At 36.1% G+C, this 52,311-nt stretch overlaps 4 protein-coding genes across 10 annotated transcripts; 2 read left to right on the top strand and 2 right to left on the bottom strand.

Annotated features, from left to right (window-relative positions):
- Window positions 1–13,321: 13,321 nt before the first annotated feature.
- LOC112722450 (uncharacterized) lies at window positions 13,322–15,071 on the bottom strand. Its single transcript, XM_025773467.2, has 5 exons — window positions 14,479–15,071; window positions 14,261–14,394; window positions 14,041–14,188; window positions 13,723–13,829; window positions 13,322–13,627 (listed from the first exon to the last, which is right to left on the bottom strand). The coding sequence occupies exons 1-5, from the start codon at window positions 14,717–14,719 to the stop codon at window positions 13,586–13,588; spliced, it is 672 nt and encodes a 223-aa protein (XP_025629252.1). The 5' UTR covers window positions 14,720–15,071; the 3' UTR covers window positions 13,322–13,585.
- Window positions 15,072–16,675: 1,604 nt separating this feature from the next.
- LOC112722449 (LRR receptor-like serine/threonine-protein kinase FEI 1) lies at window positions 16,676–20,984 on the bottom strand. 2 transcript variants are annotated; one of them, XM_025773466.3, is made up of 13 exons: window positions 20,616–20,984; window positions 20,357–20,495; window positions 20,168–20,239; window positions 20,020–20,091; window positions 19,809–19,880; window positions 19,653–19,724; window positions 19,497–19,568; window positions 19,255–19,361; window positions 18,468–18,641; window positions 18,057–18,389; window positions 17,733–17,981; window positions 17,248–17,381; window positions 16,676–17,152 (listed from the first exon to the last, which is right to left on the bottom strand). In XM_025773466.3, the coding sequence occupies exons 1-13, from the start codon at window positions 20,704–20,706 to the stop codon at window positions 16,931–16,933; spliced, it is 1,809 nt and encodes a 602-aa protein (XP_025629251.1). In that variant the 5' UTR covers window positions 20,707–20,984; the 3' UTR covers window positions 16,676–16,930. The 2 variants fall into 2 exon arrangements, with proteins under 2 accessions (XP_025629251.1, XP_072063265.1); XM_072207164.1 differs by having other exon boundaries at window positions 18,468–18,647; window positions 19,261–19,361.
- A 15,260-nt stretch (window positions 20,985–36,244) lies between these two features.
- Window positions 36,245–43,015, top strand: LOC112722447 (protein NRT1/ PTR FAMILY 2.8). 6 transcript variants are annotated; one of them, XM_025773462.2, is made up of 6 exons: window positions 36,245–36,931; window positions 37,690–37,736; window positions 40,033–40,265; window positions 40,420–40,691; window positions 40,791–41,008; window positions 41,380–43,015. In XM_025773462.2, the coding sequence occupies exons 4-6, from the start codon at window positions 40,577–40,579 to the stop codon at window positions 42,853–42,855; spliced, it is 1,809 nt and encodes a 602-aa protein (XP_025629247.1). In that variant the 5' UTR covers window positions 36,245–36,931; window positions 37,690–37,736; window positions 40,033–40,265; window positions 40,420–40,576; the 3' UTR covers window positions 42,856–43,015. The 6 variants fall into 6 exon arrangements, with proteins under 6 accessions (XP_025629247.1, XP_025629248.1, XP_029146081.1 ...); XM_025773463.3 differs by having other exon boundaries at window positions 36,300–36,931; window positions 40,030–40,265; XM_029290248.2 differs by having other exon boundaries at window positions 36,301–37,268.
- A 4,677-nt stretch (window positions 43,016–47,692) lies between these two features.
- On the top strand, window positions 47,693–48,817 carry LOC140176182 (protein ANTAGONIST OF LIKE HETEROCHROMATIN PROTEIN 1-like). Its single transcript, XM_072206074.1, has 4 exons — window positions 47,693–48,115; window positions 48,161–48,211; window positions 48,291–48,516; window positions 48,603–48,817. Exons 1-4 carry the CDS (start codon window positions 47,693–47,695, stop codon window positions 48,815–48,817), a joined length of 915 nt encoding a protein of 304 aa, XP_072062175.1.
- Window positions 48,818–52,311: the final 3,494 nt, after the last annotated feature.

Below are 52,311 nucleotides of genomic sequence, written 5' to 3'. Positions count from 1 at the left end.
AAAAACACGTTACAACCTGGCGTTCAACTCCAAAAGAAGCCTCTGCACATGTAAACTTCAAGCTCAGCCCAAGCACACACCAAGTGGGCCCCGGAAGTAGATTTATGCATCAATTACTTACTTCTGTAAACCCTAGTAACTAGTTTAGTATAAATAGGACTTTTTACTATTGTATTTAGATCTTCGGATCATTTTTAGTCTTGGTTACTCCGGTTCCCCTCTGAGGCCGAGACCAATGAACTCCATTATCACTTATGTATTTTCAACGGTGGAGTTTCTGCACTCTATAGATTAAGGTGTGGAGCTCTGCTGTTCCTCATGATTTAATGCAAAGTACTACTGTTTTCTATTCAGTTCAACTTATTCCGCTTCTAAGATATCCATTCGCACCCAAGAACATGATGAATGTGATGATTATGTGACGCTCATCATCATTCTCACTTATGAACGTGCGCCTGACAAACACTTCCGTTCTACATGCAAACAAGCTAGAATGAGTATCTCTTAGATATCTAATACAGAGGACCGAGTCCGAGATATTAGAATCTTCGTGGTATAAGTTAGAACCCATGGATGGCCATTCCTGAGATCCGGAAAGTCTAAACCTTGTCTGTGGTATTCCGAGTAGGATCTGGGAAAGGATGGTTGTGACGAACTTCAAACTCGCGAGTGCTGGGCGTAGTGACAGACGCAAAAGGAGGGTGAACCCTATTCCAGTATGATCGAGAACCTCCAGATGATTATTCGTGCCGTGACAGAGCATTTGGACCTTTTTCACAGAGAGGATGAGATGTAGCCATTGACAACGGTGATGCCCTATATAAAGCTTGCCATGGAAAGGAGTAGGAAGGATTGGATGAAGACAGCAGGAAAGCAGAGGTTCAGAGGAACGAAAGCATCTCTATACACTTATCTAAAATTCTCACCAATGAATTACATAAGTATTTCTATCTTTATTTTCTGTTTATTTATTATTATTATTCGAAAACTCCATAACCATTTGATATTTGCCTGACTGAGATTTACAAGGTGACCATAGCTTGCTTCAAGCCGACAATCTCCGTGGGATCGACCCTTACTCATGTAAGGTTTTATTACTTGGACGACCCAGTGCACTTACTGGTTAGTTGTATCGAAGTTGTGACAAATCATGAATTAAGATTAGAGCACCAAGTTTTTGGAGCCATTACCAGGGATCACAATTTCGTGCACCACCCCCCTAATTGACACTAACACTAACCTGACACTCACCCTCACTCCCTTTTCACATCAGCACCACCTCACCGCCACCCCAACCCCCTTTTCCTCACACTCTCACCAATAGTTCACACACTCAACACACACAAAGAAGAGAGGGAGAGGAACAGAGAAGGGAGAGCGCTGACAGGAGAGGAAGACCGCGTAGCTCGCCGCCGCTGCACTGCTCAGGGCCATCGCATCGCCGCCACTGGGATGAGGGGAGGCCATCACTGCTGTCCGCAAAGCCATCTCCGTCATAGATCATAATTGAGGCGAGAGAGAAGACTGCGATGGACAAAGGAATCGTGTCGCCGGCGTTGTTGCAAGGAGAGAGCATGCGTCGGAGAAGAGCCATCGTGTTTTGCCGCCGCGAGGAAGCCAGTCGCTGTCAATCCACCATTGAGGCGCCACTGGGAGACAGGCCTACAAAGAGAGAGCCAAACACAAAGAGAAAGAGAGAAGAGCGCATCACTGCCGCTACATGCATCGCTGCTATTCGCGTGCTCTGCCGCCACCGCCAAAGACGCGGTTGCCAAGCCTCTGGCTACCGGTAATGGTACTGTGGTCGCCGGAACATTTTCTTAAGCTGCTTTGGTTTGGTGTGGTCGTTCCTCCTTAATTACGATAAGCATTTTGTTCCGAAACCGTTGAAAATTAGTATTCTGTTATGTTTGGCTAGAGATTCTGAGGTTTTGGACAACGTAGGGTCGTGTTCCGGTTATTGCGAGTCGCGATTGAAGCTGCTACTGCGGCGGGACAGAAGGAAAAAGGGATTTTTGACGTGTTTCATAGCTTTCGGGTTTCGACAATCAAGGTAGGGGATTTGATTTTGAAATTAACTGTTTTAATTTATGAATGCCAGGGAAGTCTAGTGGGTATTTGTAAATAATTTATTATCGTTTGAAATGGATGGGTTTGAGTTGTATTTGTGACTGAATTTGATGAATATGTGTTTTATTTCTTGATTGTTTAGGAATGCTGAAAATTTTGATTATTAGCTGGTTATAATATTTTTTGAGTGGTGGTTGTGAATGGTGATAGATTTGATATTTCTTGTTGAATTGGAAATATGAACTGAGTTTGAATTGAGGCTGTGATTGATACTGGAAACTCTTGTTATGTCAATTTCTTCGTTGGATTGTTGATTTGAGAAATTATAAAAGTGAGGGAGCCCGTAAGGGTGGTGAAGATGAATTTTAAGAGGAGTTTTTGTCCGAGTTTTTATAAAAACATATGAAAAAGTGGTCTTGTTTTGAAAATCCGATTTATAAACTTATTTTGAGAAATAATTCTATGTTGGAAAAGACCTAGTTTGTACACTTACTCCTACTGAGAAAAGGATTTTGTATTCAAAATTTGAGTTATACATTTATATTACGGAGTGACTTGGATTTGAAACTGTTGAAAAGAGTTTAAGAAAATACTGGTTTGATTCATTAGTAATTACTGGTTTGATTCATGATGCGTGAGCATCTTTCCCATCTTTTTCTAGTAAATTTGCATTTAAATTGTTGAGTTTAATCAAGAATTAATTATCTTTTAGCCACTATGGATGCTACTTTGAGTCTTGTACAATTCTGTTTATTTTAGGTAGCATTCGGATGGATTTGATGGAGTTTCTGCAGAAAAAGAGAAGAAACCAAGGAGCTGACTAGCGAGGGGCAACGCGTGCGCGTGCCTGACGCGTATGCGTGATTTGGAGCTGTCCATGGCGACGCGTGCGCGTACCTGATGCGTACGCGTGAAAAGCGAAGTTGTACAGTGACGCGTGCGCGTACCTGACGCGTACGCGTGACATGCGCCACATGCAGAATTCGCAGAAAACGCTAAGAGTGATTTCAGGCCGAGTTTTGACTCAGTTTTCGGCCCAGAAAAATAGACTAGAGCCAGGGGATAGCAGAGACTCAAGGGGGATTCACACAAGAATGTTTATGCTTACTCCAAGTTAGGCGTGGACCCTACGAAGCAAGTGGTCCCCATCCATCAATTGAAGACATGCTGATTGCTTTAATTAATTCTGATTTAAAAATTTTATTTTTATTTTAAAATAGGAAAAGATATTATTTTAGTTTTAGAAAATAGATTTTAAATTAATTGGGATTAGATATAAAAGGGAAAAGAAACTTCCCTTCTGGGGATTCCATTCCACCTCAACCAAAATACATTTTATCAGAATCCTTATTTTTCTTTCTGAACTATGAGCAACTAAACCTCCACTGTTAAGGTTAGGAGCTCTGTCTATTGTATGGATTGATTTTTTTGTTTTTCTATTTTAATTCATGTACTGATTTATAATTTAAGAATTATTTTCATTATTTATCTTATGAATTTGGGTGGAACAGAAGTATGACCCTCTTTCTAATTGAGTTCTTGTATAACTTGGAAAAGCTCTTTACTTGAACAACAGCTTGAAAATAATTTCTCCTAAATTCTAATTATCTGGATTTAACGGGATACGTGACATATAATCCTCTTATATTTGGGTAATTAGGATTTCTGTGGCATATAAACTAGAATTGAATTTCACCCTCTAATTGGAATTAAGTGACAAGGAATTGGCGGTTGATGAATTTTAGAGGAGACTAGAAAGGTCTAAGGAATTAGGGTCTAGTCACATATAGTTTGTCATGAATTAAATATTGCATGATTAAAATAAATTAATAAGAGTCAATCCGGAAAATAGATAACTCTGAAACCTTAAATGTTTCTCCATACATACTTCACAACCTGTTTACTGCTTGCTTTGTTAAATTTCTGAATTATTGTTTAATGCTTTTGATTACCAAAACACTCTTTTCTGTTTGTCTAACTAAGTAGATTAATCAACCATTATTGCTTGGTCCATCAATCCTCGTGGGATCGACCCTCACTCACCTAAGGTATTACTTGGTACGACCCGGTGTACTTGCCGGTTAGTTTGTGGGTTATAGATTCCGCACCAATTCAAGAGCAAAAGATTTGAAAGGGAGCCAAATTTCATTGAAATAGAACGTGGCTTTATTCCAAAGAAAACGATTTGATTATTGAGAATTATTTGATATTTGAAAATAGTTTGATTATTGAAAAGGATTTGATATTTGAAATGGTTGAGAGATTGTTTGGTTGGGACTCTGGAAGGGTGGCATAGTCCGAATTTTAGAGGAAATGAAGTCAAAATTTTTATAAACTCCAAGACTTTGTTTAAGGCGTTGTTTAAAAGCAAATCTGATTTATGAATATTATTTGATTTCGATTTATTAAGAAAAGTATAATGTTTTAAATTTAATCTTTTGAGAAGAGATTTTATTTTAAGTTATGATATGAGTTTGTTTTGTTAAGAAAGAGAGAGAAAGAGAAAAGAGAACACGGCACGTGTGTTTATGAAATAATTAAGAGGTCACGAGAGGGTGATGGAAAGTAACTAGTTGTGGTGTCGATGTGAAAATGTTAAGCCGTGTTCTTTATATGTGAATGATTGTGCGGGGATGCCCGTGTATATGGAATGGCTTCCAGGAACATGGGTCACATGCTTCAGCTGGAGAATCAGTGCCTGCAAGTACTTGCAGAGGTCATGTTTAGCATACTTCAGCTGGAGAATCAGCGCCTGCAAGAAGTGGAAACATGCAGAGGTTATGCCGCTGGAATGCCTTTTTTGACTTGCGAATCGGATTGTGTCGGGTGCAGGTCAAAACCGAAAAATGAGCTCATTACCTACGTTAGTGATAGACATGCATCATGTTATTTGTACATTTGCATTTGGTTGTGTTTGCTTGTATTATTTCTCTATGATTGTGCTGTTTGACTTGTTTGTGTATTGGTTTTGATCTCTTACTTGTGCTATTAGTTCAAGGATGTATTGAGGTGAAATGTTGTGGTTGAGAAATGATATGTGGCTGAGAGATGGTTAATATGACTAATTTTGTAATTAAAATCTGTTTTGAGTATATAAATTTAAAAAAAAATAATTAATTATCTAAAAGTATTTTCAGGGATTTGATAAAAATAGTTTTATTGAGTAAAGTTAATTATTTGCATTTTATTTCATTACTTTTATGGCATTTCTCTTCTCTACTGAGAACGTGTGGTTTGTTCTCACCCCAAAATCTTCCATTCTTTCAGTGACACAGGTTTGAAGACTCAGTATGAAGCTGCGGACGAATAGTTAGAATTATTTATAAGTTAAGTTGTTTTCATAGAGTTCCCTCGCCTTTATTGATTACGATTTTATTTTATCTAGAGGGGTAGGTATTGTATTTGAGATTTATTTTGAATTTATTTGTATAGAATTTATTATTAGTAGTAATTATGTGATTACTATTACTTGGTGATCTTTGATATATAATTTTAATTAATATAAACAAAATTTTCAGGCATTTTCTTAAAAATTGAAACGCAACTTCAAACTAAAGGCTCAATATTAAATAGTTAATAAGGAAAACAAGTTAGTAATGCCTTAGTTTTGGTACGATCATGACGCAGTGGATGTTGGGTCGTTACAATATGTTATCAAAGCCGTTCGTTCCTGTTAGAGCCTTGGGAATGGACTGATTATGCTTCACTGCATACTCTGAGAGTCTGTCATGTTTTATGACTTGTTCTGATAACAAGAGTTTATGTTTTATATGCTTGAATATCTTATGATTAGCGTTGTTAGTCCACCATTGCATACCTCATGGTATTAGGTCTAGCCAACATAATACTAATGATTAATATATATGGGAACACTAATGGGTTATCATAGATGAAATAGAAGTAGTAGATAATGCGAATTACGGGGTTGGGAACAATAGAAGTTATGTTTTAGGGATTAGTTCATTTCGATGCAAAATCTATATTCATGCCAATGTGACTTGGTGTTATCTCTTCCTTGATTGCTTGCAGTAAAATTCTTTGTTTCGAACTTCTTGAAAAATGGTTCAAATATTTTTTTCTTTTTTCAACCATATCGTATCGTTCATATATATCTTTGCTTGATTATGTTCCTACTTGTTGCTTGAATCTTTTGGAACATTCAGCTTTGTCATTGTTCATAAATTCTGTGCTCCTTGACTTGACCTTGAATTTATTTTGGCACGACAAATGATCTCTGATTCCTTGAAAACATTGCCATTAGCTTTGGCTGTCTATATTTGTGAACCTTGTATTTCTTTAATTCAGCTTGAATTTACTTTGACTTAATATGCTACATTTTCTTTTATTGTTTCTATCAAAGTTCCTTGCCTCATATTTCTTTTGTAAGATACAGTTTAACTCTCCTTCCGATACACTTCACTATCTGTATATCATTGTTTGATTGCAATTCTATTCATCTTTCTGAATTCTTATGACCATTATCCGTGATGTTCAACCTTTTCTTTCTAAATTGTGGATTTTTTTTTTTTTGTTCAAACTTGAGCTTAATTGCTAAAATTTCAAGTCTTCGGATTTTAAGGTATAATTTGCATTAAACCTATCATACGACTTTTACACCACACTGTACTTTTTATTAATTTTCACACAAGGTAATTTTTCTTATGTTTAAAAACTAAACATGTAAAATCTTTCTATTTCTTTGATATGTTTAAGAGTGAAGTTGATATCAATCTTTTCTATTTTATATCAATTTTTGATGACAAAAATTTTTATAAGTGGGGTAGGATGTAAGACCCTAGATTTTAAAAATTAAATAATAAATTATTTATGATTTATTTTATTTATTTGAGAACATATTTTCAGATATTTTTATATTAATTGAGTACTTTCTTATTATTGATTTAAAACTTTAATGATTGGAAAAAAATGAATGAGAGTTTTATCTGCTTTAATTTGATTAAACAGATTTTGAATTTTATTTTATGATTTAAAGAAAATTAATTTAATTATCTCTAGTTATGGAATTAGAGTAATTATTTAAAAATAAATTTTGTAAATTAATAATTAAATAGTATTTTTATAGATATTATTATTGGATTAAAATTGGTTTTCAATTACTCTATTACCCTTAATTTTATTAAAAGGAAAAACTACTAAAAGTACCCATGAAGTTTACGAACGCTGACAAAAGTACACATAAACTAAGGAAATTAACGATGTACCCATGGAAGATGGGTTTCGTATGACAAAAGTATCCAAACTCTAATTTTTTGTTCATTTTTTAATAAAATTCTCAAACTACCCCCACTCAATCTCAACTCACTTTTCCAACCTTGCATAACCTAACCTGCACCTTTAAAACCTTTGTCATGGAGTCCAAAACTACTTCTATAATAGACCAGGCCGAAATCAATGGTGGTGGTGGTGGTAGAGGACTTCGACCGGTTCCTAGCAAATAAATTTAGTATGGTGAGTTCTTTCCCTTTTTTTTCACCACATGTCTTCACACAAAGAAAGTCCCCAGATTAAAAAAAAAGGAGAAAACAACTGAAACGATTAAAAATTATTCCTTTATGATTCTTTCTCTGATTCTTCATCAGTATTGATTGATTCTTTTGTTAATCTCGGCGTGCAATCCTCTGTTGCATTACTATCCAAAACTCACACCATAAAGGTTCATTTCGTCTGTTGTAGGAGTAGTTTTGGACTCCATGGCAAGGGTTTTAAAAGTGCATGTTGAGTTATGGAAGATTGAAAAAGTGAGTTGAGGTTGATGGTGGGGGTAGTTTAGAAATTTTATTAAAAAATTAACAAAAAATTAGGGTTTGGATACTTTTGTCATACAGAACCCATCTTTCATGGGTACATCATTAATTTTCTTAGTTTATGGGTACTTTTGTTAGCGTTCATAAACTTCATAGGTACTTTTAGTAGTTTTTCCTTATTAAAATTACTAAACTACCCAAAATTTCCAATTTCATACACAATCCTAATTCCCAAATCAAAACCCTAATTGACACTAACCCTAACCTAACACTCACCCTCACTCCCTTATGACATCAGCACCACCTCACCGCCATCCTGATGCACCACTATTTTATGATATATTTTGTACTGAATTGACTGGGTTTGTGTCAACTAATTTCACACTTATTCATGAAAATTGCATGTTTTTCATTTCTTTCCTAATTTTTATGATATCGTTGAAAACTTGCTCTTCCTGGACCTTTAAATTGTCAATTTTTAATTCTCCGTTATTACCATTCGATACCGTGATGTGTTTGCGAAGTGTTTTCAGGTTTACAGGGCATGAATGGCTTAAAGGATGAACAGGAGGCATGTCAAAGTGGAAGGAACATAAGAAACCAAGGAGCTGAGCAGCGAGGATCGACGCGCACGCATGGCTGATGTGTGCGCACGACTTGGAGCATTGTACAGCGACGCGTACGCGTGACTGATGCGTACGCGTGACCAGCAAAGTCGCACAGCGACGCGTATGCGTGGCCGACGCATACGCGTGACAGAGCGTCACGTGCTTCACTGATCAGAACTCGCAGGGGGCAATTTTGGGCTGTTTTGGACCCAGTTTTCAACCCAAAAAATACAGACTAGAGGCAGGGGGCAAGCTGAGACTCAAGGGACATTCACTTTCACTTAGTTTTAGTTTTTAGTTTTGAATTTTAGAGAGAAAACACTACTTCTCCTAGGGTTCTTAGATTTCATAGTTTTTGCTTGGAATTGGATATAGAGAGAGCTGCTACTACCTTCCATTGAAGTCAATTTCTTTCTAGTTTTCTTTTCTCATTCCCTCATTACTCTTATCTATTCGATTACTTTACTTCATGTTTGGATCTTGTCATTTTTTTTAATTCTATTAATGCAATGAATTATTTTGATATTTAATTCCATCACTTTCTTAGTTTCTTTTAATTAATTATCATTGCCAATTTTAATTTTACTAATTTATTTTAGGTACCATGTCTCCTATCTATTCTTATTCCATGTTGTTGAAAATGGCATTCATGTTATGATTTAAAGCTCTCAACTTGGCTTGGGAGTTTATTAATTGGACACCCTTGAGTTGGAACACTCAAGTATTAATTTGTAATTAGGGATTTCTGGCTGACTCAATCTTTACTAACTCTAATCCTTCCCTGGGAAGTGATTAGGACTTGTGAATCAGAGTTAGTGTTACCCACTTGACTTTCCTTTATTAGTTAGAGGGTAACTAAGTGGAAGCAACAACCTTTTACTATTATACCTGAGATAATCAATAAGGATAGAAACTCTAATCAATCTTCTCCTAGCCAAGACCTTTGATTTCAAATACATAACACCTCTTGTCATTATACATTGCTTTAATTTCTGCTTATTTAATTTTTCTGTTCTCAACCTTAAAAATACTCAGAAAACTCCTGATCAATAAATTACACTGCTGTGTCAACTCTTTGGGAAATTACCTGGGAATTCTACTCCCAGTTATTTAATCTTAATTGTGACACAAATTAAATTGGTAGTGGAAATTTTGTCGGTTAAGACTGTACTGACAACGCTGCTTTTATTAAAATTTCTTAAGCGGCATTTTTTCACCCATCACACCCGAACCTCCTTTTCCTTACACTCTCACCAATAGTTCACACACTCAACACAAAAGTAGAAGAGAGGAAGAGGAACGGAGAAGACAGAGCGCTGACGGGAGAGGGAGAGCGTGCAGCTCGCCGCCGCCGCTGCTGTCCGCAAAGCCGTCTCCATCACAGATCATAACTGAGGCTAGAGAGAGGACTGCGATGGAGGAAGGAATCATGTTGCAGGCGTTGTTGCAAGGAGAGAGCCTGCATCGGAGAAGAGCCGTCGTGTTCTGCCGCCGCGAGGAAGCCCGTCACCGTCAATCCACTATTGAGCCACCGCTGGGAGACAGACCTATAAAGAGAGAGCCGAACAAGAAGAGAAAGAGATAAGAGCTTGTTACTGCCGCTGCATGCGTCGCCGCTGTTTGCGTGTTCCGCCGCCGCCGCCGGGGACGCGGTCGCCAAGCCTCTGGCTACCAAGAACGTTACAGTGGTCACCATAACCTTTTCTTAAGCAGCTTTCGTTTGGTGTGGTCGTTCCTCCTTGATTACGGTAAGCATTTTGTTCTGAAACCATTGAAAATTAGTATTCTGTTATGTTTGGCTAGAGATTCTGAGGTTTTGGGCAACGTAGGGTCGTGTTTCGGTTATTGCGAGTCACGATTGAAGCTGCCACTGCGGCGGGCCAGAAGGAAAAAGGGATTTTTTATGCGTTTCATAGCTTTCGGGTTTCGACAATCGAGGTAGGAGATTTTATTTTGAAATTAACTGTTTTAATTTATGAATGTCAGGGAAGCCTAGTGGGTATTTATAAATAATTTATTATCGTTTCAAATGGCTGAGTTTGAGTTGTATTTGTGACTGAATTTGATGAATATGTGTTTTATTTCTTAATTGTTTAGGAATGCTAAAAATTCTGATTATTAGCTGGTTATAATGAATATTTGTTGAGTGGTAGTTGTGAATGGTGATAGATTTGGTATTGCTTGTTGAATTGGAAATATGAATTGAGTTTGAATTGAGGCTGTGATTGATGTTGGAAACTCTGGTTATGTCAATGTCTTGGTTGGGTTGTTGATTTGAGAAATTATAAAAGTGAAGGAGCCCATAAGGGTGGTGAAGACGAATTTTAAGAGGAGGTTCTGTCTGAGTTTTTATAAAAATATATGAAAAAGTGATCTTGTTTTGAAAATCCGATTTATAAACTTATTTTGAGAAATAATTCTATGTTGGAAAAGACCTAGTTTACACACTTACTCCTATTGAGAAAAAGATTTTGTATTCAAAATTTGAGTTATACATTTATATTTTGAAAAGTGTTTGAGAAAATATTGGTTTGATTCATTAGTAATTATTGGTTTGATTCAAGGGCAAAAGATTTGAAAGGGAGCCAAATTTCATTGAAATAGAACGTGGCTTTATTTCAAAGAAAACGATTTGATTATTCAGAATTCTTTGATATTTGAAAATAGTTTGATTATTGAAAAGGATTTGATATTTGAAATGGTTGAGAGATTGTTTAGTTGGGACCCTGGAAGGGTGGCATAGTCCGAATTTTAGAGGAAATGCTGTCGAAATTTTTATAAAACTCCAAGACTTTGTTTAAGGCGTTGTTTAAAAGCAAATCTGATTTATGAATATTATTTTATTTCGATTTATTAAGAAAAGTATAATTTTTTAAATTCAATCTTTTGAGAAGAGATTTTGTTTTAAGTTATGATATGAGTTCGATTTGTTAATTAAGAGAAAGAAAGAGAAAAGAGAACACGGCACGTGTGTTTATGAAATGATGAAGAGGTGACGGAAAGTAACTAGTTGTGGTTTCGATGTGAAAATGGTAAGCCGTGGACTTTATATGTGAATGATTGTGCAGGGATGCCCGTTTATATGGAATGGCTTCCAGGAACATGGGTCACATGCTTCAGCTGGAGAATCAGCGCCTGCAAGTACTTGCAGAGGTCATGTTCGGCATACTTTAGTTGGAGAATCAGCGCCTGCAAGAAGTGAAAACTTGCAAAGATTATGCCGCTAGAATGCCTTATCTGACTTGCGAGTCGGATTGCATCGGGTGCCGGTCGGAACCAACAAATGAACTCATTACCTGCGTTAGAGATAGACATGCATCATGTTGTTTGTACATTTGCATTTGGTTGTGTTTGCTTGTATTATTTCTTTGTGATTGTGCTGTTTGACTTGTTTGTATGTTGGTTTGGATATCTTACTTGTGCTATTAGTTCACGGATGTATTGAGGTGAAATATTGTGGTTGAGAAATGATGTGGTTGAGAGATGGTTAATATGACTAATTTTGTAATTAAAATCTGTTTTGAGTTTAGAAATTTAAAGAAAAGTAATTAATTATCTAAAAGTATTTTTAGGGATTTGATAAAAATAGTTTTATTAAGGTTAATTATTTGCATTTTATTTCATTACTTTTACGTCATTACTATTCCCTACTGAGAACTTGTGGTTTGTTCTCACCCCAAAATCTTCCACACTTTCATTGACACAGTTTTGAAGACTCAGTATGAAGCTACGGACGAATAGTTAGAATTGTTTATAAGTTAAGTTGTTTTCATAGAGTTCCATCGCCTTTATTGATTAGGATTTTATTTTATCTAGAGGGGTAGGTATTGTATTCGAGATTTATTTTGAATTTATTTGTATAGCATTTATTATTAGTAGTAATTATGTGATTACTATTACTTGGTGATCTCTGATATATTATTTTAATTAATAAAAATAAAATTTTCAGGCATTTTCTTAAAAATTCAAACGCAATATCGAACTAAAGACTCAATATTAAATAGTTAATAAAGAAAACGAGTTAGTAACGCCTTACTTTTGGAGTTTTGGTACGATCATGACGCACTGAAAGTTGGGTCGTTACACATGCCCTAGTAGGAATGAAAATAAAGAGCAGAGAGACAATTTTTCATTTTTCTATTTCACATTTTGAAACTTCTTTCCATCCTCATTTTCATTTCTCATGACAGAAAAGTTTTATATTTATCTTTGATTTTCGCAAAAAAACTGTTAAAAAGATTTAATTATTAAAAAAGATCGTTAATACTAAAATTATTAAGAAGGATTAATGTTTATAATATATGAGGACTAAACCTTTTTTTATAAAAGTATAAATATATTTTTAATTATTTTTTATTTATTTTTTATAATTTTTATAGCAATGATTTTTATTTTTCCTAAAATTTTGGTCATATTTGTAATTATTTATTTTTCTCATTTATTTTTTTATTTAGGCATTGAGATATACATATGGAAAAATATAGAAAAAGTGAAAATGTTAATCTTTTTGAACTTTTCTATTGCTTTGTTTTAAGAATGAAAAATGGAAAATGTATTATTATACATCTTTCTTCAAATTCCAAAATCACATCATAAATTATTTCATAAGTGTGTTTTTCATACGATGCCTGTTCTCAAACATATTGCTGATATAGTAGTAACAAGATTGGGTTTTTTTAATTACTTTTATTTTTTATATTAAAAGTGATTCCTAAGAAGTGGAAGAAAAATAATACAAATATCAATTTCTCATTTTAACATGCGGCTTATGGTTTTTTATATAACTGGCTACTTTTCTGCCAAGACTTGGGATCTCTAATCCCTCGTTTATAATATGGTTTCAACCTGTGTCAACCAAAGGATGAAATGCAACAAATGTTGATATAAAATGTTTTGAAATAATTTTTGGATTCAATATTATGATCACAGAAACCCCAATGGCAATACATTGTTGCAAGTTTGCAACTAGGAGCCCTGTTTGGTGAAGGAAAATGTACAATCGTAATTTTTTGTGGACATACTTTCACATTTCACAAATTCTGATCAATGAATAATGTTCTTCCTCCAGGTCCTTCAGTAAGAAAGTAAATTACTATATTGGAAGAAGGATTACTCTGGCCTTCAGAGATCAATGAATGGATCTCAGAATTTGACATTTTGCTTCAAGTATACAACTACCTCTTGCTGAAGAAAACAAAACAAAAGGAACAATTCAGGTCTTCCAATTAGTCAATGAATCACAATCAAAGAGTCTGAGAGTATAATAATAGATTACTTACAATCAAACTTAGAAGAATGCATCCAGCAGCACCAGGAAACAAAGCATACCAGAAATTCAAGTGATGCAATTTAACGGCGTCGATGAAAAGCAATGGCAAGCTTGCGGCTGCATATGTTAATTAGTCGAATAAATAGCATAACTGTTTCAGCTTATCAAAGATGTAACTAATTCATGACAAATAATGCTTACTATAAGTGTCGGAGATATAACTATTCACAAACCTTCTACTCATATCAGCTTAAACTTTTAGAATAAATGATTTTACGATGCAGCTTAACAACGGATATTAATAGAATTGTATTTGTAGTGAAAATACCTGGTGGGTGAACGGTGCCGGTGAAGATCATGTAGGCAATGCAGGAAGAGAGAGCAGCACTCCTAGCGAGCCATCCGGGTCCGAATATGGTGAATGCGAGAACACCAATGGTTGCACAACCTATTTGAGCCATGAACATGTTGTACTTCTGCATAACGAACCACATTAGTCTTATCAACGCGGTAAAGAAGAGAATATGGAGAATGGAATGGAATAATACCCTGGCAGCAGGTGCAGAGGGTGTGGTGAAGAGGACAGCAGAAACTGCACCTAAAGGCGCAATAGTCATTGAGAGGCCCTTTGGTGCCAATAGCTGGTCCATCTTTCCCAGCAGTGCCATTGCCGCAAATGCCCCTGTTCATTTGAGTGATCCAAACAAGTGAATACAAACAGAGAAAGAGAAAGAGAAAGAGAAAGAGAGAGATTGATTGTGTTGACCTGCAGAAGGCCAGAGAATGTCGCTGAGGGAAGGAGTTGAGGCAGATTTGAGGGGTTTCCAGTCATCCCATAGGGAGGGGGAAGGCGAAGCCACGTCGCTTGATGCCACAATCCCATGCGGTTGCCTCCTCCTTCTTGCCAAATAATTCAGACTCAATCCCTTTCGGTTAATCAATGACAATGAACCATGATTTGAGAGTGAAGACCTGAGTCCAATTCCAATTCCAATTGCAGAGGACATTTCTCAACTCTCTCTCAAAACAGTGGAATAGTTGAAACAATAGAAACCACCGTTGAGCCGTTGTAACACAACACATTAGCCTTTCAACACCGCCAAAGGTCAGAAACGGAGAGACAGAAAAACAAAAATAGAAAATATAAGAGTAGAGGTGGGGGCATTGTCGACATTTTGAAAAGAGTTGTTGATTGTTTGATTTTTTTTTTTTAATCAAATTTTTTTTACCAAAAATATAAGATTCGAATCCGCAACCTTTTAATTGAATATGGAGAGACTATGTTATTTGAGCTATTACTCATTGGCTTAAGCCGCGACCTCTTACGTAAGTATAAAAAGATTATGTTATTTGAATTATAACTTATTGGTATAAATTCTAGCTAGTTATAGGAATTGTTTAGTAGTTCATTTATAAAAATATTATAATTATAATAAAAATTAATCACTATATACTATATATAGACGGAGCTTAGTTGAGACAACGGGGCCATGGCCTTCCAAATTTTTTATAAAAAAAATTAGCAGTACATAAAAAATAATTTAATTTATTTAAATACTTTATTATGACTTAAAGCACCCAAATTTACTGATATTAACTTTTCTGGTTTTTACAGCTACTACTCAAGAGTGATTATTTTCAGCAGTAAAAATAATAAAAAAAAATTATTAAAAAATTTAATTTTGATTCAATTATTAAAAATTTTAAGTCACTAAAAATTTAAAGAGTACTATTATAAACTATTTTATATTTTTATTTGTAAAATTATTTATTTATTATAAAAATAATTATATTTATAATTTTATTTTAATATAAATATTATTATTAAATTTTAATATTAAATTTTTTATCCCTTCAAAATTTTATTTCAAGCTCCACTGGCTGCATATATTTATATTCTAAAATATATTTCATATGAAGGACTGAATTTAAAAAATATATTTAACATGATTACTCGTTTATAATTATATTCTAAAAATCTATCGTCACCGCCCCGTCAACAGAGAACAAAAACTTATCCATCGAGGATTGTCCACCACCAGTAGCAGTGGGAAGTAGTGCTTGACTGCTTTCCCTTCTCTTTCACTTTGTGGACGGGACTGGACTACTCTACTACTTGGGCCTTTTGCACACCATCATTTCTTCACATACAAAACACTAAATAAACTCTATCAAGTCTAGCTAAATTCTGGACTCAACACACAACCAATCAAACCTAATTGTAAAACATAAGGTTAGCCCAAAAAAATTTTACCAGGTAGCTAAGCCTGAAATTTATGAATCTGTTTTACCCCAAAAAAAAATTATGAATCTGTTTAAATAACAGGAACATAATTAGTCATCACTATAAATATTCTGTCATCATATACATATCTCAAAAGAATAACATATACATGGTATAAGTTCAAGAGGTATAAAATAAGTGATATATCACGAGTTAATCAATTGGATTGGGCCAAAAATAATTTGAATGAACTGTATTCGGTGTTTTTTTGGACTTGATTCGGTGTTTATATTTTTTTATAAGATAATTCGAAAATAAAAAAGATATCATGTCTCAAAAATTTTGGCCCAAAAAATATACTAATTATAGAGAGATTGGAGACACAACAAAACTTTTATCCTATTAGACAGAATTATTTATATAAATCAAATAATTGTCAATATATCATATCATACACATAAATCTCTTTTGAGTACCACGTGGTAAAGAGACGGGAGACGTACCATTGGACTATATAATTGGTTTTTATACAAGACTAGGCAATATGTAAATATATTACACTAATTAAAATAAATAAAAAGTGTATTACGCGTTTAAGTGAAATTTTTATTGCTCGTTGCATGCCAACAGACTCACATAGTTGCACTGTTGCATGAACCAAACCAAAGAGTGGTGCATGTTTCTGTATATCAGGGATGAATGAAATTTCAATACTTAAAAATAATAGCAAGAACGGAGCTAATTCCAAACACCAAACCCACTGCAATGTCCAAATTGTCTCTCTTCAATGCTACAAGAAGAGAACGAGGCAAATGTATTCACAAAGCCACTTAGTTGCACCAATTCTCATTTGTCACTGCAACATACAACAAAATCTACAAAAAGCCACAAAGAGTGGCATGAAGCACTGACAAAACTAGAATACTTATGCAGTAGCAGTAGCACTAGCACTACCAACAATTAAGGACTACTTCGATTTTTGTTTGTCAGCGTCTCAGCGATCTGACTGAGACTCGTAGAATTCGCTAGGACAAGGAGACATAACTTCTTGCTCAAGCAACTGTAACACCTCATTCATCGATGGACGTTCTTCCGCATTTCCATCCGTGCATCTTGCTGCTATATCAAGAATCCCCTCAAGAGTCCCTGCATCCACATTGGTGCATCTTTTGTCTACCACATCATCCAATCTGTTTTCTCTCAGCAATGTGTTCATCTGCGCCGAACAATTACCAAAACATAAAACATCATCGTGGCTGAAAATTTTGCAGACCTTAAAGTGATCAACATTGAATGAGTTATAGAGCTTACCCAACCAACAACATTTAAACCTCGCTTTGCGAAGGAAGGATCAGTAGGCCTCTTTCCAGTTATAAGTTCTAGCAATAGAACTCCAAAGCTATACACATCTGACTTTTCAGTGGCTCTACCACTTTGTAGGTACTCTGGTTCGCATATAAATACAAAACCATCAATCAATTAATGGAGTTTCATTAGCTTTGGCGCCATAAAATTAAGTTTAGATATGATGCAAACAGGAAAGAGCCTCAATAATTGATGCATTGATGAGAAAATTGAAATTTCAAGAGCTAAAAGTTAGTAATTTAATTTTGTTAATGTTAACATTATCAAATGAATAACACTTGTATTCTGTCCTGACATTCTTATTTATCTCCACATTAATATCTAAGGAATTTTACTTTGCAAGGACAACATTAAATTGTAAAATCTGATTTTCTAGTGTTGAAATCTGAAATATTTTACTACTTGAGACTATATAATAGACGTACACATACCTGGTGCCAAATAGCCAAATGTGCCAGCAACCACTGTGGTGACATGAGCCTCCTCATCGACCAAAAGCCTTGCGAGACCAAAATCAGAAATACGAGGCTCCAAATTTTCATCAAGGAGAATGTTGCTAGATTTGATGTCGCGGTGTACAACTTTGGGACAGCACTCATGGTGCAAGTACGCCAAACCCCGGGCAGAACCAAGGGCTATATTTAAGCGATCGTTCCAATTCAGTGGTTGTTGAGTATTTTCTAATAAAAAATAAGTTATTCATTACAAGTCATGTTATAGAGAAGAATAAAGATTTCAAAGGAAATGAAGCATACCATGCAAGAGATCATCTAAGCTTCCCATGGCCAAATAATCGTATATAAGGAGCCTTGAAGAAGGGAGCCTGCAGTAACCGCGTAGGTTTACCAGATTTATATGCTTGATGCTCCCCAAGATCTCAAGTTCCCTCTCAAACACTTGATCACACCCTTCACGAGTTCTGTCAATCCGCTTGACAGCAAATGTGCCACAATCATTCATCACCATCCGGTAAACAGTCCCGAATCCTCCTGATCCTACTACATCCTCTGCATCAAGAGACTCGAGCTTCTCTATGATCTCGGATGATGCGTATGGAAGATCACCATGGAATGTAATAAGTTTTGCTCCTGTTACAAGATCAGGTCATCGTTTGCAAAACAAGAAAAAGTCGATATTGTCAAAAGTGTAAATATCATTCTTCCTACTTGATTCTGAATCAACTTGTTTCTTCATTTCTGTGTATCTCCTAGCAGCTCTTTCCTTCTTCGATAGCAACCGGACCCACAGTAATGATAGGATTATCACAAGTGCAATTCCCATTGTTGACATTGCCCCAATTACCAACCACTTAATGTAATGTGAAGATTTTTTGGGAGGGACTGCATGTAAATTTAAATATTTATTGTTATTAATTGTGATACAGAGTTTAGCCAAGATTTCTCGGATTTTTTTATAAATAAATAAATAAAATATTTTATTTACCAAACATACCTAATTTGGGAATTTTTTACATTCTTAAATCATATTTACCAATAATTATGAACGTATCTTATTTACACTGTAAACAAGAAAAGTAAAATTTTAATTGACTAGATTTTGTTTGCAAACGAGATATGAAAAATTTACGAAAAAAGAAATATCAAGATGTGTATATCTATCTATAAACAAGATATTTATACGGTTACCATGAGAAAAAAATGAGATAAATGTATACGTATCTGGTATAAACAAGATATGACAAGAAAAGAAGTTAAGCATGTATCTTGTTTGCACCCAATATACATACAAAAAGGTTCTGACTTATCTCGTAAAGGAGATATGTGTATACTTATTTCGTTTATGTTGTAAACGAAATATGTAGAACGATATAAAAATGTAAATATGCCCTAAATTATACATATTGGTAAATAAAATATTTAATTTATTTATATATAAAAAAAATCCAGATTTCTCAGTGTGCAATTGAGTTATAAATCCAAGAAGCCGACTTGCCTGCAGCTTCTTCGCTTTCAGCATGGGGTAGCACCACAGGGAAACCAAGTGATGTTCGGCATGGTTTTTCTACTTGTCGCCCACAAAGATCTAGATTGCCAATAAACCTACACACATGGAAATGAATTTGAAACCAAATGAATCTTTTACACAGCACCAGACAAATATGTTACCAAATTAACCAGAATTAATAAACAAACAATAAAAAACCAGTGTGAGGCAAGACCGCAAGGAGTACATACGAGTTCTTCCCAAAGGTGCTTAGAACTCCAATGTCAGGGATTTCTCCAGAAAAGAAGTTGGTAGACAAATTCCTAAGATAAAGAGGTTCAGCTTTTACTGAAATTTGAGGTCATGATTTATGAATATCACTATGCTGCAAAGTTAAATTAACTTACAGAACTTGCAAATGCGAGAGACGGCCAATAGAGGAAGGTATAGCACCTTTCAATGAGTTGCTTGATAAATCACTGTACAATACCAATTGAAAAACGTAAGCTAGTGAAGACTAGAAACCTATTCAAAGAATTGAAAACATCAGAGATGGACTTTACAGTATATTTAGAAAAGATAGATTTCCAATAGCTGCTGGTATTCCACCTTGGAAATAGTTACCCCTTAAGTACCTTTTCAACAGAATCAGATTAAACCCATCAATCACTCAGCATAATATATAAGAGGAGAGTATCAACACAAGTAGTATTCATCATTCAAACAATCAACATGGCAAACTGAACAAGGAAATGTACTATTTATTTCACTTACAGCGCTCTTAGCTCAGTACAATTACTGATTTCATAAGGAATAATCCCATGCAAGCTGTTCTCATGAAGTGCCCTGATTCATTGTAACAAATTGTGTTCAGTACTTGTAGCTTAAAGATGAACCCAATAACCCTAAATGCTCCACTTACAATCTCTGTAGTCTAGTGAGTTTGCCAATGCTGGGAGATATGATTCCTCCAAGTTGCATGTATGGAAGATTTCTGAAGAGCACAAGCACACAAAGGAGTCATACTCAGCTCAGAAAGTAAGAGGTTCTTGAAAGTAAAAAAAAAAAGAGTAAGAATAAAATGAAGGGTGTATGATGCTTTTTTGCATACATGAAGCGAACTCTTTGTTCAGCATCAGGGTAACATGAGATACCAGTCCATGAACAAGGAGATTCATCAAACTCTTGCCAGTTGCTGAGAACATTTTTTGTGTCATTCAATGTGCTTTTCATTTCCAACAAGGCCAAACCTAACACAGCAATCAAAATAATGAAAATGCCTTGAAGTTCCAAACTTTAAACCCAGCAACGTAGCATATAGCAAGAAAAAGAGAGAACAAAGAGAAAAGGGGGATTCATATGGTTCTTACCATCTTGGGTGAGAGCAAGAGAGGAAGAACAGAATAAAAATGTGGTCAAAACGAAGAAACCCCACACTCCATAACCCATTTTCATTTGCATTTCCCAGAGTGAGCTCAATCAAGTTTGAACTTTGAAGATCTGTACACTCCTTGTGAGTTGAAATGGAACCAGCCACTTTGAAGTGATATCATTCAAGTGGGTAAAGTGGAGGTTGGGAATGCTTGTGATGAAAATGTAGACCCAAAAAAGGGTTACCAAATTACCATAATTCAAACCTTGAAGTTTATTTGAAAAGAAAACAAAAAATAATAATAATAATAATTTGAAGGAAGGAGCAAAAAGAGAGTGCTTTGTGGCTCTGTGTTTTGATTTTACTCAAATTTATATTTATATATTTTATATTTTATATTTTATATTTTATGAAGAAGGTGAAAAAGGACAACTTTTTTGAAAGCTGGAACCAAAAGTGGTGCAGTGTGGAGTAGCCGTTGATCAGAGCGAAAAAACTTTTGAATAGAAACAATCTTTTAGGCCACTCTCTAGCCTAGATCCGTGAATACATGCGCCTGTAAGAACCAATGGGAAGATGCCTTGATGGCCGCGTTTCAGAATAAGAAGAGGGTTGAGTTTGTGTGAAAGTGGCGCGTGGCGCGTGGCGCGTGGAGCGTGGTGCATGTCTGATTCACCACAGAGACATTTGGAAGAACTATACGGAGGTAATTAATAATATAAACAGCGTTGCCATTACATTATTGCTGTGTTATCAAACCGGCTCGACCCGGTTGGTCCAACCGGAAATCTGATCACCCAGTGATTTAGTCGGGTCGAGTTACTCGTTGAACCGGTCATGTATCAGATTCGGTGGAATCAGAAATGACCCGGTCGGATTTCATCAAAACTGTCGGCCCGGTCGATTTATATGACTTGGACCGATTTGCTTTTTTTTTTTTTTGGAAAAATGGTGTTTTCATTTGTAGAACATCTCCTTTCTTTTTTATTGTCTTAACCCAATGCCCAACCACTCACCTCAACGTCTTTGAGCCGTTCTCTTCTCTCGTCACTCTCTCGAGTTCTCCCTCTGTCCCTTACCTTCAACTCCAAGTTCTTTGAGAGACACAGACTCTCCCCTCTCGTCTCTTAGGCAGTGTTTGGTTAGTGTCTTTTAGACATAAAGACAGAGACACAAATACATAGAGATACATCAATATAAAATATACAAATTTTTTTAGTATATTTGGTCATAGTGTACAAGACACACTTATTTAAAATCAAATGTCATTTTTATCCCTATACTTATCCACCGCTACATCACTTCCACGACTGCCATCATTGTTTTCCACCACCACCATTGATTTTTCTACCATCCAAATTACTAACGTCTCTAATTCATAATCAATTGAATAATTAAAAAAATTGGATAGAAAATCAAAAATGAAAAGAAGGAGGCAGGGAGTTTTAATTTTCTTGTGTTCTATTACCATTATCATGAAATACAAATTTTTAAAAAAAAATGGTGGCACATCCCAAATACTCAAGTCATGCTTCCCTTTAAAAAAACAAATTCAGATTTTGTTTTGAACATGTGTTTTTTTCTTAAATAAGAAAATATTTAATAAACTAATATTCGACCAATGCTTCATCTATCATCGTTTAAAACTCTCATTTTGTGTGACTTTTTTCCATCATCCAAATTCATTGTCGCCACGATTGGAGAAGAGGTAGATCTGGAGGTGGCGCGGTCTGAAAAACACGACGGTGGAAGCACATAGAAGAGGCAGATAGGAGAGCGCATACAGATCTGGAGATGAAGCGAGGGAGGCATCGACACGAAGATCATATCTTCCCTCTGGGGTGTGAAGAAGAAGATGATGGGTAGAAGAAAAAGGAAAAACAGAAGAGAGAAGAGAAAAAGATGATGATGATAATTAAATCTACCATCTGGGGCGTGAAGAAAAGAAGATGAAGGGTAGAAGAAGATGAAGAGTAGAAGAAGAAGGAAGAACAAAAAGAAGGAAGAGAAAAAAAAAAGGGATCAGAAAAGAAGAGAGAGGGTGTTAATAGTATAGGATAATTATGGAATTTTAAAAAAAAATAAGGATAAAATTGTCCAAAACTATAATTCAATATGTGTCTCAAGTCAAAAATCTGTGTCTCAATGTTTTGGGAAGACACAAAATACACGTATTTTGTGGGTAATCGTGTGTAACTGTATCTTAAAAAAATTGTGTCTCAACAAACAAACAATAAACATGTACCACTGTGTCCATGTCTCTTATGCACATGGACAATAACCAAATGGTGCCTTACTTCTCTCTTGGCCTCGTACAGATGCACAGTCTAACCTATCGTCGCTACTGCCTGTGTTTTCACCGTCTCGAATTCAGCGGACCCAAGCTCGTCGTCATCGTCTCGGACCCGGCGAACTCAAGCTCGTCGCGGCTTATGTCGTCACTGTCTCATACTCGGCAGACTCAAGCTCGTCGCAGCCTTCCCTACGCTCGCTTTGCCAAAGGCAGAGGTAGACTGAACCAGCATCTAGTCCCTCGAGTGGTCATCGTCGTCGTCTTTTTGTCAGTTTGTCAGCTTTTTGCTTCTCAGCCTTCCCTCAGCTCGTCGTCGCCGACAGCAAAAATATACGTTAGCATCAGCTGGTCCCTGGGCTTTGTAAGGAGGAAAGAAATTAGAATAGGAAAGAATTAATCAATTATAGAGAAATTAGGAAGAATCATGAGGGAGAGAGATGATTTAATGGAAGGAATTTCAGAAAAGGAAATATATCTATTACTCAATTCATGGTTCCTCTAATAATAAATCAAATACTAATGAAATTATCCTAATTGGACCTTGGCCTATATTTTTCTCATTACATTATTTTCCTTAACGACATCCTTGCCATCAAGATTGTGGAAAAACAAATTCTAATATAAATCTGAAGGAAATTTTTTTAAATAAATATATTAATTACCGAAATATGCATCTACGAGCATTTTTACCGAAAAGCTTCACATCACTTATCTCGTTTCACGTATCTTGTTTACACTGTAAACGAGATAAGACTAAGAATAAATGCATCGTATATTTCGTTTACAATGTAAACGATATACATGTTAACTTTTATTTCGTTTACATTGTAAACGAGATAAGTGGGTAATTATAACGTTTATAGTGTAAACGAGATACGTTAAGACAAATTTTCAGCTACTATAAAAGGATGTGCAACTATTTGTATTCTTCACAAATATTTCACTACTTCTTTGCTATCTATTCCTTCCAAAAATAAGCCAAAATGTCTAGTAGTAATGGTTTCTTAGTTGTAAGTGTGTATCCCAATTGTCGTATGAGAAATAGTGATAATGGGATAATATTTGAGTGTGAAAATCCCATTATGTTGTGTACCCGGTCAGTAAGCTCATTGGTGGAATTGAAGAGACTGATATTGGGTAGCATCGGTGGAAGTGAAAAAAAAGAGATCGGAAGGGTGGGGTATAAGTTGCTAGCACCGATGGAAAATAGAATTTTTCGGTTCCATCCATTTTGCCTCTATGGCGACGAGCATGTGCGCCTGATGTTTGACATCCATGAGAAAATTATGGCGGAGCAAGTGATGGAGCTTTTTGCAGAGGTTGGCGATGTTGGTGGTGGTGGATCTAGGTCGTTGGACCTCGTTTAGGATGACCCACCTCTCGCACCACCACCGATTCATGTTGCCAGTCCAGTGAAAGACATGGAGGTCGACGGTGAGAACTTCGACGAGGAGTATATTGCGGATAGCAGCGAGAGCGGTCCCTCCGAGGATGATGATGAGGAAGAGTTTGTACCGGAGACCCCGGTTGAGGCATCACAAAGGTATCTTCTGCCTCTCTTGCATCCAATTCCGGCCTTATCATCTGTACCCAGTCACTATGGTACGTAGGATCTGGACGCGATGCACGAGAAAAACCCATTTTTTAACACGGGTGAGGAAGATTACAACTTGAATAGTGGGGTGGAGTTTAGGGTTGGCCACAAATTCAAAAGTAGAGATGCAGTAATACAGGGTGTTAACAATCACAGCATTCACAGAAGTGCTGAATATCGAGTGGTGGAGTCCGATCAATTAAAGTAACTGATCCAACTCCCAACGCTATCTGCAGACCCTCTGCTTATGCTGGTCCCTACTCTACTATGTCATCCCGATCAACCTGTGAACAATTGCAACATTAACCACCATGCAGTCAATCTGTATTAATAATATTAAGCGAAAAATAAAGACTAGTAAAACCAATTTAAACAGTTACCTTGCAACCATAGGGAACATGTGAATCTGTCGCTCAGGGAACGCCACATAGGGAACTGGTGCACGAATCCCCACACTTTCGTACAGTTGTACCAGCAAGTGCACTGGGTCATCCAAGTAATACCTGAGCGAGTCAGGGTCGATCCCACGAGGATTGTGGTTTGAAGCAAACTATGATTATCTTGCAGGTCTTAGTCAGGCGGATCAGAAGGTTGTTGGATATGGAGTGAAAAAAGTCTAATATAATAGGGTGTTAATACTTTATGAATTAAAGGCTATCAGTGATAGGAATATAGTTGTGGATTGGAGTTGTTTTGTCTTTCTGAATTAACTTTGGTATTGTTGTCTTCTCTGCTTGTGAGTGACTTCTTCTATGGTAGTCTGTATGTGATCAACGCCATGGGCCGTGGTCATTGATCTCCTCTGCTACAGATTAAACGCCATTGACCGTGGTCATCCAATCTGACAAAGGATGAAGCTCTAGTAGTTCATTCTCTTGGCGATCCTACTCAAAACGCCACAGACAAGGTCGAATCTTCCGGATCAGAGAAAGCTGCTTCTTTGGATTCTAGCCTATACTACGGAGACCCTAATCTCCTTGAAAATCAGCTGAACTAATGTCTCGAGAAGTCCCCAACGAAGTCGTGGATTAGCCGTCTGAGATATGTATAAACATAGCTGTTGGTTCGCGCTTTCCAGTCACGTATTCACACGAACCCAAGTAGACGCGGGTGTTTGTAAGGCACGTTTGTCTTAGTATAATAAATAGAGCTGATTGTCACTGATCATCCTATTCACCATGTTGAACAGCGAGTATACATCTTAGAAATAAATCAAACACGGATCGAAGAAGAAACAGTAATACTTTTATTAATTCATAGGACTCAGCAGGGCTCTTCCCCTCAACCTAGGAGGTTTAGAAACTCATACTGAAAGGAATACAAGGTAAAACTCTAAATAATGGTGAATGATAGGCGTCTCTCTTAGAGAGATGTAAAATAATTCTTAAATACTAAACAGATGACTAGTAAGGGTAAAACAGTCTATCTAGTGCTAAAATTCACTTATGGGGCCCACTTGGTGAGTGTTTGGGCTGAGCTTTGATGAGATCCACGTGCTATGAGGTTCCTAGGGTGTTGAACGCTGGCTAGGGGGTCCTCTCTGGGCGTTTGGATGTTGGATGCCTGGAAGGGGGCAGGTAGCTGGCGTTGGACGCCAGTTTTGGACGTTCTAATTCGAAGAAAAGTATAAATTATTATATATTTCTGGAAAGCTCTGGAAGTCAGCTTTCCATAGCCATTAAGAACACTCCATTTAGACTTCTATAGCTCCAGAAAAGCTCTTCCGAATGCAAGGAGGTTAGATTTGGACAGCATCTGCAGTGCTTTCTCTGTCTCTGAATCAGACTTTTGCTCCAACTCCTCAATTTCAGCCAGAAAATACCTGAAATTGCACAAAAATACAAAAACTCAGTAGAATCCAGAAATGTGAATTTAACACTAAAACCTATAAAAACTTAATAAAAACTAAATAAAATATACTAAAAACTATATGAAAATGATGGCAAAAAGCTTATAAAATATTCGCTCATCACAACACCAAACTTAAACTGTTGCTTGTCCCCAAACAACTAAAAACACAGTAGGATAAAAAGAAAATTAAGATACAATAAATTTCAAAGTTTTCAATGAAGCTTAGTTACAATTAGATGAGCGGGGCTTAATAGCTTTTTGCTTCTGAATAATTTTGGCATTTCACTATCCATTGAAACTTAGAATGGTTGGCATCTTTAGGAACTTAGAATCCAGATATTATTGACTCTCCTAGTTCAGTTCTTTTTTATTCTTGAACACAGCTTTTAGAGTCTTGGTCGTGCTCATAAGCACATTGTTTTCCAGTATTACCACCGGATATAATAATGCCACAGACACTTTAACTGGGTGAACCTTTTCAAATTGTGACTCAGCTTTACTTGAGTTCCCAAATAGAGGTGTCCAAAGTTCTTAAGCACACTCTTTTTGCTTTGGACCACGACTTTAACCGCTCAGTCTCAAGCTTTTCACTTGACACCTTCATGCCACAAGCACATGGTTAGGGACAGCTTGGTTGAGCCGCTTAGGCCAGGATTTTATTCCTTTAGACCCTCCTATCCATTAATGCTCAAAGGCTTGGATCCTTTTACTCTTCCCTTTTGGTTTAAAGGGTTATTAGCTTTTTGCTTTTGCCTTTTGGTTTAAAGAGCTATTGGCTTTTTCTGCTTTCTTTTTCTCTTTTTCTTTTCTCATTTTTTTTGCCACTTTTTCTCTTTTTTTTTTTTCACATGCAAGCTTTTTCTTTTACTTTTTGCTGTTTTTTCTTGCTTCAAAAATCAATTTATTGATTTTTCAAATTACCAATAATACTTTTCCTTTTTCCTTATTCTTTCAAGAGCCAACATTCTAAAATTTCAACTTCAAATATGCACTGTTTATTCATACATCCAGAAAATAAAAGTAATGCCACCACATCAACATAATTAAACTATTCTTATTTTAAACTTAAAATTTATGCATCTCTCAATTCTTTTCAATTAAAAATTTTTCTTTTAAGCAAGGTGAGAGATATATGGAACATTTTACAACTTTAAGACATCAATGCAAATGATCATGCAACTAGAACAGGAAAGCAAACAAAACATAACAGAAAACAGAAAAGGAAAAGAAATAAAAGAGAACGAGTCCACCTTTAATGGTGGCAGCTAATGCTCTTCCTTGAGGACCCAATGTGATGCTTGATCTTTTCAATATCACTCCTTTGCCTTTGTTGTTTTTCCCTCATAGCCCTTTGGTCTTCTCTTATGGCTCTTTGATCTTCTCTTATTTTATTGAGAGTGATGGAGTGCTCATGATGCTCCACCTTCAATTGCTCCATGTTAGTGCTCAATTCTCCAGGAAAAGTTTGCCATTAATCCCAATAGCTTTAGGGAGGAAAATACATCCCTTGAGGCATCTCAGGAATCTCATACTGAGGTGGCTGCACAGGCTCTTGTGCATACTCTCTGGTTTGCTCCATCCTTTTCTTAGTGATGGACTTATCCTCCCCAATGGAGATATCTCCTTCTATGATAATTTCAGTTGAATTGCATAGATGACAGATGAGGTATGGGAATGCCAACCTTGCATTGGTGTGAGGCTTCTCAGCTACCTTGTACAATTCTTGAAGAATCACCTCATGTACTTCTACCTCACTTTCAATCATGATGCAATGGATCATGATGGCTCTGTCAACAGTCACTTCTGACTGGTTGCTAGTGGGGATGATGGAACGTTGGATGAATTCCAACCGTTCTCTAGCTATGGGCTTTAGGTCAAGCCTTCTTAGTTGAATGGGCTTGCCTTGGGAATCCCTTTTCTACTGTGCTCCTTCCATACAGATATCTGAGAGCACTTGATCCAATCTCTGATCAAAGTTGACTCTCCTAGTGTAAGGATGAGGATTTCCTTGCATTAGAGGCAAGTTGAATACTAATCTCACACATTCCGGGCTGAAATCTAAGATTCTCTCTCGGACCATGGTGATCCAATTCCTTGGATTTGGGTTCACACTAGTGTCATGGTTTTTAATAACCCATGCATTAGCATAGAACTCTTGGCACCATTAAAATTCTAACATCTTGAATGGGATTGGTTAGGACTTCCCAACCTCTTCTCCGGATCTCTTTTCGAATTTCTGGATACTCATTCTTCTTGAGCATGAAAGGGACCTCAGGGATCACTTTCTTCTCTGCCACTACTTCATAGAAGTGGTCTTGATGGATTTTGGTGATGAATCTCTCCATCTCCCAAGATTCAGAGGGAGTGGCTACTGTCTTTTCTTTCCTCTTTCTAGAGGATTCTCCAACTTTGGGTGCCATGAATGCTAATGGAAAGAAAAAAAGCTATGCTTTTCCCACACCAAACTTAAAACATTGCTTGTCCTCGAGCAAAAATAAAGAAAAGAGAAGAATGGAGTAGAAGAAGAAGAAAATAGAAGGATATAGTGGGAGAGAGAGGGCTCGACCTTGTGGGTTTTATGAGTGTATGAGAGGCATGTGTATGAAGGGTATGAAGAGGGGTATTTATAGGAGTGGAGAATGGGTAGCTTTGGCCATAGGGTGGGTTTGGGATGCAAAATTCAATTTTGAAGTGGGCCGGGATTGGTGGGAGTTATGATGGATTTGGGAAAGTGAATGGATGTGATTAGGCTAGGGTTTATAGGGAAGTGTGTAAGTAAGTGGGGGTAGGTGAAGATGCTGTGGAACCCACAGGTCCTAAGAGGCTAGGGAATTCCAAATTCCCTGCTTCTCTGTATTGGCGTTTGAATGCCCAAGGGCTGCTTCCTGGCTGGCGTTCAACGCCAGCAATGCTGCCCATGAGGGGCGTTGAACGCCTAGCAGGGATACCCTGGCTGGCATTCAACTTTAACACTCCATTCAGAGTGTTCTGTTTTCACTACTGAAGAATTCTGTCTCTGTTCTGACTGCTGCACATGATTATGAACCTAAAAACAAAACTTTAAAGAAAAAAATAAAATTAAGAAATAGAAATAATTAATTAAGGTTGGGTTGCCTCCTAACAAGTAGGGGTGACAATGGGTAAGGTAGGGTAGGGTTTGGATCCAACCCTAACCCTACCCGCGGGTTGAGATTTTTATATAAACTCAACCCTACCCTACCCGCGGGTTGAGAATTTTCCAACCCTAACCCTACCTGCTCTTAACCCGCGGGTTGTAAAAGAGATACAATTTGATTATATAACTTTATGATAATTTAAAATATAACTAATTTTTATGTAAAAAAGAATATTGAATTATCAATTAATAATTTTCTTTTAGTGACTAAGAATATTTTACATTTAGTGAGAGGTATTTAATTCAACATCCACTTAAAACATATTTTTATATAAGTATATAACATATACATATATATAGAGTGCGGGTTGGTCGGGTAGGGTTGAGGCTCAACTCGCACCCTACCCGACCCGCATGAGAACCCTACCCGCACCCAACCCTACCTACAGCAGATTGGGTTGGCAACCCTACCCGACCGGATGGGGTCGGGTTGGGTACCTGCGGGTAGGGTACATATTGCCACCCCTACCAACAAGCGCTTCTTTAATGTCATTAGCTTGACGGATAACTCCTTTCAAGGAGGAAGATAGTCATAAAAGGATAAATCCTTACTCCTTACTGGGAGCTTCCTTCCTGTGCTCTCACAGAATAGCGTAATACGCTCAAGAGATAGGATCTTGTTCACTACCTGAGGCAGGGTTGGGCTTGCAGCAATATGCTGGTGTCCCTTTTTGTCACTTCTCTCTTCCATGGTGAATACCATGATGAGATAAATGAATACCACCATCTTCCATGGTAAAAATCCTTCTGTAGGAATATTTTTGTTTTTCCATCCCCTAGGTATCTTCCTTTTGGGGCCTTCCTCCTTTATGGATGGTGTACATCCTACACCAAACTTACGTTTGGTCTTAGGAGAGATTGAATTGGTTTCATCCAAGTGAGGAGGCTTGGATGCTGAATCCTTTATGCAAGTGCCTCCCTTGTTAAGGGGTAATGGAGGGTCAAGAACCTTGAACACCATCAATTCCTTATGCAAGGTAATCCTTGTTTCTTGTGCCTCTTAGATTCCCAGCTTCTCCATTACAGAGAGTGGCGTGAGGTTTATACTTGACCCTAGGTCACACAGAGCCTTCTCAAAGGTCATGGTGCCTATGGTGCAAAGTATTGAGTTCTTTGGAAAGCAATGGAGGTTCTTCCTCCACAGGCTTTGTACCAAACAATTTGGCATTCAGCTTCATAAGAGCTCCCTTGGTACCGAGCAACTTGCTCTTTCCTAGTGTCTTCATCCTCATCTGAGGATGAGTGTTCATCAAAACTTATGCACTGCAAAAGTGCATGCAAAGGAACCTCTATGGTTTTTACATGAGCATGGGCTTCCTTGAGTTCAGGGATAGAGGGTTCTTGAGTGGGATTTAAACACTCAGAGTGTGTGCTTTTACTGGTGTTCAACGCCAGCTCTGTTAGCTCTTTGGGAGTTGAACGCCCTTGCTGTGCACCCTTACTGGCATTAAATGCCAGTTCCTCTATCATTTTGGGTGTTGAACGCCCAGCAGGGATATCCTTGCTGGCGTTCAATGCCAGCTTCCCTGGCTGGTTGGGCGTTGAACGCCCAGTGAGAGATTTCTCACTGGTGTTCAGCACCAGACTCCAGAGTTCCTGGGTGTTTGGGCGTTGAACGCCCAGCCAGTGCTCCCTGGCTGGTGTTCAACGCCAGCACTGCTACCAGGATGGGCGTTGAACGCCCAGTGAGGGGTTCCTCACTGGCGTTCAGCGCCAGGCTTGCTGCCATTGTGGGCGTTGAACGCCCAGTGAAATTTTTTTTACTGGCATTCAATGCCTTCCCAATTTCTCCAGATTTAGCCTTAGCCTCAGTGGAAGGTGTCAGATTTAAACTTAAGCCAAGATCATATAGGGCTTTGTCAAAAATGATCTTTCCAGTAGTCTACAGGATCTAAAAGCTCCCTAGATCTGTCATCTTCCTTGGCAGCTCATGCTGAATTATGATACTGTACTTCTCAGTAGGTATCTCTATTTATTTCTCCTTAGGTCATTCTTTTCAAAAAGAATGTCTTTTAGACAAGCTATATAGGGGGTCCTTTTTCCCAATACCTCTGCAACAGAGATATTGACTTGTAGCTCCTTAAGGGCTGTTGGGAGATGGGCCAACTGCTCATCTGCCGGTTCTTTCTGCATGCCTAGAAAATGTGGCTCTTGAAGTTCTTTCACCTCTACAAGGGCGAGCTCTGTGATCATCATAGGCCCCTCTTGCATGCCCAGAGAAGAATCAACTTGAGGTTCCTTCTCGTTTGTAGGGGCGTGCTCAATGACAGTCTCAGGATTCTTCTGGTATGTGATTGCCTTCAGTCCCTCAGTAGCAAACTCCTAAGGTTCGGCCTCTTTAGTGAAGACTACTGTCTCACCTTCTTTCAAGGTCTCCTTTCCAGAGAGCATCATGCTTTTTGTGAGGGCCTTTTGGGGATGCACCTCCTCAAACAACTCAGTAAGAAGAATATTAACCTGCTCAGGTGTCCACCGGTCATGGGTGAGAATGTCTCCTTGAGGGTAGTTACCACTCATATCACTAGGAGCATTATAAACCTCAGCAGGGGGTGCAACTGCAGTCTCCATATTTAGAACTCATATCCTAACTGGAGTCTCCTCACAGGAGTATAAGTGCTGGTTATTAGCAGCTATCTCAATGAGCTTATCTACCTCTTCATATGTCTCTATAAAGAACAGAGGGCCGTTTGCAAAGTGATCTACTATCTTTCTGGCTATCTCAGAGATTGCTTCATAGAAGATCATTATCTTGCCCCCATCCTGAGAACATATGCGGAGGGCAATTTTTGAACATCAATTTGTACCTCTCCCAATCATCATGAAGAGACCCACTTTCCTTCTGCCCGAAGGTCTGAATATCTGTTATTAGCTTCGCTAGTCTATGTGAGGGAGAGAACTTGTTCAGGAAATTGTTAACAACCTTATCCTAAGTGTTCACAACTTCTTTAAGTTCCATGTGCCACCATTCATTTTCTTGAGCATTCAGATTAAATAGGAAGAGTTTTAGTCTGGGGACTTTAGGGTTCACTCAACTGGCCTCTACAGTGCCACAGAACTGCAGGAAGTCAGAGAGAAACTTGTTTGGATCTTCCTATGGAAGTCCATGAAACTGGAATTTTTGCCTTAATAGCAGGATCTGATATAGGCTGACCTTAAAGTCATATGGGTCAATAGGAATATTAAATAAATAAGAACCTTGAGGTCTCCTAATTTGAATATTCTCTTTTGGATCCATAGTAACTTCAGTGTTCCTGCATACATAAACAGAAAAAAAAAAAAAAAACAAGAAAGGAGAAAAATGGAAGCTCTATGTCAAAGAAGAGAGAACTCCCTCTGAGATGTGATCAAGAAAGGAAAGAAGAATAAAGATAGAAGAAGGAGAAGAAGAAAGAAGAGACTAATTCGAATAGAAGTAAAGAAGAGAATAATTAGAAGCAGAAGAGATAAATAAGAATTAAAATATTTTTATTTTTATTTTATTTATTAATTAATTTCGAAAATTAAAGTTAATTAATTAAAAGGAATTAAAAATTAATTATTGAAATTCGAAAAAGAAGAGAGAGAAATAGAAGAAGAATTTTTGAAAATAGGTCGTCCAAGTAATACCTGAGCGAGTCAGGGTTGATTCCACGAGGATTGTGGTTTGAAGAAAGGTATGGTTATCTTGCAGGTCTTAGTCAGGCGAATCAGAAGGTTGTTGGATATGGAGCAAAAAAGGTCTAACATAATAGGGTTCTAATACTTTATGAATTAAAGGGTATCAGTGATAGGAATATAGTTGAGGATTGGAGTTGTTTTGTCTTTCTGAATTAACTCTGGTATTGCTGTCTTCTCTGCTTGTGAGTGACTTCTTCTATGGCAAGCTGTATGTGATCAACACCATGGGCCGTGGTCATTGATCTCTTCTGCTACAGATTGAACGCCATTGGCCATGGTCATCCAATCTGACGAAGGGTGAAGCTCTAGCAGTTCATTCTCTTGGCGATCCTACTCGAAACGCCACAGACAAGGTCGAATCTTCCAGATCAGAGAAAGCTGCTTCTTTGGATTCTATCCTATACCACGGAGACTCGAATCTCCCCGAAAATTGGCTGAACTGATGTCTCGAGAAGTCCCCAACGAAGTTGTGGATTAGCCGTCTGAGATATGTATAAACATAGCTGTTGGTTCGCGCTTTCCAGTCACGTATTCACACGAACACAAGTAGACGCAGGTGTTTGTCAGGCACGTTCGTCTTAGTATGATGAACAGAGCTGATTGTCACTGATCATCCTATTCACCATGTTGAAGAGCGAGTATACATCTTAGAAATAAATCAAACACGGATCGAAGAAGAAACAGTAATACTTTTATTAATTCATAGGACTCAGCAAGGCTCCTCCCCTCAACCTAGGAGGTTTAGAAACTCATACTGAAAGGAATACAAGGTAAAACTCGAAATAATGGTGAATGATAGGTGTCTCTCTTAGAGAAATGTAAAATAAGTCTTAAATGCTAAACAGATGACTAGTAAAGGTAAAACAGTCTATCTAGTGCTAAAATTCACTTCTGGGGCGCACTTGGTGAGTGTTTGGGCTTAGATTTGATGAGATCCACGTGCTATGAGGATCCTAGGGCGTTGAACGCTGGTTAGGGGGTTCTCTCTGGGCGTTTGGACGCTAGACTCTGCTCTGTGGGCGCTGGACGCTTGGAAGGGGGCAGATAGCTGGCGTTGGACGCTAGTTTTGGGCCTTCAAATCCGAAGCAAAGTATAGACTATTATATATTTCTGGAAAGATCTAGAAGTCAGCTTTCCATAGCCGTTGAAAGCGCTCCATTTGAACTTTTGTAACTCCAAAAAATCTCTTCCAAATGCAAGGAGGTCATATCCGGACAGCATCTGCAGTGCTTTCTCTGCCTCTGAATCAGACTTTTGCTCCAGCTCCTCAATTTCAGCTAGAAAATACCTGAAATTGTAGAAAAATACAAAAACTCCTAGTAGAATCCAAAAATGTAAATTTAACACTAAAACCTATAAAAACTTAATAAAAACTAAATAAAACGTACTAAAAATTATATAAAAATGATGTCAAAAAGCGTATAAAATATCTGCTCATCAGGAACCTCTGATATATCCAAGAAACCAGCAGCGGATTCCACCCAGTAATGTCTGTGGTCGAGCGGTGGGTCGATAAGAATAGTGAGTGGTATGTCCATGCTAACACCGCAGATCCCCATGACTGAATGCGGCACCTCGCAAAGTCGTCCAGTAGTGGGAGCCACCAGAGATGAACCTGATTATTGGACTTATTACTCATCAGGTAACCTCCGATTATCAACAATATGTAGCACCTCGCATACTGTCGGAGGGTAGCTGGGTCATCAGTATCGAGCGGCATCTGTTGGACACGATCCCAAAGCCATGTCAGCTTCAGGGAGAAGGACTTCTTCCTCTGTGCTCCTTGCTGCTGGACTGGAGGAGGCCTAGCTCCGAGTAGCCTCTCAACTAACTCCCAGGCTCCGGTACCGTATCACATGTAAAAGTCACGAAAGCAACCACCCACAGGCTCTCCATTAGCACGAAGTCCGAGGTGGTATGCGACATCCTGTAGGGTGATCGTGCACTCACCCCACGGCATGTGGAAGGTGTGAGTCTCTAGGCGCCAACGCTCGACGAATGTCGTGATCAAGGAGTTGTCGAACACAAAATCCCTAAGCAGCAACGCATTACCGAACCCGGCCTCCCTCAGGTACGGGACAATAGCGACTGGTGCTGGATGTATGTGACTCACTCTCCTCAAAAGAAGTAGGCGAGATCTCTAGTAAACAATAAGAATACCGAATTAGGAATTAATTTAGCTTATAAGTAAACTATTCAAGCAAACGAGTACAAACACTTAAATTATGAATTTATTTGCATAAAAAAGTTTACTTGAATAATAAAAATGTTTAGAAAAATAATTAGCTTTAACGTCTGTGTAATATAATGCAAATAAAAATGTCTCCTAAGATAATTAATGACTACACTAATAAACATCTATTTTAATTAATTTAAATAAAATTATTTAAAAAAATAGTAAATAACGAAATTCATTTCACAACTCCTATATATGGCAGATTAAGTGAAAACATTTACTTACTAAGCAACAAGTACATCTATATAGATTACTTAATCTAAGTAATAACAAAACACGAGAACAAACAATTTACTTAGATATTTAGTAAATACAACTATAAATATTTTGCTATATCATTAGGTTTATTATAAATTGTTAATACCCTAAATTAATAACTACATTAATGGACATATGCTTAACAATAACATAGCATACTAGAATTTAAACATAACATCATATTAATATATTTAAACAAATCCTAACCTTAGTTAATAACTTTAATTAATAACTAAATCAATAACATCCAATTTAACTTGTACCTAATATCATATCCTATTTCGTTACATGACATATGTATAAATATGATACGATCACGTCTCCTTCAACCTTATTTCGTTTACAGTAACGAGATAAGTGATGTGATGTTTTTTTTTGATAAAAACTTCGTAAATGCATATTTCAGTAATTAATATATTTATTTTATTTATTTAAAAAAAATCCAAATCCTAAGATATAAATGCCCGTTACAAATAATAAAAGTAACAATTAATAATATGTTTTATCTATTTTATTATCTCCTATCCAACTTAAAAAAAATTCCTCCAGGATCCTATTGTTTATAACTAAACCTTAAGACATAATACATATGCTTGTTTTTATGAATGATTTCTGACTGGACTTGGTATTGAAAGCCCAACCAGTAAAGGCCCAACTCAAGATTAGGGGTCATCAGTCTTCCATCACTTTCCAGAATCTTCAGCCAGCCACCCCCCATTTCTCCTCTCTCTCTCTCTCTTACCTGCTACAGTGCTACTGTTCTTTCTAGTGGCTCTGTCCACATCAGTGGCATCTATGCACGACTCTGTTGCCTCTCTTCTCTAAATCATGTGTGGTCTCCTTCATCGGCAGTGACCTTATGCTGCTCCGCCGTATTAAGACCTCCTCCGCCATGACGTACGTGAGCGCCACCTTCTCTGTTCGCATCTCATCCTTGCCGTCCCAAGGTAAGACTGCCGCTATGAGTGGTGGTGGCTTGGCCACGATCGGGCAGACGCGACGTAAACCTCCGCCACTTGTTCGAAGATCTCCGGCGCCGTTACCTCTGCTCTGATCTGCGTCCTGCACCTTCCTCTTCGCGACGGCGCCGCCCTCGGCGCCGCTGTTGGTTGTGCGTCGCGCGCCACCGTCGCGTGGACTGATTCTGCCTCCATGGACGTCATCGGCTTCCTCCAATTGCAGATATAGAATGTCTATGTCTTGTTTTGTGGGTGTGTTGCTGGTTTTGTAAATTGAGAACGCTTTGGAGGTAATAAATCTGGATCTGTGAGCAATGGATTTAGTATGAAAATTATTTTCTGTTCTGGGGGTGTTCGAGAAATCTAATTTTGAATTTTCTGAAAATTTTCTTGGTGATTCTGGTGCTGGAATTTCTGATGTATCACAATCTGTTTTTGAATGTTTTGCAATTTCTTGATCTGGTTTCCTTGGATGCCTTGATTTTGTTGCTGAATATGAAACAGTAGGGCTCTGTTGATGCATTTTTGTTTGAATGTGAGCTTGAAATTCTGGATTTGGATGCCCTTCCTCTTCAAACTTGATTTCACGGATCCTTGCAAGCTTCAGCCAAACATCTAAAGAGAATTGTAATTTTTTCCAAAAATTTCTCTATGAATATAAATTTTCAAACCATTGATAAAATAAGGAATTAAAATTTCAGAATCCTTCACAGCAACACTGTTAGCATAAGTCAGAAAATCCTCATAATATTCACTAACAGTACCGGATTGATTTCTAATTGAGTCCGGCAAACCACCATAAAAATGGAGAATGGTGGCCAATGAAAGCACCATTGTAAGGAGGAAAGAAATTAGAATAGGAAGAGAGAAATTAGGAAGAATCATGAGGGAGAGAGATAATTCCATGGAAGGAATTTCAGAAAAGGAAATATATTCATTACTCAATTCATGGTTCCTCTATTACATTTCTACTATATCTATTTATAATAAATCAAATACTAATGAAACTATCCTAATTGGGCCTTGGCCTATATTTTCCTCATTACAGGCTCCTCGCTGGTTTCGTCGCTAAGTCGCCGTCAATCGTGGTAGCTGGTGAGTCTCTGCACTCCCCTCTTCTATCCTTTTCAATTTTTCCTTTTCTCGTCCCTATCAATTTTGTTGAACCATCTTTTATTGATGTGAATTTGTTGCTGTATTGAGCTAAATTTATTGTTGCTGTTGAGTTTAATTTGTTGCTGTAAATCATCTTTTGAGCTATACTTTTTGTTCTTGAAAATTACCAGCGAGTTGAATTTGTTGCTGAGCTAAAGTTTTTGTTGTTGAAAATGGTCAGTAAGTTGAATTTGTTAGTGGGTCAGGCTTGCTCTTCCAATTGGTGTTCTCTACAAAAATGTTCCTCCTAGACTGTAGGATGGCTTTACTGCTACACCAACACCATGTGTTGGTCTTCTACATTTTTCTTTTTCTTTCAATTAATTTAATATTTAATTTTTTTATAATTTTATTTAAGAGAAAAGGATAAATAGGTCCCTGACTTTTTGTTCCGCGGACATTTTCGTTCCTGACCATTGAAAAAGTTAAGTCTCTGACCTTCACAAAACTTGGACGGATCAGTCCCTGACGGAAATATTTGGACGGATCAGTCCCTGACAGAGGCATTTGGACGGAGGGACTGATTCGTCCAAGTTTTGTGAAGGTCAGGGACTTAAAAGTATTTTTCAATGGTCATGAACTAAAATGTCCGCAGGACAAAAGGTCAGGGACCTATTTGTCCTTTTCTCTTTATTTAATTATGACTGGACCAACCGGATGAATTAGTAACCCACAAGATGAACCAATAATCCGGTGACCTAGTCGTTTGACCGGGTTGATTACCGGTTCGGTTTTGATAACTATGCATTATTGCATGAGGCCATGAGCCATTCATTCATTCATCATATGGCGGGATTGTTCTATTTTCCATTTTTCTACCCCGGTTGTTTTGAATTATTAAATTAAAGGAAATATTTTGATAATTGCTATTTCTTTTGCGTTTTAAATAATTATTTTAATTTTAAAAGATTTTATTTTTGATAAAAATATCTTTTGGAGGAAAAAAAAATCACATTTAATATTTTAAAATTAATCTTAATTCAATCAAATATACCATTAGATTTGATCCATTTTTTCTTAAAAACATTTGAAGAGTTATTTAAAAAATATATAAAAAATGAAAAATATTTATTTCAATATCTTCAATATTTTTATTTTTTTTATTTGTGTAAAAGATTATTTATTATAACATATTACCAAATTTTGATATCTAGATATTTATAAAATTCTTTTTCGAATATATCTTCTTATATTTAGTTTAGTCTGTCAAATTAAAATCATTTTTAGAAATTTAAAATAACTTTTTAAGACTGTTTTATAGAAAGTAAGTTTTTTTTGAAGTAAAATAGTAGTTTACTCGGTGTTGAACTGTCGATAAATTGCTATTTGTAATGTACTAGGGTCTAGGGATGTTCCTGTTTTCACTGCTTGGATCCATGAGAAAGTTTGTTTTTGACAGTGATATAGTAGCTAAGGATGCTCCTATCTTCACTCTTATTGTATTGAGTATTGAGTATTGACCCATCCCAAACTGTGCTTTCCGGCGCAAAATATCAAGCTTATAATTCATCACATGTTAAAAACAAAATTAACATAAAAGGCCACGTGACATTTCTAATCTATCTTCGTCCTAGTGTTTCATTGATTTACTTCTAGTAATCTCAATTAAAATATTTGATAAAAAATATTATGCATATCGCAAAATTAGTGATATATATATATATATATATATATATATATATATTTTTTTTTTTTGTAATATATATTTTTTATATTAATTCTTATTTTATATTTGGTAGCTAATATATAAAAAAACATCTAAATAATATTTTTTTTAAAAAATTGATTGCATGAATTATCATCAACAAATAGACATATTAAATAGTAATGTAAAATATTTTATGTATCAAGATTAAATTCATTTAAAATTTATATAAATTAAAATACTTATTATTATTTTAACAATTCAACTAGGTATTCTTTAAAAATTATACAATATTCAGCCTTTATTACAATAATTAAAAAAAAAAGTAAAACAAATACATCTAAAAATTATGAATAGATTTAATATTTTTTTAAAATTAAATACACATCCAAAATACAAACTAAATAAAATTTAAATTTTAAATTTATGTTTCAGATTTAATATATTTAATTATTATTAATATATTACAATTTAAATACACATTCAAAAATTAAATTAATTAAAATTCAAACTTTTGATTTTAAAATTCTAAAATAAACCTTAAACCATTTAATTATTAACTAATACCATACAAATCCGTGATCTAAGCAGAGCAGTCACATTCACCGCACATCATAAACCCAGAGGTGCACGCTGTCCGTGGTTAGTCATCATCCGCCGCCGTTCATCTGCGCCACCTTCCTCCTCGGCTCTCATCCTTGAAGCTGCCTTCCTCTTCCTCGGCGGTCATTAACAACGCCTACCTTCCTCTTCCTAGGCGCTCATCTTCGTCGCCGCCTTCATCCTCCTCGTCGCCATTCGTCAGGGCCGAAAACATACCTAAGGTTTGGATGGGTCTCTGTTCATAGTGTGCACATAGTATTTTTATATTTTAATTAGTTTCTAAATAAAATCAAGTGAATGAACAATCTTGATTTTTCAAACCCTAGCCACCTTTAGTCACCAAAAAAACCCTAACCACCTTTGACGTTTTTGCAGGCAAATTCGTGGATTTGTTTGAGGACTGGAAGCTAAAAGTGCTCACAAAATTTTGACGTGGCATTATGAGACTACATATAAATAGACAAAGAATAACATAATAGACTGTGTCTGTGAAAGAGATGAACTGAGTTAGAACCATAACTCAAGGAAGGACATGGAGAATGCAACAACCAATTCTCCATGTGAAGAGGAACCAAAACAAGATGAGCTTGCATCTGCACCACAGGCACAAGAAGCAGGAGGATGGAGATCAGTCTACTACATTATTGGTAAAAAAAACAAAAGAGAAAGAACGATTTTTCTATAATATTAATTAGCAAAAACCCTAATTTTTTTATAATTTTGTTGCTTAATTTGGGTTTTTGTAGGTAACGAGTCGTTCGAAAAATTGGCATCAATGAGTTTGATATCGAATCTGACGATATACCTGCTAACGAGGTACAATTTGAGTGCGATATTTGTGGTGAATGTGGTTCAAATTTGGAATGGATCATCCAATGTTGCATCCATAATCGGTGCTTTCATTTCTGATACTTATTTGGGAAGGTTTCGCACCCTCTTATTTGGCTCCATTGCATCACTTCTGGTAAGCAAATCAATCATCACATCAATGTCACAATTACCAGGATAACGTTTCATTTCATTATTAAATATATTTCCCCCTTTTGGTAGTGTAACATTAACAAATTAGGGTTTATGTCAAGGAAATGAACTTTAAGTTGAAATAAGTTAAAACCCAAGAGATATATTTTGATGGAATAAATTATCATTTCTGACCATAAAAAATATCCATTGCTTATAATTTTGACTTTGATATAGTTTTATCGAATATTAATGTTAGTTTATATCGTCTGTGCTTAAATTCTTAATGATGAGAAATGATCATTTATTCTATTGTGAAATTGTTAAATGTTTTATTGGTTGAGTTATTAACATGGGGTAGAACATGAATTACAGGGTATATTGACAATGACCCTAACAGCAGGTATACATCAATTGAGGCCTGCAAACTGCACTGATAGGCCACATTGCCAGTGGCCACAACCGTGGCAGCTTGGTATACTCTTTTTCGCCCTCGCCATGTTATCTGTTGGCGCAGGTGGAATTAGGCCGTGCAACATTGCATTTGGCGTTGACCAATTCAATACCCAAACAGAGAAAGGCAGGGCACAATTGGAAAGCTTTTTCAATTGGTGGTACTTCACCTTCACCATTGCACTTCTGATCGCGCTAACTGGCGTTGTCTACGTTCAAACCAATGTTAGCTGGGCCTTAGGATTCACCATTCCAACACTCTGCCTTGCTTTCTCAATAGCAATCTTCTTAATCGGTCAGCACACTTACATTCGAAAGAAGCCTCAGGGGAGTGTCTTCTCTGATATGGCAAAGGTGATCACTGCAGTGTGTCGAAAGTGCAAGCTTAAGACCTCTGATAGAACACGTTACTATGATCCTGGTCCATCAGAATTGGACCACAACAATGTTAGGCTTGTTCGTACAGATAGGTTCAAATTTCTTGAGAAGGCGGCTATAATTTCTGATCCTAGTGAGTTGAATGAACAATTCAAACCGAAAAATGTTTGGAGGCTTTGTAGCTTGCAGCAAGTTGAAGAATTAAAATGCTTATTGGGAATTCTACCAGTTTGGGTGACAGGAATCTGTTGCTTCATTGTAATGGATCAGCAGAACACATTTGGTGTTCTTCAAGTTATTCAAACAAACAGATCAATTGGGAAACATTTCAAAGTTCCACCAGGTTGGATGAACTTGGTCTCAATGGTAGCACTTTCAATTTGGATCTTCATCTATGAATGCATCTACATTCGAGTGACAAAGAAAATTAACAAAAAGGCTACTCGGTTAAGCATGAGCCTAAGAATCAGAATTGGGATTCTTTTGTCAATTTTGTGCATGCTTGTGGCCGCGATTGTTGAGCAGAAGCGCCGCGACTCAGCTTTGAGAGCAAAATCGTTTGCTTCGCCGATGAGCTTCGCAGTGCTGCTGCCACAGTTTGCACTGTCGGGTCTCAATGAAGCCTTCGCTGCCGTGTCCATAATGGAATTCTTCACCACGGAGATGCCCGAGAGCATGAGGACTGTGGCTGGTGCTGTTTTCTTTCTGAGCTTGTCAGTTGCAAACTACTTAGGATCATTGATTGTGAACATTATCCATAAAGCTACATCACATGGTGGGAGAAATTCATGGCTTGGTGGACATGATTTGAATGACAATAAGCTTGATTACTACTATTATCTAATTGCTGCACTTGGTGTTTTGAATTTTGTTTACTTCAATTTCTTTGCTAGCCATTTCTTGGGTAAAAAACCTAGCAATGATACAAAAAAGGTGAAGCCAAAGAATTCAATACCAAACCAGCAGAATGGAGAGCCACCTCAAGAGAAGGTATTTGACATAACAATTGATCCAAGATGAAAGAGGGAACATGATCATGCTAATTTGATACATTTTATTTTATTGTTGTTTAGTTTAGGTGTGACTGTAACAATCTTTTTTGTCTTGAACACTGTATTGTGCTAATTTGGTGTGGTATATTGCAGATCATAATTTAGATTTAGATATCAAGTTTGATGAACTAGCCTTCACCAGTGATTGTAGTTGGTTACATTACTTTCTCACACACAATTTTAAACTGTTCACTTACTAATTTTCATATTACATAAATTTGTATGTTTAAATCAAGGTAAAAACTGACAATTTTTTGTGCCAACAGAATTTTTATGCACATGCCTCGGTTTTATTTTCTGGTTTCATATCTTCTGTAGTGATATAATTCTCACTATCTTTCTTTCCTACCTTTTCTTTCTTTCCTCTAAAATAATAAAACATCAAGATTTTTCTGTGCATAAAAAAAAAAAACATGCAATATGTTAAATATCATCAGCATGAGCATTAGTGCAGACTGCAGAGATTATTCTAAATTAAAGAGAAAAGATTATTAAGTTTCTGAAAAATTCTGTTCAACTCTGACCCGTAAGTATGTGTCTCCAGAGTTTTGGAATCAATAACTTCCTTGCAAAAATCTAATATAAAAAATTGATGATATCTATACAAAAACCAACTCACTCTCCAACTGACTAATTTTATGCACTACTAGATAGATTAGATGAGATTCACACTTGAGACCAGTGTGAACAAAGAAACAAATAGATGTGATATTCACACACATTTTTGCACATATTTTGTCATTTATGAGCAGACTTATCTATAGAGACACCGCAAAACAAAACAAAACAGAGAAAAAAAAATACAAGAAAGAAAGAAAATTGAGTGAGAAATCCAAATTTTTATTTTTATTTCTTTAGTTTTATGATTAAATTATCTACTATTAAATTTAGTTTTTTTTTTCTTTTTATAAATTTATGAGCACTTCAATGTATGAAACAAATAATTTCTTGGTTTAAAATGAGAATAAAAATGCACTTTTTAATTTGTATGTGATTTTAGATTTGATAATTTTCAGAAAAATAATGTAATATCGTTATTTATTGAGATATGATGCCCATAATTCATCTTTTGCGAATTGTATTCTTAAAAAAAAATACAATTTACTCTCCGAAATAAATTCGATTTTTGACAAATTCTATTTTTAAAAAAAAAAAGATGCGAATTCTCTTTTCGAAAATAAAAAATATTGTAATTCATCATTTTGCTTTTCGAAAATTAATTAAAAATTATAATCTTTTTTCAAAAAAATTTGTTTGTCTCTACATTTTCTGTAAATCACTAATAATCTCCATTTTTGAGAAATTTTGCCTTCCAACAAATCATATAAAAATGTTTTAACCTCAAAATTGAACATTTGATTAAGAGAGTATGAGAAAATTTCGCTATCTTCGTTATTTTGGTCACATAAGGTTGCGTTTGCACTTTGGAGAGCATAACTAATCAATAACATGAGGCAAGTAGCAGTAGAAGACATGGAGATGGATCAATCATTGATTAGAGCAATGCTAGTTAGTGCACTGACACATCAAAGCCTCCAACTTTGAACGTTGAGTCTCTTCACACAATTGAAGTTAGTATCAAAATTGTTGTTGAATTACGTATACTTATTTATTGCCACACTGATACCGCAGATGCTCCTACACATATGAATATTCTACATCTCTACTACCCGTGTTTATTTGTCTTTTTCTTTATGATAAGTATTATTTGATTGTTGAGTTCCGTTACACATTCAAACAATTTTACATTTACGCGGTAGAGTTTTGTATTTGTCTTTTTTTTTTCTTTTTCTTTTTCTTCTTCTTCTCTCTTTTTTTTTATTATTGTCATGGTCATCACCCACGTACCACCACATCTATCTCCTCCTCCTCCTTCTCTTCCTCCTCTTCTTGTTTCTTTTTTATTTGAATTTTTTTGATCTCCTCTTTTCTTTTCTTCTTTCTCCTCCATCATTATTATTGTCATCAACAATACCATTTTGCTAACATCTTTATTGATTATGATTCTATATGGTGATCGAATGAATCGAAAATATTATCAAAACGAAATCATTGTATAATACCAAATGAACCCAAAATGGTCCATTATATAAATTCGAATTCAGAAATATCTGTGTCTCGAATGAACCGAAAATATTATCAAAACGAAACCATTGTATAATACCAAATCAACCGAAAATTGTCAATTATATAAATTCGAATTCAGAAACACTTGCGTCTCGAATGAACCGAAAATTAGCTCAAAACGAAATTATTGTATAATACCAAATAAACCGAAAATTATCTATTATATAAATTCGAATTCGATAATAACGATAACGACGACACGTATTAGAAAAGACCATGACGATAAGGATGATGATGATGATGATGGAGGAGAAGGATGAAAAAGAAGGAGGAGACGAAATTCCAATAAGAGGAGGAGGAAGAGAAAGAGGTGTTATTGGTGACGACGATCACAAAATTAAAAAATAATGAAAAAAGGAGAAGACATAGTATTCAGAGTGAAGGAAAAAAAGGATGAGAAAAAGAAGCCCAAAAAAAAGGGAAGAAAACGAAAAAAAAAAAAAGCATAACTCAAATCAACTTAAATGTAAAATTGTTTAAATGTGGAGAATTATTCTACTCGAGAAATGCTAGGTAAACAATGATTATTTTGAACAACATAAATAACCACCAATCAAATAAAAATACACTACACTCTAATTTAATGCTACTAATTAAATTTACTCTTTTAACCCTATTAATTTACATTATTTACATATTATTTAAAAATATTATTGGTTACCTATACTTTTCCTACTCTTAATTATTTCATCGGCATTGATTGATCAAGTTTTGTTCTCCTAACTGCTGTAATAATCTCAAAGTTGATCTTTATTATTTTAAAAGCGAATACAAGTGAAAATAAATAGGGCCCATTCAAGTTTTGACTTTGAGTTGTCAGAATAAGATTTGGATTAAATTTTAAGTTCTTTTTTAATATTTAAAATATTATTCTTTTGTTTCCAAAGTTTTATTTTGTCTTATTATTTTATTAAAGTTAAAATATTTTTTTTAAGAATATTGTTTTTTATTACAATTTTTTTAATTATTTATTTATTAATTTCACTCTCAAATTATTATAATTATTAAAGTCACCATAACTACAATTATTGTCTAAAAGAATACAATTATTGTCTAAAAGAAGATGATAATGACAAAAAAAATATTTGTGGAAAAAAAATTAATTTTGACAAAAAAACCAAAAATAGGACAATACGACATTTGAGGCAAAATAAAAAGTTTTAAATATTAAAAATAAAATTAAGACTTAACAAAAATTTTAGGAAGTAAAATAATATTTTATTCTAAAAAGTATAGAGAAATTCTCGCTTCTTTACAAGGCTTTAGTTTAGTTAGATTCCGTTTGTTTGATGTTCATGTCTTGCCAAGACATAGACACAGTTGGGACGTGTCTATTGTTTGGTTTGTGAGACACAAAAATAAGAAGGATACGCTTATACACAAATATACACAAGATATATGTATTTCATGTCTCAGGAAAATGGTGAGACACGGATTTTGGATGAAGGACACGGATCTGTATTCTTTTTTTTAGACTATTTTATCCTTATTCATTTTTTGAAATTCCAAATATCTCCCTTTTTTTTATTACAAACCCTAACCAGGGATTTTTCTTCTGCTATTGTTCTCCACCATCAAAGCTGTACCATCGTCGCACATCGTCTCCGTTTCCCACTGACTTTCCTCTATGATTATTGCGGGCTGTGCTCCAGTAGCGGTGAGCTTGTGTTGCTGCTCTGCTGCCTTTGCCTCTTCATCTTGCAGCCGCATTAGCCTCCTCCTAGCTGTGATTTGTGTCGTTGCCGCTGGTATTTTTCTCTTGTGATATTTTTGTTTTAATTTTGATTATTGATAATATGTGTTATTGTTGATTGAGTGCTGTTCTAGTGTTTGGGTATGTGGACTATTGAATTGTAAGGCAATAAATTCTTGCGTGTACCTACGGCCTAAACAAAGAAAAGAGTGGACCCGTCTGTTTAAGAAAATTGCTTAGTTCATAAAAAAAAAAGAGTTGTAGAAGGAGCTTTTGCTGCTATGATAAATGAAATTTTGCTATCAATCTGCTTTTGTTATTGGACCTGATTGTTGATAAAACTAATGATAAAAATATTGTTCAAATTGCTGATTAATATGTTAATGAAATTGCTTATCAAATTATTAATAGGTCAGCTTTTTAATTATTATCTTTGAGGAATACTAGAGGACAATTTATTTGTATTGTGTTTATAAAATTGCTTATTAAACTACTTACTAAATTGTTGATCAAATTGTTTGTATTATGTGTTTGTAGAAATTGAATAAGTTAGATGATAATTGTTTGTAGAGATTGATATGTTAATTTACAAATTTGGATCTTGTTTAATTGTGATAGTAGTCAGAATCAATTTTATTTTAGAAAGTTATCAATCACTTATCTTAAAGTATTATTTCCTTTATTTTACTTAATAAAATTACATATTAAAACTCTTAATTATTTTTCAGCTGATATTTTTATTGATATGTATTTAATTAGATTTCAATTATACCTTTTCTATTTTGTTCATTGCATTTAAGCCAGTTGGTTGATTACTTAATTTTAAAATCTATTAGTATGCTTTGACTTTGATTATGTGAGCATATGCTTATGTAATGTGAATTTTTACTATTTTTAGTTTAATTGAGTGTTTTTTCCTATTCTCTCAAGTTGTTAGAGTTCTTCATTTATGTATTTACTTGTTATTGTTTTTTAGGAAGTGATAATGGATCGTTCTGAACAAATTAAGTTATGTGTTGGATATTACTGGATTATGAGAATACAGTTTGACACGTTAATGCTGCTTTTTTTAGTTACTTTATATATGTATATTAGGAATAGAAGGCGGGGTCATACTTCGATTGGTCGAAGAGTGAATACATTGCCATTAAGGCGAGATGCATTAGATAATATCATTGGGGAGGGTGGAGATAGAAATTGCATATGGGAGTTAAGAATGAGTTTAAATGAATTTTCAACTTTATGTGAATTGCTACAAGTTCAAGGTGGATTAGACGAAGACGGTCATGTTGGCATAGGCGAGAAAGTAGCTACTTTCTTAATCATATTAGCTCACCATACCAAAAATTGCAACGTACAAGTTTTGTTCTATAGGTCTGGTGAAACTATTAGTAGGTATTTTTACAAGGTATTGTGTTTGATTTTGCGTGTCTAAAGTATCTTATTTACAAAGGCAGACCCTGTACCGCAAGATTGTGTAGATCCAAGATGGAAATGGTTTAAGGTAAGTCGTGTATGTAGCTCCAATTTTTATTGGTCAAGTTAAGTCTGCGTGTAATAACTATTTTTTTTACCTTTGATAGGGTTGTCTAGGAGCATTAGATGGAACTTACTTAGATGTCACAGTCCCGAAGAGTGACAAATCTAGATATCGGACGAGGAAATCTAGAATATCCACCAATGTCTTAGGAGTTTATAATCGGAACATGGATTTCGTCTATGTCCTTAGCGGTTGGGAAGGATCGGCATCTGATTCAAGGATACTTAGGGATGCTATTACTCGACATAATGGCTTGAAAATACCTGTTGGTATGTCTAAATCAATCTTTTGAAAAGAATAATAACTATTTATTATGAGAATTACAATGTATTTCTTATATTTCTCCATCCTTCAGTTTTAGGGTGTTATTACTTAGTGGATGCTGGCTATACTAATGGGAGAGAATTTTTATCTCCTTATAGAAATGTCCGCTATCATATAAATAAGTGGATTCAAGGTCATTGGGCACCACAAAATCGTCTAGAGTTATTTAATAAGAAGCATTTTTCGGCTAGAAACGTGATTGAGCAGTGTTTTGGGTTGCTTAAGAAAAGATGGGCAATTCTATGAAGTCCCTCATTCTATCCTATTAAGGTTCAAAGCCACATTATTATTGCTTGTTGTTTGTTACAAAATTTTATTCGTATGAACATGGATGTTGATCCTGAAGAAGATGCAACTCTTTTACCAGAACATATACTCGTAGGAGATGACACTATAGTTGATGAAGCTAACACAATTGATGTTGTGGAAAGTAGCCATGAGTGGACTCAATGGCGTGAGGACCTAGCAACTGAGATGTGAGAAATATGGAGAGGAGAACGTGGCGTGTAGAGTTTTTATCTTTGCTAGTTTTGTTATGTATGCAATTTTCCTAGATTATAAATTATTGTATTTGAATTCATTTGAGTTTTTTTCTTTGTGCAATATGTATTTGCCGATTTGGATTCATAACTTGTATTCTAATTAAACATATAATTAGACAAGTGTTTATTTTAATTGTTTTAATCTGTTGTAAATCTGCTGTCATTGGCATAGCAGTTTTGCTGTAATGGTTTACTTTATTTGTTATTGTGCATAAATATTATCTAGCAGCAAATGGCCTCCATACCCCGCCAATGGACTGAACAAGAAACTGAACAATTTGTGGTGTTCATGGAGGAATTGGTTGTTGAAAGCAAGAGGGTAGATGCCGGTCAATTTAAACCAGGAGCATTTCAAAAGCTGGCGGACAAGATGAATGAAAAGTTTCCTGGATGTGGTCTCACTGTAAAGCACATCAGGAATAAACACAAGTGCCTCAACGAAAAATATATGTTTGTGGCTAAGATGTTGAGTTGAAGTGGTTTTGGTTGGAATTTTGAAAAGATGTGTGTTGAAGTGGATAGTAAACAAGTATTAGAAGCATGGGGAAAGGTGTGAGTGTTTGCACATTTAATCGTTCCTCTTACAAGTATTTTTTAATTTTCATGTAATTGTATGTATATGCATTTATAATGTACACTTTTTTTTATGTTGTATAGGGTCGCAATGTTACGCTTTACACTCTAGACAAGCCATTTCCATTGTTTGAACGTCTTAGGAACATTTTTGGCAAGGATAGAGCTACTGGTCTTGATGCATGCAGTGGAAAAGATGTTGAAGAAGATGTCACACCGGGCTTTACATTTCTGCGGCCACATCTGGTGGCTTGGGTTTAGGCGGAGATGATGTTGACATGGAAGATTTAGCAGCTGTCGAGGGCGAACTATCCAATAACTTTTTGACCTCATTTGCTTCATCAAGTGAGAAAAATCAAGAACGTCACACTACAACTAAAAAAAGTAATGATGCTGCAGTCCTATCAAACTTAGCTGAAACTTTTAAAGCTGTGGTTGAGGATCAAGGAAAGCATGTGCAGGTACTAGCCAATGCAATGTCTGGTGTTAATGAGCAAGTGAATCTTGGCCGAACGCTGAAGAGTCTTGGTTTCAACACAATGGAGATCGTGCAAATTGCAAAAAAATTTGTGCAGAATCCAGAATTGAAGGCAACCTTTTGGAGTTTAGACGAGGAAAAGGAAGCATTCGCACGAGATATAATGGACAACTTTTATTGGAATGCTTCCTTTATATCTCGTGCGAATGCTTCCTTTTCCTCGTCTAAACTCCAAAAGGTTGTCTTCAATTATGGATTCAGCACAATTTTTTTTGCAATTTGCACGATCTCCATTGTGTTGAAACCAAGACTCTTCAGCGTTCGGCCAAGATCCACTTGCTCATTAATACCAGACATTGCATTGGCTAGTACCTGCACATGCTTTCCTTGATCCTCAACTGCAGCTTTAAAAGTTTCAGCTAAGTGTGATAGGACTGCAGCATCATTGCTTTTTTTTAGTTGCAGTGTGACGTTCTTGATTTTTCTCACTTGATGAAGCAAATGAGGTCGAAAAGGTATTGGGTAGTTCGCCCTTGGCAGCTGCTAAATCTTCCATGTCAACATCATCTCCGCCTAAACCCAAGCCACCAGATGTGGCCGCAGAAATGTAGAGCCCAGTGTGACATCTTCTTCAGCATCTTTTCTACTGCATACATCAAGACCAGTAGCTTTATCCTTGCCAAAAATGTTCCCAAGACGTTCAAACAACGAAAATGGCTTGCCTGGAGTATAAAGCGTAATATTGCGACCCTATACAACATAAAAAAAGTGTACATTATAAATGCATATACGTACAATTACATGAAAATTAAAGTACTTGTAAGAGGAACGATGAAATGTGCAAAAATTCACACCTTTCCCCATTCTTCTAGTACTTGTTTACTATCCACTTCAACACACATCTTTTCAAAATTCCACCCAAAACCACTACAACTCAACATCTCAGCCACAAACATATATTTTTCTTTGAGGCGCTTGTGTTTATTCCTGATGTACTTTACAGTGAGACCACATCCAGAAAACTTTTCATTCATCTTGTCCGCCAGGTTTTGAAATGGTCCTGGTTTAAATTGACCGGCATCTGCCCTCTTGCCTTCAACAATCAATTCCTCCATGAACACCACAAATTGTTCAGTTTCTTGTTTAGTCCATTGGCGGAGTATGGAGGCCATTTGCTGCTAGATAATATTTATGCACAATAAAATAAAGTAAACAATTACAGCAAAATTGCTATGCTAATGACAGCAGATTTACAACAGATTAAAATAATTAAAATAAACACTTGTCTAATTATATGTTTAATTAGAATACAAGTTATGAATCCAAATCGGCAAATACATATTGCACAAAGAAAAAAACTCAAATGAATTCAAATACAATAATTTATAATCTAGGAAAATTGCATACATAACAAAACTAGCAAAGATAAAAACTCTACACGCCACGTTCTCCTCTCCATATTTCTCACATCTCAGTTGCTAGGTCCTCACGCCATTGAGTCCACTCATGGCTACTTTCCACAACATCAATTGTGTTAGCTTCATCAACTATAGTGTCATCTCCTACGAGTATATGTTCTGGTAAAAGAGTTGCATCTTCTTCAGGATCAACATCCATGTTCATACGAATAAAATTTTGTAACAAACAACAAGCAATAATAATGTGGCTTTGAACCTTAATAGGATAGAATGAGGGACTTCATAGAATTGCCCATCTTTTCTTAAGCAACCCAAAACACTGCTCAATCACGTTTCTAGCCGAAGAGTGCTTCTTATTAAATAACTCTAGACGATTTTGTGGTGCCCGATGACCTTGAACCCACTCATTCATATGATAGCAGACATTTCTATAAGGAGATAAAAATCTTCTCCCATTAGTATAGCCAGCATCCACTAAGTAATAACACCATAAAATAGAAGGATGGAGAAATATAAGAATTACATTGTAATTCTCATAATAAATAGTTATTATTCTTTTCAAAAGATTGATTTAGACATACCAACAGGTATTTTCAAGCCATTATGTCGAGTAATAGCATTCCTAAGTATCCTTGAATCAGATGCCGATCCTTCCCAACCGCTAAGGACATAGACGAAATTCATATTCCGATTGCAAACTCCTAAGACATTGGTTGATATTCTAGATTT

Source organism: Arachis hypogaea, chromosome 11, assembly GCF_003086295.3.
Source record: "Arachis hypogaea cultivar Tifrunner chromosome 11, arahy.Tifrunner.gnm2.J5K5, whole genome shotgun sequence".
In the NCBI taxonomy this organism is placed as follows: Eukaryota; Viridiplantae; Streptophyta; class Magnoliopsida; order Fabales; family Fabaceae; genus Arachis; species Arachis hypogaea.
The sequence above is the reverse complement of the archived record's forward strand: the minus strand, read 5'-3'. Positions and strand labels throughout refer to the sequence as shown.

Coding starts and splice junctions, on each gene's coding strand:
- LOC112722447 (XM_025773462.2), top strand. CDS start 40,577: ATGGAGAATGCAACAACCAATTCTCCATGTGAAGAGGAACCAAAACAA. Junction 40,692..40,790: donor ATCAGTCTACTACATTATTG/GTAAAAAAAACA, acceptor GGGTTTTTGTAG/GTAACGAGTCGTTCGAAAAA. Junction 41,009..41,379: donor GCTCCATTGCATCACTTCTG/GTAAGCAAATCA, acceptor CATGAATTACAG/GGTATATTGACAATGACCCT.
- LOC112722450 (XM_025773467.2), bottom strand. CDS start 14,719: ATGTCCTCTGCAATTGGAATTGGAATTGGACTCAGGTCTTCACTCTCA. Junction 14,189..14,260: donor CCTCTGCACCTGCTGCCAGG/GTATTATTCCAT, acceptor TTCGTTATGCAG/AAGTACAACATGTTCATGGC. Junction 13,628..13,722: donor GCATTCTTCTAAGTTTGATT/GTAAGTAATCTA, acceptor TGTTTTCTTCAG/CAAGAGGTAGTTGTATACTT.
- LOC140176182 (XM_072206074.1), top strand. CDS start 47,693: ATGGATCGTTCTGAACAAATTAAGTTATGTGTTGGATATTACTGGATT. Junction 48,212..48,290: donor CAAGATGGAAATGGTTTAAG/GTAAGTCGTGTA, acceptor TACCTTTGATAG/GGTTGTCTAGGAGCATTAGA. Junction 48,517..48,602: donor TGGCTTGAAAATACCTGTTG/GTATGTCTAAAT, acceptor TCCATCCTTCAG/TTTTAGGGTGTTATTACTTA.
- LOC112722449 (XM_025773466.3), bottom strand. CDS start 20,706: ATGCAAATGAAAATGGGTTATGGAGTGTGGGGTTTCTTCGTTTTGACC. Junction 20,496..20,615: donor TCTTGCTCTCACCCAAGATG/GTAAGAACCATA, acceptor TTGCTGTGTTAG/GTTTGGCCTTGTTGGAAATG. Junction 19,881..20,019: donor TGTACTGAGCTAAGAGCGCT/GTAAGTGAAATA, acceptor TCTGTTGAAAAG/GTACTTAAGGGGTAACTATT.